Below are 64,769 nucleotides of genomic sequence, written 5' to 3'. Positions count from 1 at the left end.
GTTGCTTTCACTGATTGTAGTCAGGGCCCTATAATCCACGCATAAACGTAAAGAGCCGTCCTTCTTCTCTCTAAAAAGGACCGGGGCAGCCACTTTAGGCTTGGCTGGCTCAATGAAACCTCTCTCCAGGTTTTTTTTTATAAATCTTTCCATTTCCTCCTTCTCCTTTGGGCTCATGGAGTATAATCTGGGCTTCGGGAGTTTTGCCCAGGCTTGAATTCAATGGTACAGTCTGTGGGTCGGTGGGGGGGAAGCTCATTCGCCCTCTCCTCACTGAAGACTTCAGCAAGGTCCCTATATTCCTCTGGTATTTCTGTTAATCTTTTTTCCTCTCCTATGGATGCTTTTTCTATTCTTGATTCTGGTAGCCTCCCTTGGGGTTTTAAGTCCATAGGGTCCACCTTCGGGAATTTGATTTCTGTCGTCCTCCAATTTACCCAGGGGTTCCATTTTTTCAACCATTCCATCCCTAGAATCATTGGGCATTCCATACCTGGGGTCACCACAAACGTTAAGTCCTCTTCATGGTTGCCCAGGGAGAGGTGTATTGGCAGAGTGGCTAGGGTAGCTGGCACCCCCCCTGCTATGGATCCATCTAGCTGGCCCAATGAGATTGGTTGTTCCAGTCTCCTGGATGGGATGCCCAGATTCCCCACTAGTGTTGGGCTAATGAGGCAGCGGGTGCAGCCAAAGTCTATTAAGGCTTTCACCTTCACAGCTTCGGGCATGGGGGGGATTAATATAGTCACTGTTTTGAAGATGGGTGTGATGCATCCACTTACCAGGGGTTCGCCCTCCGAGCTGTCATCTGAGGCATCCACCGTCCCTGTGGTGTAGGCTGGAGTTCTTTCCCCTTGGTGAGCAGAGGTGGGGGTTTCTGCAATTTCCATCATTCTCCTGGCTGTTTCTTTTGGCTTAGCTGAATACTCTCTGGGTTTGTTGATTGGGGATCTGTCTGGGTTGTGCTGGGGGGCCTTTAAGCGGCATTCTACAGCTCGATGCCCTTCTCTTCCGCACTTGAAACACCCCATTTGCTTCTTGGCTGTATCTGATGATTTCACCGGTTGGTGTGTCAGCTCAGGCGGGGGGCGGCTCCATTGTTTTCTTCGTCGGTGCCTCTTCAATATGTCGATCTCTGCTTCCTCTGCCAAGACGTACCATTCCTCAAGTCGATGTGGGTCCCCTCAGGGCAGGCAAGCATCATATAGATCATAGTTTAGTCCGTCTTTGAAATGGCCAAGGAGGATGTCTTCTGGCCAATTCAGTTTGCTGGCAATGGCCCGGAATTCTTGTGTATACTCGGCCACTGGGCGTTTTCCTTGCCTCATCGTTGTTATTCTTTCACGGGCTTTGCGATCAGCCAGGGGGTCTTCAAATCGTCTTCTCAAAGAGGACATGAAACGGTTGAAGTTACTGAGTTCTGGGGCATTGTAGTCATGCAGGTTCACCACCCAATCTGCAGCTGGTCCATCCAGGGCAGATTGCACGATCCGGATGCGGGCTTTGTCGCTGGGGATGTCCTGCCCATATTCCTCCATGTAGCTGAGGACTTGGGTTAGGAAAAACCCCAATCGTGTTGGCTCCCCTTTGAATTTCACCTCCAACGGTGGACGTCTTGGAATGGATCGGTGCCTCCGGTGTGGGTGGTAGTGTCTTCCGTCCAGATTGCCATCTGTGGTCCGGTAGGGGGTGGGGGCTCCTGGATCAGTAGATGTCCCTGGGGTTGCAGGTTCCACGTCCCCCTCTGTGTCTCTCCCTTTGTGGCTCCAGGAACTGGGGCGGCCGTAGGGCTCAGTATTCTCCTCTCCTAGGGAGCTGAGAGTTCTCTTCATCAGGTCCATAGCTTTCTCTAGGATCCAGTCTGAGTACGGTGCCCAGCTTCCTCCCTCTTCACTTGCGTGCAGGGATTTCTCCATCTCCTGCTTCCATTCTGGTTGCTTGGTCCCCCGTCTCAGGGTCACCTTTCTTGATTCCTTTCTCCACTCACGTTTCTTTCCAACGTTCATCGACCAGCGAGGCTTGTGGTCCTGTGTCTCCACCACTTCTTCTCCCGAGGAATCTGACCTCTCAGATCCCCACATCTGGCAAGGTTCCAACTGGGTCAGCGGCTCTCTTTCCAGGGAGTTTTCCCCCTCTCTTTCTCCATTGTCTGACATTGTAAATTTTTTGCAAAATCCCCCAGCAAGGGTCTCCCTTCCAGGTGGATTAATTTTACAAGTCCTGTCTAATGTAAGGACCCACCCCACTTTGCATCTTAAGAAGACAGAACTCTTGGAATAATTCTTCCAACAGGAATCCTTTATTAAGAGAAAATGGTTGCAGGCATGCTAGACAGGACTTGGGGTTCAAGCTCTTCCATTCAAGGTTTTAAGGGGTTCCCCAGTAGTCCCACCCAATCAACCCCCCTTCCAGTGATAGTTTCAAGTATCACAATTCCACCCCCTTTCTTCTTTCTTCCGTCTGGATGGAGACTTCAGATAACTACATGAAAGGCAAATACCCTCCTTTGGTATGCTAACGCTTTGAGCTTACAATAAACACACATTCAGCATTCAGCTCTTTGAAGTGTACTGAAGGAAGTGAGGGCCATAAAGCCCCTTTGTTCTCCCCCTTCTCTCCCTCTTATGGCAGAATCCAGAGATGGCAGAATTGGGAGTTTCTATATTTGATAATTAAAGATGAAATATAATTGGATTCTGACACTCACTCTAGAATTAAAAGAAAAAGATGATTCGGAATTTTACGCGGTTTGGGAAAAATGGTATACTTGGATAGACAATAGAAATAAAAATTGGAAATATACATAAGGCTATTGTGGGTTAGATATTGAATGTATATAGTGTATCTATTGTATCGAATGTGGATCCGAAGTATATAAAAATGATGCAGTCTGCTGAATATGTACTAGAGCTGTATAAAGGAAAATAATAATAAAAATTATTATATATATAAAAAAAGAATTCTTTACTGGCCAAGTGTGATTGGACACACAAGGAATTTGTCTCCAGTGCAGAAGCTCTTAGTGTACATACAAGCCACAGGTGATAAACCAGTGATGGCGAACCTTTTAGAGACCGAGTGCCCAAACTGTAACCCCAAACCCACTTATGCATCATCGGGTGCTGGGTGGGTGTGGTCCATTGGGTGGGTGTGGCCCATTGGGTGGGCATGGCTGCGGTAATAGAAGACTGGGTGGGACTAAAAAGTTCAATCAATCAATTCCAACTTTGCAAGATCTTTTTTTTTCCCATGAGAAGTTGAAATTGACTAATTGATTGAACCTTTTTTTTTTTGCACACGGCAGCGGAGGCCTAAAGCGAAAAAGTTTTATAAAATCTAGCTGAAGGCGACGGCACACGTGCCCATAGAGAGGGCTCTGAGTGCCGCCTCTGGCATGCGTGCCATAGGTTCGCCACCACTGTGATAAACCATGAGCATCACAAAAATACACTCATTGTAAGTCATAAGATACAACACCCAGTGATAGCCAGAGGATACTAAATAAGCGAACAACATAAATCATACTAGGATACTAAATAAAACACTTAATATAAATTGTTGAGATACAATCGTTGAGATACTACGCATTATAGTCCTAAGAAGATAAGGAGATAGACAATAGGGAAGACGAGGAGAGTAACAGTAATACAGCTGTACTAGGGAGTTTGACAGTGTTGTGGGAATTAGTTGTTTAGCAGAGTGATGGCATGCGGGGGGGGGGGGAACTGTACTTGTGTCTAGTTGTTCTGGCGTGCATTGCCCTATAGCAGGGGTGGGAAATCTTAGCTCTTTTATGACTTGTGGACTTCAACTCCCAGAATTCCTGAGCCAGCACGGCTGGCTCAGGAATTCTGGGAGTTGAAGTCCACAAGTCTTAAAATGGCCAAGGATGGATACCCCTGGTATATTGCATAATGCAGGCACAATAATATTGGCAATCGATTTACAACAATTCATTTAGTGACCGTTCAAAGTTACAACAGCCCTGAAAAAAGTGGCTGAAGACCGTTTTTCACACTTGTGACCCTTGCAGCATCCCCAGGGTCACGTGATCAAAATTTGGAGGCTAGGCAACCGGCTCGCATTTATGACGGTTTGCAGTGTTCCCGGGGTGAGACGATCCCCTTTTGCAACTTCTGCAGTGATGCACTCAGCAACTGTGGCAAGAAATGTCATGAAATGGGGCAAAACTCATTTAACAAATGTCTCGCTTAGCAGTAGAAACGCTGCGCTCTGCTGTGGCTGCAAGTCGAGGACTAAGTGTACATGTACTATATATTTACGCACTAACACATGCATCCACGTTACACAAATGTACCTTTACGCATGTACAGGCTGTCCTCATTTAGCGACTAAAACTGGGTCCGGCAACGTGGAAGTTAAATGAAACGGTTGCTAAGGGAAAGAGGGACCGTGTTCATGATCTGGCTTCAGTTTTCATTTGCGTTAGAGCCCTGCAAATGTCGTAAATGCGAAGCTTGAAGTTCCTTTTCATCATACTTTTAGACCAGTGGTTCTCAACCTTTTTAATGCCGCGACCCCCAACCGGTCGTAAGTCGAGGACTACTCAACCGGTCGTAAGTCGAGGACTACTCAACTGGTGCAGCACCGTTTGCAGAATGGGACTTTTGGCGGGCTCAGCAGGCAGAGACAGCCTGGACAATTCCTATTGGCTTTTGAAAGCCAATAGAATTAGACTCTATTCAAGAGAGTCTATTCTATTGGCTTTCAAAAGCCAATAGAATAAAAGGGAGTAGCACAGCTAAGGAAAAGGGGGGAAAAATGGCAGACTGCGTTGTTTGGCGACCCCCGTGAAATGGTCGTTCGACCCCAAATGGGGTCCCGACCCACAGGTTGAGAACCACTGTTTTAGACCGTCGCTAAGCGAGAACTGCCTGTATGCAGGCATAGGGCCGTAGAGCTGCACCAGGGTGTGAAACACTTATAAAGCCGATCCAAGCGAAAGATCTTCTGCTTACCATGAATCCTTTCAACGTCCGATAAAAGGGATCTAGAAGGAGACAAGCCAAAGAGCAGACCTGGGCGGTACGATCCCAGCCGTCCGAGCAGTGCACCACCACACTGGCCCCTTCGTCTCTGACTGCCTGGACGGAGGACAGGGAGACAGGCGCTTAAGATTTTGTTTTAAAAAAAAAGAAGCAATGGTGCAAAACTGCTATCAGGTGCGAGGCTTTGCAGTATCAACAGGCAGGATAAAAAAGAACGAAGAGCAAAACTGTAGGAGCAGCAAAGGAGGGATAGAAGCAGAAATACCCCCTTTAGGATCCAGGGTCCTCTCTTTCTTGGAAAGAGCCCTTAAGACAAAGTTAGAATCATAGAGTCATAGGGCTGGAAGGGACCTTGGAGGTCTTCTACTCCTCTTCTAGTGGTCAAGGAGTGCTTATATCATCCCGGACAAATGAATGTCTAGTCCAGGGGTAGGCAACCCAAAACACTCAAAGAGCCACTTGGATTTGTTTCCCACCGAAAACAAAACACTGGGAGCCGCAAAACCCTTTTGACATCCAAAATGAAGATAACACTGCATATATCCTTTTTTATCTTTATTATAGGTATATGTGTGTGTGTGTATGTGTGTGTTTGTGTGTTAAAAAAATAAAAGTAAAAAAGGATATATGCAGTGTTATCTTCAGTTTAGATGTCAAAAGGGTCTCTCTCTCTCTCTCTCCCTCCCTCTCTCTCTTTCTGCCCTTGGTCTGCCAGTCCTCTTCCCCCACTCAGTGTGTGTGTGTGTGTGTGTGTGTGTGTGTGTATGTGTGTGTATGAGAGAGAGAGAGAGATGCACTTGCGCTTCCCCCCTTTCTCTCTCTCCCTCCTTCCCTCTTTCCTCTCTTTCTCTTTTCTCTCTCTCTCCACACACACACACACAGAGAGAGAGAGAGAGAGAGAGAGAGCAGGGAAGTGCAAGTGCCTCTCTGTCTGTCTCTGCAAATGGCAGAAAAGGCTGGGAGCCGCAGGAGAAGGCTCAAAGGTCGACTTGTGGTCTAATCTTTTCTTGAAAACTTCTAGTGAAGGAGCACCGACAACCCTTGGGAGGCGAGCTCTTCCACTAATTAATCTTTCTCACTGTCAGGAAATTTCTGCTCACTTCAAGGCTCTCTTTAAAAAGCTTCCACCCATTACTTCTTGTCCTGTGCTTTGAAGAATAAACCAATCCTCTCTTCTCTGCGACAGCCTCTTAAGGCAGAAGTCTCCAAACCTTCTCTGTTGGACGGGAGGGATAGGGAAGCATTTTATGCACACTCGTGTGTGCACACAAACAAGGCAGTGCTAGTGCCCGCGACACTCATTAGCACTGTCCACTTTAGTTGCGTGGGCGCTAGCACCACCCTGTTTTTGCCATATGGCGCTGTTTTTGCAGCAGCGCTAGCGCGAGTGGGAGTGAGCGCGCACACACACGTGCCTGCCCTGGCCAGCCTGTTCCGTGGCCTGCAGGTTGGGGACCCCTGTCTTAAGATACTGGAAGACAGCTTTCCTGTCACCCCTAATCCTTCTCGTCGATAAGCTAGACACGCCTAGCTCCCTCAACTGTTCGTCATACTGTTTAGCCTCCAGATTTTAACATCCCAAAAAACAGAGATTTTTTTCTTCACTTATCTTGCCTCCAGGATGTTACAGACCTCCTAACACCTCCTAACCCAAAAAGTATTTCAAATTGACGTTGATGACAAATACTTTGCCTCCTGTGTGCAGCTGAAGCCATCTCTGTACACAAAGCTGGAGAAATCTGAAACTGCTCACCGCTCTTTTTTCCACATTTTCTTCCAAGCTCTCACTTTACCTCCCCCCCCCCCCAAAAAGAAAGGCTGCACGCTGGTGAGCATGCAAAATGTCCCAGGAATTATGCAAAATGTTCTTTTACTTTAGCCAGGAAGACTCCTGCATCCATCACGGCTTTAATGTGTCGCAACCAGCCGGAGTTCTCCAGTCCTGTGAGGAAGTCGCTCATCGAAGGAGACTTTGCTTCACACACTGAAAAAGAGGAACCATGGTTTCGGTAAGAGAAAGCCCAGGTAACAACGAAGAGCCCTCCCAATAAAGTCACAACTTCTGCGTCCACACAAAGGTTCCCGGTCAGACCTGCCCTGGTTTGCTCTCTCAGGAAAGTGAGACTCGTGACTCCCATTGAGCGGAAGCCAAGGAACTTTTACTGAAAGAAATTGATTGCAGCAAAAGTTTGGTAGTTCCCACGCAAAATGCAAAGCTATTCTTTCCAATTCCCAATCCCTCCCTCCACGGCCGGTCCCCTGGCCAGCCAAGGCAACGCCGGTGAGATATTTGGAGAAACTCAGAGGAGCGAAACTGGTAACCTTCCATTCTCAGGGCAAACATCCTTGAAGATCCTGGTACAAGCCGGTCTGGTGATCTGGCCTTCTTCCGTTGTCCCGTCCCCCTCCCCATTTCCCATATTAGATACACAGGTGTGGATTGCCCCAAATGCCCCCCTCCTTCCTTCCCCTTTGATAGCAGGAGCCCAGCAAAGCGCCAGGCTGACAATGGAGATCCCAACATTCCCCTTGGCCAGGGGTAGGCCACCTTGGCTCTTTTATGACTCGTGGACTTCAACTCCCAGAATTCCTGAGCCAGCCATGCTGAGGAGAAAGGGAGAGGTTTCCAAGCTGAGCCATGCTGGCTGAGGAATTCTGGGAGTTGAAGTCCACGAGTCATAAAAGAGCCAAGGTTGCCTACCCCTAATCTATCTCTATCTGAATCCCTATGCCTAGGCCAGGGGTAGTCCACCTTGGCTCTTTTATGACTGGTGGACTTCAACTCCCAGACTTCCTGAGTCAGCCATGCTGAGGGGAAAGGGAGAAGTTTCCAAGACATACCCAATTCCAGCAGCCTTTCCTTATATGCTTTAGCCTCCAGTCCCCTAATCATCTTTGTTGCTCTTCTCTGTACTCTTTCTAGAGTCTCAACATCTTTTTTACATCATGGTGACCATTTATAATGCATTACTGCATCACTGTCACACCGAAGTGGTTCAGTCAATGCACACCATGCTGTATTTACATTCCCAATAAAAAAATAACATCTTCCTTCTGGGTGGTTTATCGCTGCAAAGCACAATGCCTGCTAAGAACTCAGGTAAACTGAACAAGCCAAGGACACAGTCAGGGCCTTAGTCTGCTTAAGGTCTCCCATTCAGAAGTTCCATCCAGGTCTGTGTAAGCAGGGAACTACAAAGCACATCCTACCTTCCAGGAGTTTCTGCAGGCTGCTCCTCATCACGTGGATGTTTTCAATGCCGATGAATTTAAAACGGATGCATTCGTAATTATCCACATTCTCGTAGCCCTTCCCAGCAGCTCGGTTGGCCATGGCGTTCAACTAGGAAAATCCAGTGACATTTTACTTATTACTGGGCAGATTTGCTGCTCCAATCGTATTTATTAGAGCTGGCTTCCCTAGTCTCTTCTGTCAGCCGAGGATAAAAAAGATGCATACATATGAAACTACCAAAAGAAATAATTACTACTCTTATGCCACAGACGGTAATCAAACTCAATTCAAACAGAGCACCGCATTGCAAGAGGGAAAACTTCATTGCGCATCTGTCTCCGGGGCCTGTTCAAAGAACAAGCTTAAATCTCTCCTAAAATCCAGGGAAGTTGGAACTGTAGGGATCTCTGGAGGGGATCCTGCTATAAATAAGGGGGAAGGAGTCACATTGGAAGTCTTCTAATCCAACCCCGTTTGAGCAGGAGACCCTATATTATTCCACACAAATGCTGTCCAATCTCTTCTTGAAAACCTCCAGTCATGGAGTACCCATAATTTCTGAAGGCAAAAGCCATTCCGTTGGTTAACTGTTCAGATTGTTAGGAAAGTTCTCCTTAGTTCTAGATTGGATCTCTCTTTAATGATCTTCCAACCATTACTTCTTGACACTAGACTAGACTAGACTAGACTAGACTTAGAGCTGGAAGGGACCTTGGAGATCTTCTAGTCCAGCCCCCTGCTCAAGCAGGAGAACTAATACCATTTCAGACAAGTGACTGTCTAATCTAAACAGTTCCCACAAACATTCATTGTACACTTTAACCTCTCAACATCTTTTTTTAAAAACATGGTGACCAAAACTGGATGCAGTATTCCAAGTGTGGCCTTACCAAGGCCTTGTAAAGTGGTATTAACACTTCATGTGATCTTGATTCTATCCCTCTGTTAATGTAACCTAGCACTGTGTTGGCTTTTTTGGCAGCTGCAGCACACTGCTGACTCATATTTAAATGATTGTCCACTAATTGTTCATATGTTCCCTGCCGTACACTTGCTGTACGAGTCCTTCACCATGTTTAAATGTTAAGCCTTGCTTAAGGTACTGCACAAATTTACTCTGTTTTCCCCACATCCTGAAAAGGCAGCTAATGAAGAAAAATAAAACAGACAAACCCAAAGCAAACTTTATGGCAACTTTTCCAAATCTAGCACCCTCTGGAATGGTTAGGTTAGTGATTTTCAGAATTCCCAGCCAGGATGCCAGTTATGGCAGAGCTATGACTTTCGGATCAGCCACCTAACCATGATCGCATTTTGGACTGAGCACCAACTATTCAGAAGAGCAGTGAAAGCACCAGATTGACAAAACAAATTAACTGAACTTAAAAATGTCTCTTCCACCCTTTTAAGGATGGTGTCCTATGGACCGAGCCAAACTCAGCATCAAAGTTGTAAATCAGGGCTGTCCAACCTTGGCATCTTTAATACCTGTGGACTTCAACTCCCAGAATTCCCTAGCATCCATGCGGGCCGGCAAATTCTGGGAGTCGAAGTCCACAAATCTTAAAGCTTGGACACCCCTGCTGTAAATTAAGCTGACCTCTGAGGTTTCAGGGAAGAAGTACCTTTGGCCTCGTGTCTACCACGTACATGAACCGACTCCCAGCATTGGCTTCCCGAATCGCCTGCAGCAGCTGTTCGTCTTCCAGGCAACGAGTGCTAAATCCAGACAAAGGCTGGCTGCACCTGCAGATGGCGGCCTGCAATACAAAGGAGGTATGGAATGTAACAGGTGAGACATTCAGAATCAGGCCCTGATGTCCCTGCTCTTCCTTTTCAACTTGGATGCAACTCTTGCAAGGTCCCCGAGAGGCGTTTACATGGGCCTGCGTGAATATCGGAAACACCTTTGGGATAAAGTAGTGCAATTTGGAAAGAGAGGTTATATAGTTTGAATACTGTGGATATAATTTACTACTGTGGATATAATTTACTTGGACTTCAGTAAGGCATTTGACAAAGTAGATCACAACCTACTACTTGATAAGATAGAAAAATGTGGGTTAGACCAGTGGTTCTTAACCTTTTTGAACAAATTGCCCCCTTGAGCCAATGAGGAAGTTGTCATCACCCCCCTCTCAATCACAACATAAGAAATAATTCTTCAATTTATGCAAACACTTTTTTTGTTTTCTTTAAAATTGTCATCTGGACATATCGATGCAAATAATTTATTTCCAGTCTTTTTCTCATATCTCAACTGTGTGAAAAATTTTGGTGCCACCTGTCACTTTATTCCCAAACTTCGTGATACATGTATTTCATTATTATCTTATTTATTCAAGACACTTAAATGTAATGACCACTGAAAACAAAATTCAATTGCAAGAAAGTGAAATGCCTGAAAAGAAAAACAGTAACATTTAATGATTGAATTACAAGTGAAATTTAAGATGCAAAAAGAAATATAAAAAGGGCATAAAAACAAACCGCAATGCGCATGAAGATAAGCGATGCATCTTCACATATGTACGGTGTTCTGTACTGAAGCTAGCTAGAGGAACATTTGAAAACACAATTCAATCCACTAATAGTGAGCAATCTGATGTTTTTGTATGACAGATATACAGCGATTCACTGTACGAAAAAGTCTCTAAAAGTGTCCCCAAAATATCTTGCTCCATTGCCCCCATATCGCCCTTTTTGTTCCTTCGCCCCCGCGTCGCCCCTTTTCATTCCATCGCCCCCCTGAAAAACGAAATCACCCCCTGGGGGGCAATATCGCCCAGGTTAAGAACCACTGGGTTAGACAGCATCCCCACCAGATGGATCCGTGGCTGGCTGACCGGCCATACTCAGCGTGTGGTCCTCAATGGAACCACATCTACATGGAGGGAAGTGTGTAGTGGGGTGCCCCAGGATTCTGTTCTGGGCCCAGTGCTCTTCAACATCTTCATCAACGATTTGGACGAGGGGATAGATGGGGAACTCCTCAAATCTGCAGACGACACGAAGCTGGCAGGAATAGCCAACACTCCAGAAGACAGGCTTAGGATACAGGAAGATCTGGACAGACTTGAACACTGGACGCTATCTAACAAAATGAAATTCAATAGTGAAAGAAGGAAGGTTCTACATTTAGGCAAGAAAAACCAAATATACAGGTATAGTATAGGGGGTACCTTGCTCAATAGTAGTAATTGTGAGAGGGATCTCGAAGTCCTAATAGACAATCACTTAAATATGAGCCAGCAGTGTGCTGCAGCTGCCAAAAAGGCCAACACAGTACTGGGCTGCATTAAGAGAGGGATAGAATCAAGATCACTTTACAATGCCTTCGAAAGGCCACCCTTGGAATCCGGCATCCAGTTTTGGTCACCATGATGTAAAAAAGATGTTGAGACTCTAAAAAGAGTGCAGAGAAGAGCAACAAAGATGATTGGGGGACTGGAGGCTAAAACATATAAAGAACGGTTGCTGGAATTGGGTATGTCTAGTTTAATGAAGAGAAGGACGAGGGGGGACATGATAGCAGTATTCCAATATCTCAGGGGCTGCCCCAAAGAAGAGGGAGTCAAGCTATTCTCCAAAGTGCCTAAAGGCAGGACAAGAAGAAATGGATGGAAACTAACCAAAGAGAGAAGCAACCTAGAACTATGGAGAAATTTCCTGACAGTTAGAACAATTAGCCAGTGGAACAACCTGCCTCCAGAAGCGGTGAATGCTCCAACACTGGACGTTTTTAAGAGACCAGACAGCCATTTGTCCAAAATGGTATAGGGTTTCCTGCCTGAGCAGGGGGTTGGGCTTGATAACCTCCAAGGTCACTTCCAACTTTATTATTATTATTATAATACTCCTTGGATTGAATCACGAGCAGTCTTTGACTTACAGCCATTTGTTTTAGTGAACATTCAAAGTTACAACGGCAGTGAAAAAAGTGACATGGCCATTTTTCACACAACCATTGCAGCATCCCCAAAACTTGGGCTCTGGGCAGCCAATGTGGATTTGCGACGACTGCATTGTTCCAAGGTGCTGTGATCACCATTTGCTGCCTTCTTGGTTCGCTCTCGACAAGGAAAGACAAGGGCGGAGGGAGACGGATCAGCTTAAGGACCGTGTGATTCGCTCAACAGCCGTTGGGACTCGCTCAACGGTGGCAAAAACGACTGTAAAATTGGGTAACAGCCTTGCTTAGTAACGGAAATTCTTGTCCCAACTTGTCAAGGACTACCTGTATCTCCCAACCCATCATGGGAGGCTTCAAATAAAATTCTACATACAGGTTCTGTCTTTTCCGAAGAGGCGTGATCATTTTGCTTTCTCCTTCTTTTGCTGCTTCATCACCTTGCATGTATTTCCCATCAATGTGGCCAAAATGCTGAGAAAGGAATGCAAGCGAACCAAAGAATGCTAAAGGGAAATTTCCCCCAGAATTTTAAATCCATTCGCAAAGTCAGTTTGCCCAGCCTTGAGGGGAGAGCACGACAGAAACAACGAAGCTGATAACTCAACAGCTCAGCAGTTTATTCCACAATAAAACCCAGCCCCTCAATCAGCCAAGTAATAAAAGAAATTATCTACTCCGAGCTATTTCCCTCAGGTTCAAAAAGATGAGATTAGCAGAGATGAGATGTAATTAGTTGAAGACTGCCTTGCGTAACTCATTTTGAGGATTGAAAAAAAAAACACAGGACGCCTTTTAGGCTGCTCTAAATGGAAAGTTGCCATCTAGATCTTCACAAAATTGAACTTGATGGCACATATTCCCCTAAGATCCAACGCAGGGAGTTGCTGCAATCAGCAGAAAATTTGAGCAGTCAATTAATTGCCCTCTCCAAAATCCAGTGGCCATACAGAACACTGGCCACAGCTGGATTCCAAATACTTGCATGCATTAAAGGAGACACAGCCTGACACGGTATCTTCCAAGGGCTGCTGGCGTTTTTTAACACATGCAGGTGCCTAAGCCAGACGGAGCCCTTAATCCCAATCCAGTCAATCATTCCTGTTTTGACATTTCATTTGATTTTAGCAAAACTTCATGCTTGATTCAGAAAAGGCCCTCTAGAACAGACATGTCAAACACAAGGCCCCGGGGGGCGGATGCGGCCCGCAAAGTGGTTTCATGTGACCCGTGAAGCCATCCTGGGAACAGTGAGGGAACGCCCCCCGCTGCCTTGGCCCTGGCTCAGGCCGTCCGGGAGCCAATGTACAATTTTGTGCTGGCCATCCATGCTGAAATGCATTCAGACTTAGCTCCACAAGGCCGTCTGGAAACAGTGAGGAACCAGCCCCTGCCACATCAGCCCCGCCCCCTTGGTGCATGCTGGGGAGGTGTCACCCTTTGTGAGGAATGAAGAAATGGACCATGCCTTGGTGCTTGCCCCAGTCCCACCCCCTCCTGGCAGAGACCCTCAGATCTGTCCCACTCCTGCCCAGGCACCCTTGACACGAACGATGTAGAGCTGGCCACACCCACCCAGTAGGCCACACCCACTCCATCCACAACCACCCAGTAGGCCGCCCCCCGAGGGCAACTGCAATGCTGATGCGGCCCTCAATGAAATTGAGTTTGACACCCCTGCCCTAGAACATGGCTGTTTTAGCGTGTTGCAGCTGCTTTAACAATAGAGAAAATGAAACGGCTGCTTTAATGAGACCTCCCCCCCCCCCTTTTTGGTGTCTTTAAACCATTTTTTGACTCCTGGCAATTGCACGGAGTAGTCCCCTGCAGTTTTGATGGCAACATTTTTTGGAAAGCATAGAAGCAATGCTTGAATAGGATCCGCAGGATTGTCTGGGAAGCTACACATCCTCTCCATGATTGGTTTCTTTGTTACCTTCTAGGAAGGGGCTTTGTGTGTGTGTATTTATACCATTTGTATATCTATGTGCATGTACTGTATGTGTATGGGCATCAGAATTTCATTTTTTAATGTGTGCCAGTGTGTTCACAGAAAAAAGGACAATAAAGCTTATCTTATCTTATATCTTATCTTACCTCGTCATCTTGTCATATCTTGTCTTATCTTATCATGTCTTGTCTTATCTTATCTTCTTATCCTATCCTATCCTATCCTATCTTACCTTACCCTACCCTACCCTACCCTACCCTTCCCTATCCTATCTCATCTCATCTCGTCTTACCCTGTTAAACAATGTGACTTTCACTGTTGTAAGCTGGGGACAAAAAGAGCAAGCCCATAGAAAACAAAAAACAGCATGACTAACGTTATTCTCTTTGTAGAAGTAGGAAAGCACAGGTATCCGACCTCGGCTTCGGAACTTCGCGCTTCCCAAGACCATCGCCCTAGCAGCGGCTTTAGGCACGACCAGTTCCCGGGAATAGGTACTGCAAATCTAGGACAAAGAGATGGATGAAACTATCTTCAGTTATTTCCTAATGGTCACTTCACTTGCAAAACCGTTTCTTACGGATTTGCAGTTGAGCAGAGCTGCGCTATAGGTCATCCTTGACTTAACGACCATTTGTTTAACAACCAAAGTGCTGAAAAAGTGACTTACAACTGTCGCAGTTACAGCCTTCCTAGCGTTGCCACAGTCACGTGACTGCAATTTGGGTGCTTGGCAACCGGAATGAATTTACGACAGCTGGTTGAAGCATCCCCAAATGGGTCGCGTGAACGCCGTCGGCAACTTTCGCAGGGGTTGTCGAAACTGGCAAGCAAAATCTTGGACTTGCTTAATGTTTGCACAATTCACTTTTAAGAAACGGTAAAATGGGGTGTGACTCAATGACCGCATCTCTTGGTAACAAGTTCTGTTCTCAGTTGTGGTCCGTAAGTCGAGGACTACCTGCAGAATCTGGGTCTGCTATCTACCTGCCTAGATAGCAGACCCAAAGCAGATGCCAGCTCACCTCGTAATCCTTGTTGACGTTGCTGATTTCCCAGGAGCTGCTCTCAACGCCCATCCGCAGGTAATCGGCTTTGACATCTATCGACTTCCAGCCCGTCTCTCGGCTGCCTTCAGGGGTTTTGGGATTGTAAGAGAAGGCGTAAAGTTCTTCGGGTTTCACTAAAGCACAAAAGCAATTTTGAAAGGCAAAAATCAGCCATTTGGGCCTCTGAGACCAAACCTTAACCACCGCCCCTGCATACAACGATATTACAAATAAGTTCTTCCTTTAATTTCTATTCTGTTTTATTGAATTTGCATCTAACATATCCTGCAGATTTAAAAATAAACCTAGAAAGTTAATAAGCCCCAAGACAATTCGCAAGAACCCTTTCAGCTCTGGCAGATAAAACTACAAGCAGCCATTTTGTTATTAGTTTTTTTTTTCCAATAAAAATGTCTATACACCGTTGTTTAAAGATACTGTTGCTTAGAACTAACAGAAGGGACCTTGAACGTTTCTAGTCCAACCCCATGCCCAAGTAAGAGACCCTATACTATTTCAGACAAGTGGCTGTCCAGTCTCTTCTTAAAAGCCTCCAGTGATGGGCCACCCACAACTTCTGAAGGAAAGTCTTTCCAATTTCTTAGTTCTAGGTTGCTTCTCTCCTTGATTAGTTTCCATTGTTTCTTGCCCTGCCCTCTGGTGCTTTGGAAAATAATTTGACCCCCTCTTCTTTGTGGCAGCCCCTCAAATACTGGAATACTGCTATCATGTCACTCCTAGTCCTTCTTTTCTCTAGACTAGACTAGACTAGCCTTAACCATAACTTTTAATAATAAAATAAAATATTAATAAAATAATAAAAGGGCTTTTTCTCTTCCACCTACTCCTGTGCCTAGTTTTCCTCCCTAGCGCTTCAATGTCCCAGCATCCAGCACAAAGAATGCTTGAATCCTGCTAACATCTGGCTAGAATAAAAAACCAGAGCAACTGGGCCTAACCCAGTGATGGCAAACCTTTTAGAGACCGAGTGCCCAAACTGCAACCCAAAACCCACTTATGCATCGTCGGGTGCCAGGTGGGTGTGGCCCATTGGCTGGGTGTGGCCCATTGGGTGGGCATGGCTGTGGTGGTAATGGCAGATTAGATGGGACTAAAAAGTTCAATCAATCAATTCCAACTTTGCAAGATCTTTTTTTTCCCGCGAGAAGTTGAAATTGACTGATTGAACCTTTTTTTTTTTTTTTGCACATGGCGAAAAGGTTTTATAAAATCCAGCTGAAGGCCTAGGACTGGGGCAACGGTGCGCGTGCCCCCAGAAAGGGCTCCGAGTGCCGCCTCTGGCACCCGTGTCTCCATCACTGGCCTAACCCCTTTCAGCACAGCCTGGGAAAAGCTCTGCTCCCCAGGGAAAGAGGCATTTAAAAGTCAGGGAGAACAGGCCGCTACCACGTAACAGCCCCGGAACAGGCAACAAACGGAACTGTGCGCCACACACACCTGGTTGCGAGAGTTTCAGCAAGGAGCTATAGACTTCGTGACAGTCTCGTTCTTGTACCATCAGAAAGCGAGCTACGCGGAAGTTCTTGCAACGAATTTGCAACTGGCATCCGGAGGCATTCAGCGGTAGCTTCTCCACGATAGCTATGTGGTGGTGGAGGATCTGGAGAAAACAAGAGAACAAGTTCCGACTAGCGAACCCAACCAAGCAAACCTCTGAGCAGCGGTGGGATTCAAATAGGGGAACCACCAGTTCTCTGTGTGGATGCCGCTTCCGGAAGTCCATTCTAGTGGTGCGAACCGGCTGAATCCCACTGCTGCCTCTGAGACGTTTCAGACTCGAAATGCAACACTTTACTGAGTACGCCATATTGGCACATATGAAAATAAAACCGGCTCTGACCAGACCCCACCCAGGTCACTATAGTAGTAGTAGTAGTAGTAGTAGTAGTAGTAGTAGTAGTAGTAGTAGTAAAAAGTTGGAAGGGACCTTGGAGGTCATCAACCCCCTGCTCAGGCAGGAAACCCTATACCATTTCGGGGACTGGAGGCTAAAACATACAAGGAACGGTTGCTGGAATTGGGCATGTCTAGTTTAATGAAGAGAAGGACGAGGGGGGACATGATAGCAGTGTTCCAATATCTCAGGGGCTGCCCCAAAGAAGAGGGAGTCAAGCTGTTCTCCAAAGCGCCTGAAGGCAGGACAAGAAGCAACGGATGGAAACTAACCAAGGAGAGAAGCAACCTAGATCTAAGGAGAAACTTCCTGACAGTCAGAACAATTAACCAGTGGAACACACTGCCTCCAGAAACAGTGAATGCTCCAACACTGGAAGTTTTTAAGAAGAGACTGGACTAAAAACATTGATTTCCTCCTCCTCTTTCTGTGTCAGGTCATGCTGCCCAATCAAGTTGCAAGACATTGTTGTGAGAAAGCATTTCTAGATCCGGCCAGACTCCTGGCAATTGACCTTGGTTCCCACAGTCTGCTTCCTTACATCTTCAAAGTTTGCACTCCACAGCTCTTCTCTCCCCGGACTGATTTGCAAGTTGAGAAGCAACGTCTGTCGCACATTAAGGCTGGTCTTCCAGCCTTGACAAAAAGTAAACAGTGTGTGGGTGTGGGTCAATCATGTACCTTCCCATGGCTAAAATAGCAAAAGCCAACATGGGCGGTCCTAAACCTATGACCACAATTAAGCCCCAAATTTTTGTGGCTAAGCAAGGCAGTTGTTAAGTGAATTTGGCCCCATTTTACAACTTCGCTTGCCACAGTCAAGTGATTCACCGCAGTTCTTTAGGGTTAACAACACGGCTGCTAAGTGAGTCTTGCTTCCCCACTGACTTAGCTTCTCAGGTCGCAAAAGGGGATCACGTGACACCCAGGGATGCTGCGATGGTCATAAATATGAGCCAGTTACCAAGCATCCGAATTTTGACCACGTGACCATGGGGATGCTGCAATGGTCGTAAGTGTGAAAAACGGTCATAAGTCACTTCTTCCGGTGCCTTTGTAACTTTGAACGGTCCCTAGGTGAATGGTTGTTAAGAGGCAACACTAACTTGCGTTTTGCGACTCTGAAACGATGCATTTGATGGGCGTGAAAGTGGCTGCCCCTTGGATTTCTCTCCTAGGCGAATTCCTACTGCTCAAGCTGCCGTATCCCACAAACACTGCACTGCACTGTACGTTAAAATGGCTCCGTTTTTAAGCCTGAGTGCAATCTAGGATAATGTGTTGAATGAGGCTTCTTCTTCTTCTTGTGCCATACCCATTATCAGACGTTGGCGATCCTGTTTTTATCAGCACCTGCACGAAAAAGTGCTGCTGAGTTTTGTCCAAACCAGTCCCTTAGATTTTGAAGCCACGATGTTCTTCTTCTGCCTGGACCTCGTTTGCCTTCCATCTTTCCCTGGAGGATTAAATGGAGCATGCCGTATTTTTCTGGGTGTCGCATCACATGTCCAAAATATTCTAATTTTTGTTTTTTAATTGTTTTGATGATTTCCCTTGGCTTTCCCAGGCGGCTTATCCCCTCCTCATTTCTGATCTTGTCAGCCCAGTTTATACCTAACAGCCGCCTGTCAATCCACATTTCAGATGCTTCTAGCCTCTTCAGGTGGCCTTCTGTCAGAGACCAACTCTCTACTCCATAGAGCAGGATAGGAAAAATATAGCATCTGACAAGCCTGGTTTTCAGTCTTAGGCTTATGTCATGCAGGCTTTTTTTTTTTTTTTTACTGTTATGGGCATTTTAGAGAAGTTGATTTTCTCGGCGGTAGAAGGCTAAGAATGGAGAACTTGCAGCCAGCCGAGAGTGCAGATTCTCTCAGGGAGTGGGGAGGAGGCCTTGTTTTGACTACTTTTACGTTTTGCTTTCCACTAAATGACCTCAGCAAAGCAGTGTTCATGCAGGGATGAAAATGAAGACCGAACAATGACCTCTTTGCCGATGGCATCTTTAGGCCAGCACCGTAGTTCAAAGGCCTCCATTCTTTGGCGCTCGGCCTTTCTGATGGTCCAACTTTCACAGCCATACATTGCAACTGGGAAAACCATGGCCTTGACTTCCTTAGTCCTCCCAAAGATAAGGGAAGGGCGTGGATTCAGACTTGCAAGAGTCAGTTAATCTAACCTTACAATAAAAATAGTATTAGCATTCATAATTTTGGTTTCTCAGTTTGGTTTGCCTCAAAGGGCTGACGCTGATAGTCTTAACTGATAGCCATTTCTAAAAATAAATGTGATACGCATGTTCAAACATTTAATAACAGCTCTACAGCAGTGGTTCTCAACTTTTTCTTCACTAGGGAGCCCCTTTAAATACCTTTTGTGGCCACAGACCATGGCCACGGACCTCCAAGACTTAGGATTTAAATCATAATATTTCTTCAAGCCAAAAATGCAAATAAGAAACAACAGGGCAACAAGGACAAATATTCTAAAGAAGAATAAGGGGGGGGGGGAAATACAAATAATAGAAGATTACCGTTACAAAATTGCTGTTAAAAAAAAGGGGGAGGAGTATATACTGTGTGTGTATGTGTGTTATGTATTGTTTTGCTTTGTTGGTTTAAAAATAAAAATTTAAAAAAAAAAATTTCTTCAAGCCTTTGCGGACCCCCTGTGACATCGTTTCCCCCCCCCCCAGGGTCCGAAGACCACAGGTTGAGAATCACTGCTCTACAGAATATATTTCCAAACACAATGTGCTGAAAACCGAGCTATAGATTTTCAGGGTCTTCGTAGCCTGTTGACTGTTGACTTTGGTGGCTCTGATCCATCAAGAATCTCATGTTCAAATGTTGCTTACGAGCCGTTCACCAAACACAGCCATCTATAACCTGGTTAATGCTTGCAGTCTTCAGCATCTAGCAGGCAGCTAGTTAGGGACTAACCGGACCAGGGGTCTTCAGACTTGGTCCTTTTATGACTTGTGGACTTCAACTTCCAGAATTCCTCAGCCAGGCATGCTGGCTGAGGGAATTCTGGGAGTTGAAGTCCACAAGTCATAAAAGGACCAGGTTTGAAGACCCCTGAACCAGACTGTTTAGATTAAGTCCATCACAGCTAGTTCTCGACTTACAGCTAAAATGAAGCCTGCCCATTACGGCCATAAGCTGTGGCAATCAGCACATCACCAGACCTGATTTTATAAGATTTTTGGCATTGATCGCTAAGGGAACATCGTGGTCATATAGCAAACACCACAATTGTTAAGGGAACCCACTGTTTGCTATGGGGCATTTTTGCAAAAACCAGAAGTAAACACCAGTTTTCAGCAAAAGCCTTGTAAATAACGATCACATGACCCCAGCTCTAAATGTGGGCCCAGTGCTGTGTTCATGAGACTGCCAGAAGGGACACCTGTAAGAACTTGAGAACTTGAGTCATAAGTTCTCTTTCTTTTGGGGTGGGTCTGTTGTAACTTAGCAATTTAACTGTTGCCTAATGGCCAGCCATAGGTAAAAGACTACTCTAATAAAAAAAGTGGAAATGAGCTTAGCTTTCGCAAGACAAGAACCGTTTGGTTCTCAGTGGTCTGGAAAATTGCTATTACCCATGTCTCTTTTCGAACTTCAGTTGAGGTGTCCACGTAGATCAGATGAGTAGCCGTCAAATACAGCGTCCCATTTGCTGCTTTCTTGTTGGTATATCGATCTAGCAACTTGACATTTTCTACCTGTGGGGCAGAGAGGAGGGGGGGAAAAAGAAAGAAACCAGACAGGAACAAAGCAATTAGAACATGTCTAAAAAAAGGCAGAACGCACCAGATCAGTCACCGAGCATGGAAAGCATTCGCACCACTGTTCAGCTCTCCCTCTTTGCACCAGCAAGGCAGTGAGTAATTACTGAAGAGATGGAAAAAGGCATCCTTCCACTAATTAAGCCCAGTGCCTCGTCGTGCTACGATGGGATGCCAGTCAGGTCAAAGTTGTATAATCTTCACACACTGGGTTGTCCATCATAAAGAAAAATCATTTCTCGGTGACTTAAGAAAGGAAGCTTTTATAATTGTGAATTAGGCTTCATGTATACCAGTGGTTCTCAACCTTTCTAATACCGCGACCCCATAATACAGTTCCCCATGTTGTGGTGACCCCCAACCACTTATACATCACTGAGTGCCAGGGGCATGGCCAAAGAAAAGGGGAAAAAAATGGCGGACAGCCTTGTTTGGCGACCCCCGTGAAATCGTCATTCGACCCCAAATGGGGTCCCGACCCACAGGTTGAGAACCACTGATGTATACGGTTCATCTATTCAGCCAACTTGAGAACAAGGAGCTCTGCCTGCCTGGATGAGAATCAGGGGCCAAGAAGAGGGTGAGGTTTGTAAGAATAATGACTTTCTGTCAAGGGGAAAATAATTATAAGGCCCCTTGTTTTGCCTCAGTTAAAATGATTTCAATCAGAAAAGCTGGAGGCATAAAATCCAGAACGAGTACTTATGAGACAACACGGAGGTTGTCCCTTTTGGCTCCGGAAATACATTTCTGCACCTAAGCATCCAATCAAATATATCCTATCTCCTTAATCCACAGTGCTCATCTTCATAATCCACTTTGTAGGTACCGGGCTTTTGCTGATGGTGCTTGAGAAGCCGCCAGCAACTCAGTTATGAGAAAATGGAAGTTCTCCAGACGGTGATGAAACCAAACTCTTAGCAACTCAGCCACCTGGGGCAAAAGGGGTTGGGATTGGGAACTGTAGTCCAGCCAGATCTGGAGGGACACAGGATTCCCAACCCTGCACCAGCGAGCATAGATTCAAGAATCCTAAAGTCTAAGGCAGGGGCGCCCAACCTTTCTGGCCTTGCAAACCAATGTGGGGGGAGAAAGAGAGGGGATGGTTCTGCCCACACAGCAGGCAAGCACATGCAGCTCCGTTTGTGCTGATGCAAGTGGAGCTGCATGTGTGAGAGCAGTCGCCCATCGCTTGGGTGGACCAGTTTGGGGCTGCAGCCTGGGGGCTGGAGACCCCCCCCCTGGTCTAAGGGACCTTGTCTATGGAGATTCTCAACCCTCCAGGTCTTGATTATTCCAAAAGGCAACTGGACTTTCTTGTGGGTTTTTTTTTCTTCTTGGAAAATATTTCACGTCTAGTCCTAGAAGCTTCAATCAATCAATCTCCAGTGAAGGGGGAAATTCTCCAGTGAAGGGAAAAAAACCAATGGGTTGTTCTATACCAGGGATCTCCAAACTTTAAGACTTGTGTCCCAAAGGGGCTTTTTCATGACCTCTGGGCTGAAGAAGCTTCTTGGAAGTGAAAGGTCTTCAAAGAAAAACAAGGAAGTCCACCTGCCTCGTGAAAAAGCACCTTTGGGACAGCCATGACCTGGATGGCGGAGGATCTCCATAGACATTTAAGACTTGTGGACGTCAACTCCCAAAATGGGAGCTGGCTGGGGCATTCTGGGAGCTGAAGTCCACAAGTCTTAAAGCTGTCCATTCCACTGATTGACAGCTCTTGCTCTGTCAAGAGGTTCTCCCTCGTGTCAAATCTGTATCTACATCCTTGAAGTTCCATCCAACTCCAACTCTCTGGGGTGAGTCAGAAACGCATCTGAACGTGACAGCCCTCCAGATAGTTGAAGAAGACCCTCGTATCTCCTCCCAACCTTCTCTTCTGCAAACTAAACACAAAGGGAGTCCTCAACCTACGACCACAACTGAGCCCAAGACAATCGTAAAGTGAATTTTGCCCCGTTTAACGACTTATCGCAATTGTTAAGTGAATCACTCCAGCTGTTTAAGTTAGTTACAGGATTGTTAACCTGGCTTCCCCCCTGATGGTAAAAAGGGGATCCCGTGACCCCAGAACACTGCAACTGTCATAAATATGAGTCACTTGCCAAGCAGCTGAATTTTGATCACAGGGACCGTGGGGATGCCCGAAGTATGAAAACAATCATACAGTCCCTAAATGAATTGTTGTAAGTCAAGGACTACCTGCACTTAGGTCTTCTAACCATTCCTTGTAGGAACAGGGAATTCAACAGGTGAGCATGACCAAATAAGAAATAACAGGAAGCTGTTGGGATAGGTAGTGGAGCCCAAACCTTGACCAGGTAAGCAGGAAGTGAAGGAACTAAAAAAAACTCACCCTAGATGCTAAGCACTTCACGGCGGATGGAACAGAGGACCCTGTACAGAAGCATGGACATGCCCTGGACCACTGGATGCACGTTCCAAACTTACTTCGGAAGGCAAATGGAGAAATAATAAAGCTATCATCCGATATTTCAGAAACTGCTCTATAGAGTTCTAACATGGTTCTAGGCCAGTGATGGCGAACCTTTTAGAGACCGAGTGCCCAAACTGCAACCCAAAACCCACTTATGCATCGTCCGGTGCTGGGTGGGTGTGGCCCATTGGCTGGGTGTGGCCAATGGGGGGCGTGGCTGCAGTGGTAACGGCAGACTGGGTGGGACTAAAAAGTTCAATCAATCGATTCCAACTTTGCGAGATCTTTTTTTTCCCTGCGAGAAGTTGAAATTGATTGATTGAATCTTTTTTTTTGCACATGGCGGCGGAGGCCTAAAGCGAAAAGGTTTTATAAAACCCAGCTGAAGGCCTAGGACTGGGGCAACGGTGCGCGTGCCCACAGAGAGGGCTCTGAGTGCCGCCTCTGGCACCCGTGCCATAGGTTCGCCACCACAGTGGGGGATTTCAAATAAGTGAACAACCGGTTCTCTGTGTGGATGTCACTTCCCGAAGTCCATTCTGGGCCTGGGCAACAAAACATTAGTTACCGGTTCTGTTGAAGTCGTGCGAACTGGCTGAATCCCACCACTAATTATAGGTAGTCCTTGACTTATGACTGAGTCATTTAGAGACTGTTCAAATTTCTGACAGACCTACCTGGGGGATACTTATGACAAAGACCAGGCAGCCCCCCTCTCCTCTGCAGCCACGCGACTGCATTTCGGGTGCTCAGCAACCGGCCTGCATTTATGGCCATGTGCACTGTCCCAAAGTCACAAGACCCTGTTTTAGGACGGTTTGCCAAATCCCTGAATTTGCTTCCTGTTTTCGGCAAAAAGCGGGCCATAGCAAACAACTGGTTTGTTTAATGACGGTCACTTAACCGTGGTGGTCACTTTACAACCATTGTATTTACTTAACGACCGTTGCAAAAAAGGGTCATAAAATAGGGTCCTTCACGTGGGTGTCCCTTTTTACAACAGACACAACTTATCACCGTTAATGGTCAGGCTCTGTTACGAGCGTAACCTGAGCACCACCTGTATAAAAACTCAATTAAAGCAGCTCCTATGAGCGATAAAGCAGGTGGAATAATCTCCTAGTTCAGGGGTAGGCGACCTTGGCTCTTTTATGACTCATGGACTTCAACTCCCAGAATTCCTGAGCCAGCAGGAAGTTGAAGTCCACTAGTCATAAAAGAGCCAAGGTCGCCTACCCCTGTCCTAGTTCATTGGAATCACTCTTCAATCACCCAATATTTCTCGTGCAATTAATTCTCACTCTTTCTCTCTCTGAGATGCAAAACCTTCTATCATATTAGGCCCTTCATACTGTTTGGACTGGATATCCCATATACCAGATTGACGCCGCATTCCACATTTAGCACCCCATGACAGAATAACAGTATAACGGATGTGCTTAATTACTATGGTGTTTGCTTAATGACTGTCACAAAAACTGTCGTACATTTGGGTCTGGTGAATAACCACGATGAGTTATGATGGTAATTCCAGGCTCAATTATGGTTGTAGACTGAGGATTTGCAACTAGCTTTGGTGTCTAAGCCAGACGGAGCCCTTAATCCCAATCCAGTCAATCATTCCTGTTTTGACATTTCATTTGATTTTAGCAAAGGTCCTTCTTCCGATTACTCTCAGTGCCACCAAACGCCCCTAAAGCAGGGGTTCCCAACCTCCGGTCCGTGGACTGGTACTGGGCTGCAGCATGCCAGCAACCGGTCCACACAAACAAGCAAAGCCCCATCCATGGGATGCAGGCAGCACACAAAACCACGCTCCCTCCGGTCCGTGGAAAAACGTCTCTCCAAGTAAGCGGTCCCTGGTGCCCCAAAAGTTGGGACCCTCTGCCCTAAAGCTTCAGCACGAGTGCAAAAACTTTCAACGTGGCCTCTTTCAAGAGGAGACCTGGCCAAACTACAGCACTGAGCAATTTAGCCTCAGCAGAGCCAGCTCTGGCAAGAAAATGGGATTTAAGCAATCACTGAGATTATAAATCCCACCAGTCCAGTATTTTTGCTGTTGAGTAATGAGTTACCTTTGAACCAAAATCTGACTACAATGCAACATCACAGCTCCTACAGATTCCTGGAGCCCTTTCTGCAATCTTTATCTCCCACTAGCCAGGGTCCCTGAAAACTGACCACCAAGCTGTGTCAGGATCTTACTTGCAAGAACTGCCCTGTAACTTTTTTCAGTTGAAGGGGAAAAAAAGACCTAGGCACTAGCTGAGAGACAGAGGCCAGCTGTTGTAACCCAACTCCTAACACAGGTTTTCTGCCTCTAAATTTAAAATATGCATTTGTCTTTTATTCCAGGTCATTTACAAGCCATCTTCCCACACTGCCCTTCCTCCCCCCTTTGGCATTTTTCAGAAGCGTCACAAGATTTATCTCCGTGTAATGGGAGAGGCAACACAAATGCAGACCTCTACATTTCCGGACACTGTTCTTACACACACACACAAAAAAGGGAAATAACTTACTGGCTTTCCTACAACTTCCTTTTTTCCAACAGGAAAGAAATTGGATGGGATTAGAAATACTGGGCTCTTTCCATTTTCTCACTTTAGGAAAATGAGGTGGGGGGAAGCAATAATTGAAGGAAATGGGTCTGGGGGTAGGTAAGCTTTCAATGCTGGAAAGATAGTTAGATTTCCACAATGGACAAATGGCTCCAAAATTGATGGGAGTTAGCAGAGATGGCTAAATTGACTGCTTTGATTAAAGAAAAGAATATAATTAATGTTGTTTCTAATAATAATAATAATAATAATAATAATAATAATAATAATAATAAAGTTGGAAGGGACCTTGGAGGTCATCTAGTCCAATCCCCTGCTCAGGCAGGAAACCCTATACCATTTCGGACAAATGGCTGTCCAGTCTCTTCTTAAAACTTCCAGTGTTGAAGCATGAGCTTCTGGAGGCAGGTTGTTCCACTGGTTAATTGTTCTCACTGTTCTCCTTAGTTTTAGATTGCTTCTCTCCTGAATTAGTTTCCCTCCATTGTTTCTTGTCCTGCCTTCAGGTGCTTTGGAGAATAGCTTGACTCCCTCTTCTTTGGGGCAGCCCCTGAGATACTGGAGCACTGCTATCATGTCCCCCCTCGTCCTTCTCTTCATTAAACTACACATATGCAATTCCAGCAATCGTTCCTTATATGTTTTAGCCTCCAGTCCCCTAATCATCTTTGTTGCTCTTCTCTGTACTCTTCCCAACCCTTTTAAGCAGTTTGGAAACTTCAGCAGAGACTTTTCTAGGAGTGATCCAACTTCCCAGCAGCACATTTAATGGGAACAATTTTATTACTAGAAACACTCACTGGGCTACTGGCTTGGCCAGCTGCTCAGAGCAATAATCTGGATGGGTAACAATAATCTTTCTTTCAGAGAATAAAACACGGAGAGACAAATATAGCAGGCAAGCCAAGAGGTTTGCAAAGGAATTTTAATACCGTGGTTCTAATTAGAGCCCAAAGGATGCACTCTGCACGTGCTTCCAAAGCTCTCTAAGGATCCTGCACATTCTAATGCTTATTTCCTGGCTGTTTGAACTGAGGGAAAAAAAAACACCACACCCTGAAGCTACAGATACAAAAAGCTCCACCTTGTGCAGAGAAGAGCAAAAGCTTGGTGGAGATGGGGACAAGTACAGGTACAACAGTGATTTGAATTTCCATTGATAAACAAGGCAGTTGCCAAGCCAATCGTGCCCAATTTTACAACCGTTTTTCCCACCATTGTTAAAAGAAGCACTGAAGCTGTTAAGTAAATCATAATAAAACAGAAAAACAGAGTCGGAAAGGACCTTGGAGGTCATCTAGTCCAGGGCGTTTCAACCTGTGGTACATTGGCACCTTGCAGGTGGTACACGACCATCCCAGAAAAGTGGTAGTGGGGGAGGGGAATGAGCTGAACCGGTGGCAGCACCGCACAAGCCTGAGCGAGAGACGGCTGGAGCTGCAGGGCTGTCAGGGCTCAGCAGAAGCGCCAGGATCAGCGCCAGGCTCCAGCTGGAGCTCGGTGCTGATCCTGATGCTTTTGCTGAGCCCTGAAGAAGCACCAATCAGCTGGAAAGCAGCACTGATCCTGGTGCTTCTGCTGAGCCCAGAAGAAGCGCCAATCAGCTGGAAAGCAGCACTGATCCTGGTGCTTCTGCTGAGCCCAGAAGAAGCGCCAATCAGCTGGAAAGCAGCACTGATCCTGGTGCTTCTGCTGAGCCCAGAAGAAGCGCCAATCAGCTGGAATGTTGCAGCATCTCCAGGGTCTTGTGATTTACATTCAGACGCTTGGCAACTGATTCATATTTATGACGGTCACAGTGTCCGAGAGTCATGGGAAGTGACCAAAACCTGCTGCAACCACCCAGCAGACGGGGGGGAATAAAAACCAAACACCCCCCCACCCCACCCCTGCTGCCAATCCTCAACAGAAATGCTCAGAACAATGAAAACCTCGGACAGGAGGAAGAGCACTGCCGGGTGGGCAGGCAGGTGTCTTGCTTGGCTGTGGCTGGGGGGGCACTTTTTTCAGTGCCATTGTAACTTCGAACAGTCACTAAGCGAACTGTTGTAAGTCGAGGTCTACCTGTACTTCAACACTTTTTTCCTTGCTTAGGCGACTGGTGGTACTCAGATGTTGCCATATCCTAAAAGTGGTACAATGGGTGAAAAGGTTGAAATGCCCTGTTCTAGTCCAACCCCTTGATCAAGCAGGAGACCCATGGACCATTCCAGCATTTGTAGTTCCAGAAGCAGTAATTTTTAAATAAACCACTGCAGTTGTTAAGTGAATCAAGCAGTTGTTAAGCAAATCCAGCTTCCCCCATTGACTCTGCTGGGAGGCAGCTTGCAAATGAAGTTCTCAGGATCCCAGGATTCTGCAACCATCATCAATATATCCCGGTTGCCTAGCGCCCGAATTTTGATCCCATGACCATGGAGAGGCTGTGACCTTTGTTAAGCGTGGTTGTCAGTCACTTTTTTCCAGTGCTGTTGTAATTTTGAACAATTGCTAAACGGATGGCTGTAAGTCAAGGACTACCTATTTCTTGTAACTGCAGATCAAAACATGTAACACAGCATAAAATACAGTAACAATAAAAACAGTAAGATTGTAAAATAAAGTCATGAGAAGAAGGGTAGATGCCAAAAGGTTGCTGGGAGATAAAGCCAAGCTACAACTAGGAAATTAAGTATTTCTGAGTTTAAATGGGAGACAAGTTGAAAGTACTTGTATAGAATGGTTGGAAACTGAACGAAGAGAGAAGCAACCTGGAATTAAGGAGAAACTTCCTGACAGTGAGGACAATCAACCAGTGGAACAGCTTCGTCTTCAGAAGTTGTGGGTGCTTCATCACTGGAGATCTTTAAGAAGAGACTAGACATTCACCTGTCTGAGATGGTGTAGGTTCTCCTGCTTGAGCAGGGGGCTGGACTAGAAGACCTCCAAGGTCCCTTCCAGCATTCTACTCTACTCTACTCTACTCTACTCTACTCTACTCTACTCTACTCTACTCTACACCCTACCCTACCCTACTACTCTACTCTAGCCCAATCTTGGGTTTTGGGACAAAAAGGAATGGAATCACAATTGTGGAGAAGCCATGCTTGTATCTGGCTTGGCACCTCCTTTCAGCAGTAAAGCCAGATGTAACCTAAGAAAATGTACTCTACACATGTTCAGAGGACCCTTGGTCCTGCGATGTGAAATGTATCCTTTATCCTAGGGTCCAAGATCCAGCTCCCCATTCTGCTTCGGGTGGCTCTTTTAGCACCACACACTTACCGCCCATTAGCAGAACCAATTTGTTCCATTAAAGGGCTGGCACCAGAGCACATGGGTCCACAAAACTACTGAGACAAGTGTATGTTTCAGAGGGTTGTGAAAACAGAGGCTTGGGAAAGGGATCCCCTTCCTTCTCCCACCAGCTTGGAAGCAACCGGCCCTGAAAACAGCGACATTAACAGAGCCCTTCTCCAACTGGGTGCCCTCTGGAGATGCTGGACTGGCGTACCCATCATCCCCATCCAACTCAACCCCCATCCAACTCAAGCTGGTGGTCCTGCCTTTCGAAGCAATGTGTGTTTTCTCTGCTGTGCTGGCATTGCCAGCTCCAGCCCTGGGATATGGGGGTCTCGGATGCCAGGCCAGCACTACAATCCGGCCCTTGTTTTTACTTTGGTTGGCTTGAATCATAATAAAAAATGACAAAATACCTTATTATAATTATTATTCTGTTCTTAACCTTTTCCATAAGTATATACAGTACTGTATCGCCTATAAATACATATGTTTTGTAAATGCATAATTGCATAAACATATATATTCATATATAAACATAACATTTTATACAAATATCATAAATGTATACTATATACAAATATATATGCAATATTTATTTATACCTGTGCAAAACTATATGTATGAAAAAAGAAATCATATGTATACACGTATATACACTCGTATATACATACATGCATACACACATACATATATATGTATACACATATACACACACATATATACACACACATATATACTGTACATACATGCATACACACATACATATACATACATATATATGGATGGCTGGATTTGTACCATCAATAAAAATAAATATATCAATACATAATATCTTTATGAATATCTCAAGGCGGCTCCTCCTTTTCCTCCCCAACAACCCTGTGGCTTCAGCACTGCAAGAAGGGCAACTCTATATAAACTGATCTAATAAGTAAGCCAGTCGGCAAACCCCGCTCCCGTTGCTGCATTCACACAACCCCTTCCTCGGGGTTGCGACACGTGTGGGGCGAGCTCGACGCGTGTCGCGGGTCAGCCTCACGTGGGAACCGCCCTCCCTCAGGCTCCGCAGCCCCGCTGAGCACGTGGGAAGGCCGCCCGCGGGGAGCGCTCGGGAAAGCGGGCAGGCGCTCTGCACATGCTCAGAGACCGCAGCGCAGGTCGGGGGGCCGCGGGGGGGGGCAAATCTCGCCCTCCCCCTCCCGCCTCACCTTGGGCGTCGTGATGTACTCCATCGCCGAAGCCGCCGGCCTCTTCCACGTCCGGATCCCGCGAAGCCTCGCGAGACGTCGTGGAGGCGGCGCTTCGGGCGCCATCTTGCGTGAGGGCAGCTGCCCTTCCCCCGGCGGAGCGCTGGAACGGGCCGGCACTTGGGCGTTCTTGCCCGCCTCCTACCGGAGGGACCCCCGAACTGCATTCCCTTCCACGATCCGCTTTGCCAGGGGTCTTCAAACTTGGCCCTTTTATGACTTGTGGACTTCAACTCCCAGCGTGCGCTGGCTGGGGAATTCTGGGAGTTAAAGTCCACAAGTCATAAAAGGGCCAAGTTTGAAGACCTCTGAAATAAAGTAACATCATCAATGCTGGAAGGGAGTGGGGTTTGTTCACTGATTATACACAATAGCTTGCCCTGCCAATTTATTTATTCTGTAATTTATTGTGTTCCCATTTCCATCTTTTGCTATTAAAGGGTGCCTTTTGCTGGCTGGTTCACACATTGTCAACTCAGGTTCATTTACCAATTTAAATATCAATATTTAAATGGTCCCGGTAGATGATAGCCCCAGATCCAAACACCCGAACCGAGCCAGGCCAGAAAGGAGCGGAAATCGCCTTTCGGTGGGACCCTGGTCGGGGCCCCTGAAAGCCGCGGGGGTCCTCATGGACGGGACGGGGATCGGGCCCACGCAGCCCACTCCCGCGGAGGCTCCGGCGGTCTATAAAGGAGGCGCCTCCGCGGAAGCCGCCGCGTTTGCGGACCGAGGCCGGGCGAGGCGCGGAGGGAGCTCGGCCAGGCTGCCCCGACGGCCACCCGCCCCCCTTGCCCGGCTGGAGAGGCTGCGCCATGGCCCGCCCCGCGCTGGGCGCTCTGCTTCTGCTGCTGCTGCTGCTGCTGGCCGGCAGCGCCGCCTCGACGGGCCCGGAGGGCGAGCCGTGCGCCCCAGAAGGCGCCCTGCGCTGCCCGCAGCTGCGCGACGGCGCGGACGCCCAGATGTGTTGCAGCGCCGGCCGCCTCTGTTCCTGCCGCCCGGCCGGAGAAGCGCAGCTGGAGGGGCGGCGGGGCCCGCGGGAGGCCCAAACCACCCGGCCCCAGATTCAGGACGAGCCGGGGAAGTGTAAGAGCACCAACTAGCCATCCCCTCTCGCGGGCGGGCCGGGCTAGGTGTGTGTGTGTGGGGGGGGGGTTGGTTTCCGTCGTTTTGGCTGCACCTTCCCCAGCTGAAGCCAAGTTTCATCCGGATTCGGGGCTTAACCTGGTTTGTTGAACAAAGCACGAGAGGTAGGATTCGCAGAAGGTGCCCCCTAGAAAGCTGCAACGTTGCAGGTGGCTAGCAAGTCCACCCCCTTCCCCCATCCCCAAATATATGGTTACAAGTTTGTTTTACCTGAAGGGCCGGGCTGGAAATCCCAAGAAGGTTATTTGGTTTGTCAGCGCTTTGCCTGCAAAGCTAGCCCTTTGTGGTTTATTGAATAAACCATTGTTTAATGCAACCCTCCTCCAAACGGGCATGTTCCAGATGTGTTAGAGACTTTTCAGCACAGCACCCTGATGAATCCAACTCGCATTTGGGGAGATCCTAGGTGAGCCCCACGCATTGGGTTGCCCTACTCCTCTGTAGCTGACCTGCCCAAGTCCATGTAACCAGGAGATGGGAGCAAAGATGGACTTAATGAGTCCTTGGTGTTCTCGGAGCTTGGTTGTTTTCTTGCTGACGGACTGGTCATGTTACCTAGTTTGGGTACCAAAGGTCTGCAGGAAAAGAAGCAGGCTCAGAGAGCACCCAGGACCCCACAGTCCTCCTCCCTCCTCCCTTCTCCTTCTCCTTTTCCACTCTTCAAACACCCCTCCTAGCACTGATGATGTTCCCCAGTTGGGTCATGAAACGTCTGCAGGAAAAGAACCAAGCTAAGAGAGTACCAAGGACCCCCCCAGTCCTCCTCTTCCCTCTTCCTCTCCTCCTCCACCACCTCTCCACCTACCCCCTTCTAGGACTGGTGATATTCCCTAGCTGGGTGATGAAACGTTTGCAAGAAAACCACCCAGCCCAGAGAGCAGCAAGGACCCCACAGTCCTCCTTCCTTCTCCTTCTCTTCCACTCCTCAAACACCCCTAGCACTGATGAGGTTCCCCAGTTGGGTCATGAAACGTCTGCAGGAAAAGAACCAAGCTAAGAGAGTACCAAGGACCCCACAGCCCCCCCTCCTCCTCCCACTGAGGATGCTACCTAGACAGGTCACGAAACGTCTGCAGGGAAACAACCAAGCTCAGAGAGAGCACCAAGGACCCCTCATTCCGACCCTGAGCGACAAATATTCTCCTCTAAAGATGGATTTGTTCTCATTGTCCTCTTTCTGTCCGCCTTTCCCAGCATTAATGCCTTCTCCAGAGAGCTGGCTCTTCACATAATGTATCCGAAGGAGGATAACACAAACCTGGTGATTTATGTCTAGAGCGAGTTGGTATATTCAATGATTGATGTGCTGGTTTTCTCAGCTGTCCAATGGTATGCTCAGGAATCTTCTCCAACGCCAAACTTCAAAGGTGTCAATTGTCAATTGTTTTAAAGAGGCTCTGAGTGCTGCCTCTGGCACCCATGCCATAGGTTCGCCACCACTGTCCTATACTTATACCTATGTCTATACAAGTTGACATCGACAAGACATAGAGCAGGGGTAGGCACCCTTGGCTCCTTTATGACTCGTGGACTTCAACTCCCAGAATTCCTGAGCCAGCCATGCTGAGGGGAAAGGGAGAGGTTTCCAAGCTGAGCCATACTGGCTTGGGAATTCTGGGAGTTGAAGTCCACAAGTCATAAAAGAGCCAAGGTTGCCTACCCCTGGCATAGACTCTCCTCTCTGCTGCCCTCTTGTGGAGCCATGTCCTTTTGCAGCTTCCTGGGGCTAGGAAGTTGCTCATCAAGGAAGTGGAGAAGAAGCAGATAACGAAGGAAAGATTTCCTTGATAACCGGTGCTTTTTCTTCTCTTTGCAGCCATGGACTGGAAGCATATCCTGATGGTTGTCCTCTTGTTTACTGTCCTTCTGCTGCTTTGGATGGCAGTGCTCTACTGCAAGGGCCGCTTCTGGCCAAAGGAGACGTTCTTTTTGAATCCTTTCATGCCAGACTTCGAGAACCAAGCCTTGTTTCCTTTGCACTCTCTTCCACCCCCTTCCCCCGGCTTTCTGAATCACTCCCCACCCGATGAGGATGAGCAGCCTGGCTTTGCTGCCTCCCCACCCCCCTATGAGGACACCAACCCCACCTCTCTGATTTCCCCTCCCCTCTATGACCACAAATCTCCTGACCTTGGGGTCCCTCCACCTCCCTACGACCCTACAGCCCCCACCATTCCACCTCCCCCGGCTCCCTACAATGACGACCCACCGCCTTATAGTGTTGAAGTTCCTCTGGGCAACTGGGACCAGCTCCCTCCACCGCCATCCCCAAGCCTGAGTAGCAGAAGCTCAGGCGGCGAGGCTGATGTGGGACCTCTGGTGCACCAAAACGTGCCTGGCTATTCTTCCACGTCGACCTTGGAAACAGATGCTTGAGCAGACAAGGGACATCCCACCCGGAGGACCGTCTTCTTCTAAAGGTGGTTTTGAAGCAGAATCTCTTTCTTATGGTGATGGTTAGTTTTTAGGATCCAGGAAAGGAATCCACCTTGACTCAGAGCTTCTCTCATCTGTGTCCTGCCAGATGGACTTCAAGTTCAAGAATCCGTAGCCAGCGTGGCTGTTTGCTGAGGCATCTGAGTACTGAAGTCCCAATGCTTCTGGCTGGCATCAGGTCAGCGAAGATTGCTGTAGGACAAGTTCCAGGGTGACTCTTTCCTTGGTGTGACGGTTGTCCTTGGAACTGGAGCCACGGTGGCGATAAGCCAGAAGGACACCTGCGGCATCACCTTGAAGGTTCTCTCCCGACTGCAGTGCTTTTTAAACTGTGACAATTGTGCGGTGCCTTTGGTGTATTAACTGTGACAAAAGGAAGCCGGCAATAGTGCGTGCTGGCTCAAAGCTTTGGCAGACAAGCTGTTTCTTTTAGCCTACTTGTTAGATTTATGTTTATCAACGTGTTTTTTATTCAATAAAAACAAGTGTTGGGTGCTGAGATTCAGCCTACTTGCCATGATTTATTCGATTCAATGTAGGAAATATGGCGAGTCCTCGATTTATGGCCACAATTTACATCACAAAATGAGATGCTTGTTCAGTGAGCTTTGCCCCATTTTACGACCTCGCTTCCCACAGTTGTGAAATGAATCACTGCAGTTGTGAAGTTAGCAACATGTTTGTCAAGTGGATCTGGCTTCCTCATTGACTTCGCTTGTCGGAAGGTCGCAAAAGGGGATCACGTGACCCCCCCAGGGATGCTGCGACCATCATAAATATGAGTCAGTTGCCAAGCATCTGGATTTTGATTCCATGACCCTGGGGATGCTGCAGTTACAAGTGTAAAAAAAAACAGTCCTAAGTCACTTTTTTCACTGCCGTTGTAACTTTGAACAATCATTAAATGAACTGTTGTAAATTGAGGATTACCTGAAATTGGGGTGATTTGGAGCTAGGAGGGAGATTCCCCTGCGCTGTTTGGCATTTGAAGAAAGCTCAGATGCTGGTTTCGGCTGGTGATTTCATCCTTGGTTGGCATGGAGAGGCTGCAGGGCTTTGCCAAAGGAGCACAAGATTACAGGTCAAAATGGACTTGCTGATGCCCACAAAACACACTGCAGTTTCCCTAACTACACAAATCGAGGAGCAGCGAAGCATGCTAGATTTTAAACCTTTGAGCCTGTCATTAGAGTCTGTCTGTCATGGTTCCGACTAACGAAACACTTCGAAGAACTTCCAGGCATTGTTTATCCTAAAAAGCCTTTAATTGTGAAACAAAGTGTTGGCACAGCATGGTGGATGCCAAGATCTGAATTCCCCTCCCCTGAGCACATACTATTCCAGCATATTTCCCTCCTCTAATTTGCAGTCATAAATCACATTCTCCAATCAGTTTGAAGGGCAAAGTTTCCCTTCCAGTTCTGTAGCCCATGGTTTCTTATCTTAACTAATCCCCAAACACATTCTTTCTCCTCCCCTCCCAGCATCATCTAATTTAACTCTAAAAATACCACACAGCTTATACACAGAGTGGCTGCCTCTTCATATTTTGTCAAAGCAAGAACATCCAACGTTAGCAGCGTTGACATCATCATCTCTTGTTCAATGAGGTTTAGTTATGCACAGGGCACAATGGCAGGATTTGTATAACAAGCTAAACCCTTGTCTCCAATTAACAAAAAGTGATTCCTGGGTTCACACAACATGGTAAAAGTCTACCATTTTAGCTTACTTGGGTTATATGAACCCGCTTACATGTAGTATTTGTTCTGTGTAACCATGCAGAGTGTATTTGTTCCAAAATATGTAGAACTGGATGATAACATTCCAATTTTAGACTGCATACACCAAATTGGAGCATTGAAAAACAAAAGAATTTTTTTTTAAAAAAAAATAGTTCTCAAAAGTTTTGTATTCTAGGTATTGAAACAGAGGTTGGCCTGAGTTGTGTTCACCATCAGGTTAACTTCCACAACTGTGCTTCAGATTATACACCTTCAGCCTGCCCTAAAACATGGCTTACTGGATGAATCCAATGTCTATGGAGATTCTCAATCATCTATGTCATAGTGGTTCCAAATGTGCTCTTCAACAGGCAACTGGGCTTTCTTGGTGTTTTTTTTTTTCCTTGAAAATATTTCACTGCTCATCCAGCTTAAGGGGGGAAAATATCAAGAAAGTCCAGGGTTTTTTTTTTGTTTTTTTTTAAAAAAGCACCTTTGGGATAGATGAACCCAACTTCAGTTTGTACAACATAAAGGTAAAGGTTTCCCCTGACCAGTTGTATCTGACTCTGGTGCTCATCTCTATTTCTTAGCTGAAGGACCTAGCATTGTCCAAAGATGCTTCTGTGGTGATGTGGCCAGCATGACTATACGCCAAGGTGCACAGAGCGCTGTTACCTTCTCACCAAAGTGGTACTTATTTATCTACTCGCATTTGCATGCTTTCAAGCTGCTAAGTTGGTAAGAGCTGGGGCAAGGACAGGCGCTCACCCCTTCCTGCAGTGCCTGGGTCTCAAACTGCCAACCTTCCACTCAACAAACCCAGCCCATTAAGCCACTAGCTATGTTGGGACTATTCATTAAACCACAGATGAGCCCACCACAGTTTAGCTTAGCATGCTGTGGGTCCTGTCTGGCTTAATGTGTGTTTGTTCCCTGACAAAGCAAGCCTAACTATCTAGGTTTGTAACTGCATTGCCCACCAACTAAGCAAATGGATTATCAGTGGTATTCCCCAAATAGACTGTGTGAAGACTCATTTCATGGATTTGATTAAAAGGTGATTCAATGAAAGCTCTCCACGGTCTTGACTTTCTCAACCCGATCAGCGGTGGGACTTGAAGAAACTAATAAAATTGGATGCGTTCAAATTGATCTGATTTAGGAAGTCTAATTAACTGACTCTGATTTCCCTCTGCAGACCAAAGCATCCAGTCCTATCAACTTGACCTTCCCAGCTGTTTTGCATTCCCATGAAAGGGGAGACTTTGGGGGCCCCTGATTGTGTTGTGTGTTCTGAGTTTGTAGGGCTGCAGAAAGTGCTGAGACGAGAAACAATCAAGGAACGACTCAACACCACATGTATACTCAACTGGATGACCTTGGGAACAGTCTTGCATCTACAAATAGGGCTACCTGCAGATGGAAGAACCTGGGGAAGCTTGTCACCTTGCCTTTAATTGGTACTTAATCTGCATTAAACACAAAATTATTCCCATCTGCCAAATATGCAGAAGGTGATGGAGAGGACAACCTCATTAAAGATGGTTGCCTAACAGAGGGCACTTACACTCTTAATGCTCTGTTTGCTTGGTAGCTGGAGAATCCTGGGACTTATAGTCTACACACCTTACAGTTGCTGAGGTTGAGAAACACCGATTGACCCCCAAATGTGATTGTAATGACATTGGGGTGCTTGATCCAGGGGTCTCTGCAGGAATCTCTAAAGCATGGCTAGATGAGGAATTCTGGGAGTTGAAGTCCACAAATCTTAAAGTGGCCCAGGTTTGGTGTCCCTGCTCTAAAGTCTAACTTTCAGTAGCCCAGCCTCACCTATCCTCTGAGGTGGGGGTGGGGTGGCTGCAAGCCGGTCAGTCATTCAGGTGTGCTCTAGAGATATTCAATGCACTGTAGTAGAAATATGCAAAGAAATCCGTTGCTTTTCTTAGAAAATCAAATGTGCTGCCATTTGAGGTGAAAACAGGCTTCCTGATCTGGTTCAGTTTTTGGGAGTTTAAGGACCATCAGCCTTTGGCAAAGGATTGGAGGAGTTGCAGTCTAAATTGATTGGAGAGCACTATCTTAGAGAGTCTGGCCAGCGGTTAGTTAGGGTAAACCATGGATAGCCGAAAGAGACCATGAATGTATGATTTATGCAATGCCTTACACAATGTGCCCTTAGTTACCAGGTCCAATAGCTGGAATCTCCTTCCTTCCTTCCTTCCTTCCTTCCTTCCTTCCTTCCTTCCTTCCTTCCTTCCTTCCTTCTCTCCCCATAAGACGATTCTGGCTATTATTAATCCACAACCAGCCAAACCACGCTTTGCAAGAACCCAGAAGCTGGATTGCAAGAATCCGCTTCGGATTCAGCCCAGGACCAATTCTGGGGCCCCGGGAGATGCGCCATCCCAGCTGAGCTGAGTTGGGGCGCTTGAGGAAGGCGAGGCGCAAAGGTCCGCCCCAGCTGCGCGCTTTCAGCCTCTAAACAGGCCGAGTGGGCGCGTCCTGCAGGCTACCTACGCGGAGACGGAGCAGATCCTCTGGCCGTCGGAGCGATACGCGCAGGATCCAAGTTTCTGCTCGGCGCCCGGGTCGTGCTGGGGATCAGCTGGGGCAAGGCAGGAGATTCTCTGGGCGCAGCCTTTGGCCAGACTTTTCCTGGGCAGTTTTGCTGCGGCATTCGCGACTCCTTCAATTGCTGCGCGTTCCGGCAGAAACTTCTGGATCGGGGCCGGTGCTAGAGGATGGAAGGGGTAAAGCTGAAGCATGCCGGCGGCCGAGTGGAAGCGGCGACGCCGAACCTCCGTGGGGAATTCGGTAAAGGTCTTTGCCTTGGGGCTGGGGGGAGGAGAAGCTGGGCTGTTGCGGGAGGAACTCTTAATCAGAATAGAGCTGGAAGGGACTTCGGAGGTCTTCTAGTCCAGCCCCCTGCTCGAGCAGGAGACCCTAGACCATTTCAGATAAATGATTGTCCAGTCTCTTCTTACAAACCTCCAGTGATGGGACACCCACAACTTCTGAAGGCAAAGCCGTTCCACTAGTGCAGTTTTTCCCAAACTTGACAATTTTAAGGCATGAGGACTTCAACTGCCCAGACCATTTCAGATAAATGATTGTCCAGTCTCTTCTTACAAACCTCCAGTGATGGGACACCCACAACTTCTGAAGGCAAAGCCGTTCCACTAGTTAATTGTCCTCCCTGTTAGGAAATTTCTCCTTGGTTCCAGGTTGCTTCTCTCCTCGATTAGTTTCTATCCATCGTTTCTTGTCTTGCTTTCTGGTTCTTTGGACTCTTTTCTGCTCTGCCCTCATTAGACGTTTGTAGCGTTACCCAAGTGCCACTTCTCCTTCTCCAGCAAGAGCAGAGAGAGGCTGGTCCAGGGGAGGAATGGCTTTTAGTTGGGTTCTCACAAACTGCAAAACCCTCGCTTATCGGCTTACAGACCCCAAACCTTTAAGACAGTGGTTCTCAACCTTTTTAATGCCGCGACCCCAACCGGTCATAAGTCGAGGACTTAAACCGGTCATAAGTCAAGGACTAAACCAGTCGTAAGTCGAGGATTAAAGCGGTCATAAGTCGAGGACTTTCCCTGCGTGGTGCCGCCCCCTGCGCCGGCCGAGGCGTAGCTGGCAAGCGGCAGAGACGGAGTGGGCCGACCACCGGCTGGGCCACCAGCTGGCCCAGCCCAAGGGAGGCAAGGCACCCACCGGAAAAGGGAAAAAAATGGCAGACAGCCTTGCTTGGCGACCTCCGTGAAATGGTCGATCGACCCCAAATGGGGTTGCGACCCATAGATTGAGAACTGCTGCTTTAAGACATAGTCAAACAGATTATCGTTTGTGGTTGACACAGCAGGTTAACCCCGAAACTAACTTCATGGGCTGGAGGTACAGGACATCCTGGGCTTTCTGGGCTCACTGGAGATTTTTTAAGAAGAGACTGGACAGTCATTTGTCTGAAATGGTACAGATTCTCCTGCTTGAGCAGGGGGCTGGACTAGAAGACCTCCAAGGTGCCTTCCAGCTTTGAATTCTATTCTATTCTATTCTATTCTATTCTATTCTATTCTATTCTATTCCATTCTATTCTATTCTGCATTTCTATTCTATATTTCTATATTTCTATATTTCTATTCTATTATATTCCATTCCATTCCATTCCATATAAAGATTCTATTCTATTCTATTCTATTCTATTCTATTCTATTCTATTCTATTCTATTCTATTCTATTCTATTCTATTCTATTCTATTCTATTCTATTCTATTCCATTCCATATAAAGATTCTGCTCTATTCTATTCTATTCCATTCTATTCTATTCCATTCCATTCCATTCCATTCCATTCCATTCCATTCCATTCTATTCTATTCTATTCTATTCTATTCTATTCTATTCTAATTCTATCCTATCCTATCCTATCCTATCCTATCCTATCCTATCCTATCCTATCCTTCATTATTCCATTCTATTCTATTTGTGGGTCAAGAGTTGGAATGCCTGGAGTTGAGAGGCAATTTGGCCACTTAAAACAAACTTACCAACCACCCAGCAGATTAGAATTGCATAAAAAAATGAGGGAACACCTTGCCTGTGAAATCTTATTTCAACTTTTCCCAGACAGGCTTACAGGGGGCACCTCCCAGAGTGAATTTTAGAGAAAAGAGGTCCAGTTATCTATTCAAATACTAAGCTAGGCACCTGTATGTATAGTTTGTATATGACGTTATTCCTCCTCAGTTTAGCATTGCTAAGTTTGAAAACTCCTGGCATGTGTGTTAAAAACAATCAAGGTCGGTCATAATGGGGCTTATTTTGGCTTAATGTGGTATGTGAGCACAGCCCGTGTGGTTTGCTGAGTGTAATTTATGGGGTTAGCGTGTTGTGTGAACTCAGCCTAACCTAGGGATAGGCAACCTTGGCTCTTTTATGACTCGTGGACTTCAACTCCCAGAATTCCTGAGCCAGGCATGCTGAGGGGAAAGGGAGAGGTTTCCATGCTTAGCCATGCTGGCTCAGGAATTCTGGGAATTGAAGTCCACGAGTCCTAAAAGAGCCAAGGTTGCCTACCCCTGCCGTAGGGCAATGAACTGCTTTGAAACGAGTCTTTTGCAACCTAAGAGAGGTAGAAGAGAAGGAGATTTTGGGAGTGCAGGAGAAGAAAATAAGGATTTCAGCACAGGGAGCATAAATTACTGAAGAACCTTGAATGGTGCAAGCAACTGACTTTCTCTTTTCCCTTTTTCAGTGATCTCCAACGCCTCCTGGTTTTTCATCGTTGTGATTATATTTTGCCTCCTTGGTCTGATTCTTTGCTTTTCCTGTAAGAACTTTCGGTATTGGCTGCTAGGCCTGCACGTACAGACCGATGGGTCGGAGAGAGACGCCGTGTCCAAGATGAGCAGTTCGGAGGCACGTCCTGAAGATGTTGACCCACCTCCCTCACCCGGTCTTCGATCTGCCCACAGGCAGACTTGTGTCGATAGGGACTTGGATTTTGAGATGAGTGAACTACCTCAGCTTCCCACCAATCCGCCACCAAGCCCAGAATCGTATTTTTGGGAGTAAACTTGGGATTTCTCAACCTTAGTGCCTTTAAGTCGTTTGGACTTCAACGCCCAGAATTCCTCAGCCAATCCCGGATTTGCTGGGGAATTCAGGGAGTTGAAGTCCATATGTCTTCAAGTTGCCAAGACTGAGTAACACTAGTCTAACTAATGGCATTTTAAAATGGATTTGGGGATCTTGGTAAAACGATGACAGATGACTCTCAAACTAAATAGGCATGGTCTTGTCTTACAGACCAAGGAAAATGAATCCTGAATAATCATAATTGTGCTTATCTTTAGTGTTTATTAGGTGGGCTGGTTGTTTTTTAAGGTTCTGTTTTTCTGTTTGGCCAGTCTTATCCTTCATTTGGGGGGAGGAGGAGGAGAAGAAAAACTAGGCTACAAGGACCACAAGCCATGTCTAGAATGACTGAATTCTTGGATTAAGATTAGCTGGTCACCAACCAGCTCATCTTGAGCTTGATGTGACCTGTATCCAACATCTGTAGAAGCTGCCACCTTGAAGAAGGATGTGACTGCTCAGAGATGGCCCCTCCTTTTTCCGTTTCATCAATCCCTTCCCTTGTCATTGAGTAGGAATCTTCTCCAATCTAGAAGACGTTACATTACAACTCCAGAATTCCTGAGACAGCAAGACCAACATATCTCAAGGGCACCTCTTGAGGTGGTTTCCTCCTACATTTGTGACGGAATGTATCCCTGTGTGTCTTAAATACTTACCATCTCATTATAATAGTCATCCGTGAAAAATGTAAGGGGACTTTTATCCTCTCTTCTCTGTGGTCTAGCTGGACTGGACCATTATTTGCTACACTTCGCTTCTCCTGGTATCTTGTGATTGATACCTGATGGAACCCTTCTTGGAAAGGATTCTTCCATGCTGAGAAGATTCATTTATGGAAAGGGCTAATTGTATACTTAACTATGGAGAACCAGGTGCAGGCAACTAGCTGGCTTCCAGAAGCTTTAGAGAACAGCTTCTCCAACTCTTTGGTAGTAATGTCTGAGGCTGCAGGGTAATGGGAATTGAAGTCCAAAATATCTGGAGACCATCAGATCGTCTAAATCTGGTGGCGATGTTTTCTGAAATGTTAAGATAAAGCAAAGCCTTTACACCTATCAAATGTACTTGGAATTGACTTACTGATAATGATTATACATAGGATAGTTCCTTCTAAGGTTTTAATCTGTACTTATAAATACAAGGCAAGGGAATCATTGAGTTAATGCTGTGCATGACACTCTCCTTGTGCAATGTATTATCAATAAATGTTATAGAAATTTGATTCTCACCTCTTGAAATGGGATGGTGAATATCTGCTTGGGTTCCTTTGGACTCTTTCTTCTCTGACTACAGGCTGCAGCTGCTTCTCAGAAGTCTTACCATTTAGACTTGTGTCCCTTGCGATAGTCCCCTTCTGTCACATTGACAAAAGTTTATATTAAAGTGTAAAACTCACACTAACTCCGTCCTGAAAGGAAATAAACTTCCCGAAAGTTCCTTTGTCCTAATCTGGAATGGTACCCATAGATGAGACTCTTCAAAAGAACTTTGAGGCACTATTTACCTTAAAGAATCTTTTATTCGACAAACAAAGTATGGGCACTACATAGTTGAAACCAGAAACTAAATTCCTCCTCCAATAAACAGTCATAAATCACATTCCCCAATTAGCTTGAAGCACAGGCTTTCTCTCCAGCTCTCCAGCCTGCCAAAACACTATCAGCTCTGGGCCCAATGTCCTTGGATTCCCATGGCTGAGTTATTATTGTTATGAGAGCTGGACTTTCATCCTTATTCCCCCTCCCAGCATTGACTAATTTTAAAAGCAATAGAGAAAATGGCTGCATTTGTTGTCAGAGCAAGAACATCCAATGTTAGCAGCGTTGACGCAAAAGTTTATATTAAGGTGAAAAACTCGCACTAACTCAGTCCTGGAAGGAAATGAACTTCCCCAAAGTCCCTTTGTCCTAATCTAGAATGGTACCAAAAACTTTGTCCTCTGCCTGCATGCCTGCCACCATGTTTAATATGAACTATTATGCAAACCTTGGGACGGAGCATGTGATGTAATGTTAGAAACTCGGCTAATACAACCATAATGGTTTAGTCTAGAGCAGTGTGTCTCAATCTTGGGAGCTTGAAGATGTATGGACTTCAACTCCCAGCAGGACTGGCTGGGGATTTCTGAAAGTTGAAGTCCATACATCTTTAAGCTGCCAAAGGGATAATCACAGAGACAAGGGGATTGACTTATTCTCTAGAGCAGAGGTTCTTAACCATTTTGAACGAATGGCCCCCTTGAGCCAATGAGGAAGCTGTTATCACCCCCCCCTCCCCCAACATAACCTCTCAATCACAACATAGGAAATAATTCTTCAATTTATGCAAACACTTGTTTTATTTTCTTTAAAATTATCATCAGGACATATTGATGCAATATTTCCAGTCTTTTTCCCATAGCTCCCATATTCTGGCCAATGGCGTGCCACTGTATGGGTAGAGGCTGCTGCGCAACGCGCATGAAGATAAGCGATGCATATTCACATATGTACGGCGTTCTGTACTGAAGCTAGCTGGAGGAACATTTGAAAACACAATTCAATCCACTAATAGCGAGCGATCTGATGTTTTTGTACGACAGATAGACAGCGATTCACTGTACGAAAAAGTCTCAAAAGTGTCCCCAAAACATCTCGCTCCATCGCCCCCATATCGCCCTCTTTTCGTTCCATCGCCCCCCTGAAAAATGAAATCGCCCCCTGGGGGGCAATATCGCCCAGGTTAAGAACCACTGCTCTAGAGCACCTGAGGACAGGACAAGAAGTAATGGGTAGAAGAGAGATCCATCCTTGAAGTAAGGAGAAATTTTCTGACAGAACAATCAGTGGAACACCTTGCCACATAGAGTTGTGGATGCTCCATCACTGGAGGTTTTCAAGAAGTGACTGGACAACTATTTGACTGGGATGATATAAGGTCTCCTTGAGTATGTCTAGTTTAATGAAAACAAGGACTAGGGGAGACATGATAACTGTTCCACATGAAGTCCAACACTGTCTATGCAAAATGTACTGTACTCTATGTAATTCCATTAAATGTTAATTTTCCAGCGCATTAAGACCATTTCCAAGATCAAGGGGCAGAGCAGAACCATTTAATCTCTCTAAATGTCCCTAAATTTAGCCGATTGTCTCATACTAATGCTTTATTTTATTGGTGTGGTCAGCTAGTAATGTTATTAATGATGTGACTTGGATACTTCTGTCTTGGGCTGAAATTTGGAGTTAAAATACCGATTTGAGGGAATTGCACAGACTCTAACTGGGGTGCCTTATGCATTTGGTGAAATAAATAAATGAAAAAGCAGTGAGCAAAGAATAGTGGGAAATATGAGGGAAAATAAATATGAGGGAAAAATTAATGAAATAAGCAGAGTTTTAAAAAAAACTGCCTGAAGCATCATTAATCATCAAGCAATTTGGGTCACTTTCTTTCCTCTTAAGAAAGCTAGCCTTTTCTAGAATAGGAGGTGGGTCTCAAGCAATTTACAAACTGGGGGTAGAATTATGTTAGTCAGAGTATGTTACGGGAATTGGGTATGTCTTGTTGTTAATTGCGAAGTCGTGTCCGACCCATCGCGACCCCATGGACAACGTTCCTCCAGGTCTTCCTGTCCTCTACCATCTTCTGGAGTCCATTTAAATTCACACCTACTGCTTCAGTGACTCCATCCAGCCATCTCATTCTCTGTCGTCCCCTTCTTCTATTGCCCTCAATCTTTCCCAGCATTAGGCTCTTCTCCAGTGAGTCCTTCCTTCTCATTAGGTGGCCAAAGTACTTGAGTTTCAACTTCAGGATCTGGCCTTCTAAAGAGCAGTCGGGGTTGATCTCTTCTAGTACTGACCGGTTTGAACGCCTTGCAGTCCAAGGGACTCGCAGGAGTCTTCTCCAGCACCATAGTTCAAAGGCCTCAATTCTTTGGCGCTCAGCCTTTCTTATGGTCCAACTTTCACAGCCATACATTGCAACTGGGAAAACCATGGCCTGGACTATACGCACTTTTGTTGGCAGGGTGATGTCTCTGCTTTTTAGAATGCTGTCTAGATTTGCCATAGCTTTCCTCCCCAGGAGCAAGCGTCTTTTAATTTCTTGGCTGCAGTCCCCATCTGAGGTGATCTTGGAGCCCAGAAAAATAAAATCTGTCACTACCTCCATTTCTTCCCCATCTATTTGCCAGGAATTGAGAGGGCTGGATGCCATGATTTTGGTTTTCTTAATGTTGAGTTTCAAGCCAACTTTTGCACTCTCCTTCTTCACCCGCATCAAGAGGCTCTTTAGTTCCTCTTCACTTTCTGCCATTAGAGTGGTATCATCTGCATATCTTAGGTTGTTGATATTTCTCCCGGCAATCTTAATTCCAACTTTTGTTTCATCTAGCCCTGCCTTTCTCATGATGTGCTCTGCATATAAGTTAAATAGGCAGGGCGACAGTATACAGCCTTGCCGGACTCCTTTTCCAATTTTGAACCAATCAGTGGTTCCGTGTCCAGTTCTCACTGTTGCTTCTTGACCCGCATATAGGTTTCTCAAGAGACAAATGAGATGGTCTGGTACTCCCATCTCTTTAAGAACTTGCCACAATTTGTTGTGATCCACACAATCAAAGGCTTTAGCATAGTCAATGAAGCAGAAGTAGATGTTTTTCTGGAACTCCCTAGCTTTCTCCATGATCCAGCGTATGTTTGGCAATTTGATCTCTAGTTCCTCTGCCTCTTCGAAATCCTGCCTGTACTTCTGGTAGTTCTCGATCCACATACTGCTGGAGTCTAGCTTGTAGGATTTTAAGCATAACTTTACTAGCATGTGAAATGAGTGCAATGGTGCGATAGTTTGAACATTCTTTGGCATTGCCTTTCTTTGGAATTGGAATGTAAACTGACCTTTTCCAATCCTGTGGCCACTGTTGAGTTTTCCAAATTTGCTGGCAAATTGAGTGTAGCACTTTTACTGCATTGTCTTTTAAGATTTTGAATAGCTCAGCTGGAATACTGTCACCTCCACTAGCTTTGTTGTTGCTCAGATTTTCTAAGGCCCATTTTACTTCACATTCTAGGATGTCTGGTTCGAGGTCAATGACCATCTCATTGTGGTTATCTGGGATGTTAAGCTCATTCTTGTATAGTTCTTCTGTGTAGTTTTGCCATCTCTTCTTAATCTCTTCTGCCTCTGTTAGGTCTCTGCCATTTTGGTCCTTTATCATGCCCATCTTTGCATGAAACGTTCCCTTCATATCTCCAATTTTCTTGAAGAGATCTCTGGTCCTCCCTATTCTGTTGTTTTCTTCTATTTCTTTGCACTGTTCATTTAAGAAGGCATTCTTATCTCTTCTAGCTACTCTCTGGAATTCTGCATTCAATTGGGTGTATCTTTCTCTTTCTCCTTTGCCTTTCGCTTCCCTTCTTTCCTCAGCTATTTGCAAAGCTTCCTCAGACAGCCATTTTGCTTTCTTGCATTTCTTTTTCTTTGGGATGGTTTTAGTTGCTACCTCTTGTACAATGTTGCGAACTTCCATCCATAGTTCTTCAGGCACTCTGTCTATCAGATCCAGTTCCTTAAATCTATTTGTCACCTCTACTGTATATTCATCAGGAATATGATTTAGTTCATACCTGAGTGGCCTAGTGCTTTTCCCTACTTTTTTCAATTTAAGCCTAAATTTTGCAACGAGAAGCTCATGATCTGAGCCACAGTCAGCTCCTGGTCTTGTTTTTACTGACTGTATACAGCTTCTCCATCTTTGGCTGCAGAGCACATAGTCAATCTGATTTCTATGTTGACCATCTGGTGATGTCCATGTGTAGAGCCGTCTCTTGGGTTGTTGGAAAAGAGTGTTTGTTATGACCATCGTATTCTCTTGACAAAATTCTATTAGCCTGTGCCCTGCTTCATTTTGTACTCCAAGGCCAAACTTGCCTGTTATTCCAGGTTATCTTTTGGCTTCCTACCTTAGCATTCCAATCCCCCATGATGATAAGGACATCATTTTTTGGTGTTAATTCTATAAGGTGCTGTAGGGCTTCATAGAACCGGTCAATTTCATCCTCTTCAGCACAGTGGTTGGGGCATAGATTTGGACTACTGTGATATTGAATGGTTTGCCTTGGATTCGAATTGAGATCATTCTGTCATTTTGGGGATTGTATCCCAGTATTGCTTTTCCTATTCTTTTATTGACTATGAAGGCTACTCCATTTCTTCTGAGGGATTCTTGCCCACAGTAGTATACCTGATGGTCATCTGAGTTAAATTCACCCATTCCTGTCCATTTTAGTTCGCTGATTCCTAAGATGTCGATGTTCAGTCTTGTCATCTCTTTTTTGACTACGTCTAGCTTGCCTTGATTCATGGATCTTACATTCCAGGTTCCTATGGAGAAAAAATCTTTACAGCATCGGACTTTCCTTTCACCACCAGATATATCCACAGCTGAGCGTCCTTTCGGCTTTGGCCCAGTCGCTTCATTCTTTCTGGCGCTACTAGTACTAGCCCTCTGCTCTTCCCCAGTAGCATATTGGACACCTTCCGACCTGAGGGGCTCATCTTCCAGCGTCATATCTTTTTTCCTTTTAGTACTGTCCATGGGGTTTTCATGGCAAAGATACTGGAGTGGTTTGCCATTTCCTTCTCCAGTGGATCACATTTTGTCTTGGGTGGCCCTGCACGGCATAGCTTATAGCTTCATTGAGTTACGCAAGCCCCTTCGCCACGACAAGGCAGTAATCCATAAAGGGGTGGGTATGTCTAGTTTAATGAAAATAAGGGCTAGGGGAGACACCATACAGTGTTCCAATATTTGAGGGGCTCTTACAAAGACAAGGGGGTCAAACTATTTTCCAAAGCAACAAAAGGCCAGACAAAAAACAATGGCTGGAAACTAACCAAGGAGAGAAGCAACTAGAACTAAGGAGAAATTTCCTAACAATGAGAACAATTAACCAGTGGAACATTTTGCCTTCAGAAGTTGTGGCTGCTCCATCACTGGAAGTTTTCAAAAAGAGACTGAACAACTATTTGTCTGAAATGGTATAGAGTTTCCTGCTTGAGCAAGGAGTTGACTAGAAGACTCTGGGGTTCCTTCCAATATTATTATTCTATCCCCAGATACAATGAGTTGGAATCTTCTTTACTCTTAGGGCAGATTTCTGCTAAATTGTAGTAGACAAGTAGAGCAACTATCTGCAGCAAATCATTTCTCCATAAAATCCTTTTAAGGGTTAGGAAGGAATATTTGACTGGTGACTTCTTCTCAATGGGGATCATATCTCACATCCGAAGATGAAGCACTAGAACAAATTATATTTCAGCTTCTCTTCAGGGATAAGTTCATTTCATTCTGCAGCTGGATTCCCAGTGCTAAGCCATGGCCTATAAACTCAACCAATTGTGGCTTATTCAACAGTTAACAGTTAAACAAATCAAAATGATTTTATAGAACAGACCCCAATGTTCAACCAGGTATGGCTAATCAAATTGTGGCCGTGTTGCTTCTGTGGAAGGGGGGCTTCCTTAATACAGTGAAAACAAAACAGGCATGGATATAAAAGCTGAAGTTGGAACTGTAAATAATTAGGAAAGCAATAAAGAGTTAAATAGCCTCCTTTTTTCCATGCTATATCTACCATTAAAGGTTTACCAGTAAATGGGGAAAGTAGGTTTAGATTTGTATATATTTTGGATTATATACTAGCTGGGGAATTCTGAGAGCTCAGTTACATGCTGGCTGGGGAACTCTGGGTATTAAAGTCCCCCCATCTTCAAGCGGCCAAGATTGTGAAACATCGTCCTGTTTATTTTTATATTTGCTATGAGAACGCCAGCTAAGCCGGAGAATGCTAGTTGTTTCAAGAATTGTATTAAGACTTGATGAGGTTTGATAAATCATTATCAGATGATAAATTATTATGAAATTTGCTTGGGCTTAATACGTTCCATAAACCTGGCCACCATTGTCTGTAATTTGTAAAGCCATACTTGATAGCTGTAAATCTTATCTGAATCAAGGCAACTTTATTTTAAAACAAGCTGAGGATCATTTGAATCCAATCAAGGGTGGATCATATCTTATCCTTTGCGTAAAGTGGATCCCACCTGGATTTCTACCTATTAAAGGCACATAGACAGGGGAAAGGCTATTAATTAATTAATTGAACAATCAATGGGATATCCTGCCCCCAGGAGTTGTGGCTGCACCATTACTGGAAATTTTCAAAAATAAACTGGACAACCATTTGACCAGGATTGCATAAGGTCTCCTGCCTTGAGCAGGGGGTTGGACTAGAAGACCTCTGAAGTCCCTTCCAGGCCTATGGTTCTATGTTCTAATGCTATAATGGTTGCATGTATGTCTCAAAAAAGTTCATTAAACAAAAGTGACCTTCTACAGCTGGTGCAACTCACTTTCTATGGTTGTCTTTCTCAACTTGGTTACCTTGAGATGATTATAATGACCATAATTGAGAAATGGCTGAAATGCAGGACTGTTGGTGTTCAATGCAAGGAGCAGAAGAAGATCACAATGCTCTGCTTATCCCCAATGTTCCATGGCTCAACAACAAAAGCATGGAGTTGCTGACACAATGTCTGTATTCACACAACACGTTCAGCCTACAGTTGGGTTTAAAAGCACAGCAGCTGCATTTACAGAATATGGAACGTCTACCAAATTAAAACATACATTTATTTAATTTGAATTTACTTGCTGCCCTACTCCAGCAGAGACTGGGTAGCCTGCAAACCTGGAAAATCCATTAAAAAAATGGAATCTCAAACCAAATGGACATTCCAGATTAAAACAATCTTATAAACATACAAATTAACAGAACAGAAACCCCCAAATACAAAGATATATTAATTGCCTTATTAATACAGGCAATGATATATCAATACCTAGATCAGTACATTTTACATTGTAAATTTATTAAGATGATAGCTGTATTTCCATAACATGAGGAATCATAAACCACTAACTCTATTTTAGCTTAGCTTAATGTATTGTCAGACACAAGCCAACATTTGCTTTCTTCCTATCGTTGTCCACTTTCATTTTTCACTCCACTAGTGACAAGCCTGTTCTTTAGACAAAGTGGAAAAGGGAAGTGGAAAAACATCTGTCCTTTCGACTTCCCCCCCACACCTGCAGGAATAATAATAATAATAATAACAACAACAACAACAATAATTACAGATATTGTCACAGGATGGAAGCGGCCTTACTAGGAACTGCTTCCATCCTGTGATGATATCTATAATACCATCAAACATCCACATCTGCCTATCCTAGGTACTTGGTAAGAACTCGATAGGTAGACAAAAATGCCAAATCCAGTCTGAACATCTGGCTGATTGTGCAATGATCAACAACAACAACATTAATGTTGGAGGGGACCTTGGAGGTCATCTAGTCCAACCCCCTGCTCAGGCAGGAAAACCTATACCATTTCAGACAAATGGCTGTCCAGTCTCTTCTTAAAAACATCCAGTGTTGGAGCATTCACAGCTTCTGGAGGCAGGTTGTTCCACTGGTTAACTGTTCTAACTGCCAAGAAGTTTCTCCTTAGTTCTAGTTTGCTTCTCTCCTTGATCAGTTTCCATCCATTGCTTCTTGTCCTGCCTTCAGGCGCTTTGGAAAATAGCTTGACTCCCTCTTCTTTGGGGCAGCCCCTGAGATATTGGAAGACTGCTATCATGTCCCCCCTCGTCCTTCTCTTCATTAAACTAGACATACCCAATTCCAGTAACAGTTCCTTGTATGCTTTAGCCTCCAGTCCCCTAATCATCTTTGTTGCTCTTCTCTGTACTTTTTCTAGAGTCTCAACATCTTTTTTACATCATGGTGACCAAAACTGGATGCAGTATTCCAAGTGTGGCCTTACCATTCTTAAATTGGTTGAAGGCTAATCAACTCCCTCAGGATCACTTGTTCTTAAGGTTTTTTTATTATTATTATGAAGTATAATAAAGCAAACAAAAAAAGAATAAACCATCAGTGAGAGGATAATTCAAAACTAGCAGGTATTGTCATGATGAAACAAAAGTAAATAAATTAAAACTTAAGGGGGCAAGCAAGAAACTCTAGATTAAAAAACACAGTAAAAAAGATCTGTGTGATATTAATGTAAAATTAACTGGAAGGTTAAAACCCAGAGCATCCCTAGAAACCCACCATGCCAGCTTCGTATTTTTAGAAGACATTTTGGAAAAGAATAGCAACTTTACAGCGAGGTTAACTAGCCACAATACTAGATTCCTTTAGAGTACAGCCGGTGTTTAATTATTGTGTTGATATCAAGTTAGACAGTCAACACCGCTGTTGGCAGTTACTTTTTCTTGTTTGTTAATTGAGCTTTCTTTCTTTCTTTCTTTCTTTTTCTTTCTTTCTTTCTTTCTTTCTTTCTTTCTTTCTTTCTTTCTTTCTTTCTTTCTTTCTTTCTTTCTTTCTTTCTTTCTTTCTTTCTTTCAGCATATTCCATGAAACACCCATGACTTTCTCGGGAGTAAGGTGTCTCAATCAGGGCCTCTCCCGGCCCCTAATTAGCGAAAAGGTGGAGGGGGTGAGCCACAGGTGAGACAGGTTAAGCACCCGCCCTCATGAATTTCCTCCGGGGATATAAAGCCAGCTCAGCCGGGCTGGTCTGCTGCCTTTTGGGGGGCTCATTTGGGTTTTTTTTCCCACGGGGTGGGTTTTGGGTGGGTGGGTGGTTGCGGGTGGGTTCACCATGAAGGGGCCTCTTTTGCGCGTGCTTTTTGCCCTGCTGGCATCCGGGGGAAAGAGAGGGGGAGGCGGCAAGCAAGGGCCAGGAGACCTTTGCCACCTCCCGCTGGAGAGACCCCAGGCCCAGATGATGACTTATTACTGCCCGGGCTTTCAAGACCACGCCGACGCCCGCTTTTGCTGCGGCACTTGCCAGGAGCCGTTCTGTTGCGCCTCCCAGGAGAACAGCTTGGATCCGACCCAGTGCCCCGACTTCGATCCAGTTACCACAGTGACCAGTCCGACCACATCGCCGCAAGGAGAGAATAGTAAGGAGCGTCTTCTCTGGGCTAGGAAACCCCTTGAAAATGTGATACCCCCCCTTTTTTTGCCCCCAGCTTCAACTGTTCCTCTTCCGACAGCTCCTTGGCCTCTGAAGGGGGGCTGGCTTATCTCATGAACAGGAGACCACCAGGAAATGCCAGGAATGAGAAAAGCAGCAGGACTCACTGTTTTCTTAATTGGGGGGGGGGCGCTTGGGTGTTCGTGTTTCAACACCTGGGACTCCTGTCCTTTGGCCCTGTTGGTTTTATGCGACGGGGTCTCCCTCGGTCCGGAAAAGCTGTTCACCTCTCCATCCATGTTTTGAGGGTCAACTGTCCAACACCGCCCGTTTCCACACTTTAATCCAGGGGTAGTCAACCTTGGCTCTTTTATGACTCGTGGACTTCAACTCCCAGAATTCCTGAGCCAGCTAAGGTAAGCTGGCTCAGGAATTCTGGGAACTGAAGTCCACGAGTCATAAAAGAGCCAAGGTTGACTCCCCCTGCTTGAATCCGTTCATTATTTTGCAACCGGGGCTATTTAAAGGTGGGGTGTCGGGGCAGAGGGTGGGCTTCCAACGGGGGTCCTTTCATCTGTTTCTCTCTCCCCCCCCAGGCCAGCTGAACATCGTTTGGTGTCTGATTGGCATCTTTGTGGGCACCATCATCTTGTGGTGCCTTTGCCGCAATATCGCCGTTCTGAAGTGTCCGAGAGTCTGTGCCTGCATCTTTGAAGATGAAGAGGAGGAAGAGGAGGAGGAGGAAGAGGAAGAGATTGAGATGGAGGATGTTCGCGGTCCCGTCCCGCCGCCCCAGCCTCTCCCTCCGTCTCCCAGTTTCCTGCGTCCTCCACACTACCTTGAAACCCCGCCACCGTACAGTGAGATCGATCCTATCGCCTCTTCGCCGCCTTCCGTGACCAACGCCCCACTCGGGATGGGCCCACCAGAGGAGGAATCCACTGCCCGGCTCCGTGGGGCCGAGGAGGGAATCCCAGCCCGGCTCCGTGGGGCCGAGGGCGGCTCCCCGACCAGGATCCGTGGGGCCGAGGAAGGAGCCCGGCCCAGGATCCGTGGGGCCGAGGGGGGAATCCCGGCCCGCTCCCGTGGGGCCGAAAGGGAAGACCCGGCCATGTTCCATGATGCCGAGCGGGGAGCCCTGGCTCCCCCTTACTCGGGTGACCCACCCCCCTATAGCGCCATCGATCTTTATGCCTCCCCGACTTTGCCGCCTCGTGTGGCCCACGTGCCCCGTCGGAAGCGCCGTGGGAAGGCCTCCGGGGCTGCGCTGAGAGCTGCGGTTGTGTGGGAATGCCCACCGGAGTACGCCGAGGCTGTGGGGGGAGCCCCACCCGAGACCACCGGGGCTATGTGGGAATGCCCACCCGAGCCCGCCGAGGCTGTGGAGGGAGCCCCACCCGAGCCCGCCGGGGCTGTGGGGGGAGCCCCACCCGAGCCCGCCGGGGCTGTGGGGGGAGCCCCACCCGAGCCCGCCGGGGCTGTGGGCGGATGCCCACCCGAGTACACCCAGGCTGGGGGGGGAGCCCCACCCGAAGCCTCTGGAGCAGAAGGAGGGGTCCCAGCCGAGCCCTCCGGAGCAATCTAGCTGCTTTCCACTTCTAAGGGAGCCTTCGTGCTTCCCAAGCAAACCACCACACTAGACCCCCCCCCCTTGTTTTTAAAATCAAGAAAACGAATGAGCCCCTCATGATTCTGATTTTAATTGTATTGATTAGCCTTGATTGATGCTTTTAACCGTGTAATCTTTTACTTGCTTAAAAAGGTCCATCACCTTTTTTTTGCAACCAAGCAATCGGCAAACCATGGAAGATCCCTTCCAAAGTGGTCACAACGTTGATGCCAACGTTGGGAAGATTAATTCTTTTTGCTTGAGCCAAGATCATCTTACTTAACCTCCTGCCCCTCCCGCACTGCGGAGTGTGCCCAGCTGGGCTTGCACGCCAGACCAACATTGGCTCAAATGTGCTACTAATACCTGCCTTTGAAACACCTGATATGCTATTGTGAACTAACTTTGCCTATGAAAGAAACTTCCATGTATAAGGGGTAACTCGGGTTGTATCCAGAAAGTTGCTAAGAGTTGGAGTTAAGAGCTGTTTACTTTCATATTGCCTAGCCATTGTATCTTTGTTAACGTGTACAACTAGTTATAAACTCCAGGTTAACGGGGGGGGGGGGAAGCAAAGTCCGCTGAGAAGGGCAGGGAAGCCGAGTCTCTGAAGCAAATGTATTAAACACTCTTGATGAAGATCTGACAAGCTAGCATTGTAACCACCTTGAAATGTTTCCTTAGATAATGTCTTGGCTTCTTTCCTCCCTCCGAAGGAATTAGCTACCTTGGATCAGCTTATCTAGGAATTGTCTACCATGTAATTGTTTTCTGTACTTTTGCCGATCTAAAATTCTAAGTGGGACATAGCTGAAGGGGCTGATCTGCCCCTACTACGGTTTTTTAAGACTTGGTTGTATAACGCAATATTTTAGCTTTATCATTGTATTGGGAAAAACAGCCCCGCTGCCTCCTCAACAAGGAGAAAGCAACTGTTTTTAGCAGATGTGAAATCAACTTTTTTCCTTCAAATTGTACCAAATTACCAATAAAACTTGTGTTGTGTGGTCTTTAAATGATGGTTTGACTTTTCTTTGTGGACTGGGCTAAAGGTTTCCCCCCCCCCCTCCCTTGATTAGCAGGAAAGGGTGCCCTTCTAGGCATAAGACAGTTGAAACATCATGGTTACTTTGGCCAAAGTAATGCAGCTTGTTTGCTGTGTCCTTAGACCAGGGTTGGCCAACCGTGGCAGGTTTAAGACTTGTGGACTTCAACTCCCAGAATTCCTCTGGCTGGAATTCTGAAAGTTGAAGTCCACAAGTCTTAAAGTTGCCCAAACTGGATACTCTTGTCTTAGATGTTGCTTGCTTTTTGGGTGTGTACCTAGCCAAGGTTGATATACTTGGTAAACCAGAGTTCAACTAGCTTAATGTAGGTTTTTCTAATCTTGTTTAATGTAGAGGTATATATGGGGTGGTTCCAAGAAGAAACCCACAGAGCTGAGCTAAAATGGAAATTTGCTTCTGAATAAGCCAAGGGTAACCTTGCTAGTATCTATATGGGGATACACACGAATGCTAAAGGGAAATCTCTCCCCTTTTTCTGCACAGATACCAAGAGGGTAAAAAGTCTTTGGTGATATTTTCAAAGTCTGGACCTCATGATTATGTTTTATGAAGCTGGGCTGCCACTGAAACAGCAGGGTGCACACAAGCATTGCCTTTTATTTGGTCGGATCTTAGCATGGTGTATGAATAAATGCCCTGTAGTTTACTCAATATGGTGGCCATCTCAACTCCAAGCATTCTAAGCAAAAGCCACAATACACAATACACTAGCTGCGTTCAGGAGAACAGTAATCCACAAACCAAGGTTTTTAAATGACAGTGGCCATTTCCTGAAAAATAGTGAAACCATGCTTGAGTATGGTTTGATGTAGGAGAACTGGATTATCACACCGAACGTAGAATCCTAGGGCTGGAAGGGACCTTAGTCGTCTTCTAGTCCAACCCCTTGGTCAAGGCAAGAGACCTTATTCCATTCTGGTCAAATGGTTGTCTATTCTTGAAAAGCTCCAGCGATGGAGCACCCTCAATACCAAGAGGCAAGCTATTCCATTGAGTAATTGTACTCGGTGTCAGAAAATTCCGTTTGGATATCTCTTTAACAAGCTTCCACCTATTGCTTCTTGTTCTGCCCTTGTGATTGTTTTTGCAGAGGCTTTATGCAATGCAACGAGCCAAAATCACAGGTGGCCTTTAAGTCAGCCTCAACACGAAGCCTAGTTTGCTTAAGCATCTGGTACAAACTGTGACAATGTTATGACATCACATCGTGCGAATTAACATTATTTGCATTATTAGAGCCATAACATAGTGAGTGTGACATTTTGGGATGCAGGTGGGATGTTCCAGAGGGCAAGTGCCACAATGGAGAAGACCTTCCTAGGTCTTCCCCAGGTGATGAGGCTTAATGCAGTAGAGGCCCCCAACCTTTTGGGCACCAGGACGGGTTCCATGGAGAGAGGTTTTTCTGCGGATCAGAGTGCACGTGGTTTTGTGTGTTGCCTGCATCCCTCAGATGGAGCTTCGCTTCTTTGCGTGGACCAATTTCTGGCATGCCACGGCCCATGGACCGGGGGTTGGGGGTCCCCGGTCTAGAGTATGTCAGCTCAACCCAATCATTCCAATCAGGCAAAGACTAAGGAAGATGGTCATGGAGATCAGCCTCAGGAACTTTAAGATGTACAGATTTCACCTTCCAGCATTCACCAGCCAGAATGCTGGCTAGAGAATCCTGCGAGTTGAAAACCACACTTCTTAAAGAGTTGAAGACCACACTTCTTAAAAGTTTTTGAGATTGAAAACCACTGATTTCGGTAGCTAAAAGCACCGCTTTCCCTCTTGTAGCAGGTTTTATCCTGAAAGTTGCAAGTTTTCTCCAGAGGGCAATATCGGTTCCACCTTTGCCCTGCGGACAATAACACCATGAGTACCCAGGGTGGAGGTTGCACCCCTGTGTAGTCTTGAGCCCTGAGAGTCGGCTACTTTGTAGATCTGAATTGTTGTGCCCGAGCTCCGGACTTCACAAGCTAGAGGACAATTGACCTCAGAGGTTGTGTTCACCCAACAGGCAAAGGCAAACCACCCTTCTTACATTTCAGTGTTGCATATCCAGCCATTCAGAGTGGCAATTCCCAGTTTAATGGGTGTTGTGAGGAAAACCCAGTAACTGTGACATATTCAATAAACCATGGTAAATCATGTTTAAATGGCTTACCGAGAGCTGTGCTCACATTAAAATGATGACATTTTAAATGTAATTTAAGTATCAGAGTAACACTTCCAGGATTTACTCAGCCCAATTTTAGGGGCTCACTTTTAGCAGGTTAACTCTAATACTCTGAACTAACAAGACATATTTCATGCTTGCAGTGTATAAACTAATAATGGTCTAATGAGGAGACCAACAGAACATGCTTGACTTCCACCATAAGGCAAACCACCAATTGACTGATATATTTTGTTCATCAAGGAGCTGAAGAAGCTTCTTGAATGAGAAGGAAAATGTCTTCAAAGAAAATCAAGAAAGTCCAGTTGCCTGGTGAAAAAACATCTTTGGGACAACCAGGACCTGGATGTCTGAGACTCTCCATAGACATGTCCATCAACTTGTTTTCAGCCCCTAGGTTTTCTCCATGAGGATCTACCACTAATGTCTTTCAGCATAGCAATATAATAAATATGTTAATAAAATACAACGAACTCTTTTTACCCTGGTTTTGTATGGTGCATGTACCAAGCCCCCATACCATACACTATCAAGTTGGGCTTCACATAAAGCAAAAAAAAAAAAAAGGATCAGCTTGGGTGAGGGAATCAAATAAATCCAACCAGTAGGGTTTCATTTTTTACGGCTTTTACGGTCCATGAGATGCTTCCAACCGTGTTAGTTTGTAACGCTTGTTTTCAACCTGACTACGATGAGTTGCCTCGACTTACTGACCCTGAGTAGGACAACGGAAAGCAGTGCCCTCCAGGTGTTTGGGACGCCCATTCACTTCTGCGGTTGTAGCCGATGGGCGTTGTGACCATGAATACATCTGGAGAACATCAGCTTCCTTGCTGGTAGATTAACCATTCCTGGCCTTCGTGGCTAATGAGACACAAAACTGGTTGCGGCGTCCCGCGGGACGGGCTGGGCTAAGCCTTGGGGTTGGGGGCGGGGACCAAGCTAAGCCAGCTGAGCTCAGCTGCAACCCCGGATCCAGCAAACAGGAGCGGTTCCGGGCAGGCGATAAAAGCCGGTGGGCGCCGCGGATGCTAAGTCTGCAGGTTCTTAGACAACCGGAGGAGAACGCGAGTTCCACGGGAGACTTGCTCGGCCGGCCCCGTCCATGGATCTGGTGATTTTATGCTTCCTAAGCTGGCTTTGGACCCCCGGCGCCGCGCCGCCCAGGGGGTTGGGTCGCACCGAGGATTTGAAGACGGAGACGCAGGTCAGACCTCTCCCCAGCCCGGCCCGGGACGGAGCAGAAGGGAGAGCCCGACCCGACACCCCCTTGTCCGCCCGCCATCTGAAGGTGAACATCAGCCGAGCCGCGTGGAGGAAAGGCAGCTCGCTCTCCCGGGCTGACGACCAACGTAAGAGTCTCTACTCCAGGGGTTCTCAACCTTGGCAACTTTAAGACTTGTGGACTTCAGCTCCCAGAATTCCTCAGCCAGCAAAGTTGGGAGCTGAAGTCCACAAGTCTTAAAGTTGCCAAGGTTGAGAACCCCTGCTCTACTCCATGGAGAGTCTCAACTATCCTGGTTGTCCCTGAGGTTTTCTACTGCCAATAGGACTTTCTTGGTGTTTTCTTTCCCTTCTCATCCAAGGGGCTTCTTCATTTCTAACTCTCTTAGAACTGAAGAAGTGTCTCGGGTGAGAAGAAGTGAAAAGTTTTCGAAGAAAACCCCAAGAAAGTCCACTTGCTTTTTGTGGGAGAAAAAAAAAACCCTCTTTGGGATGACCAATGTAAATCTGGAATTGAGGGTGGTTGAAAGGCAAACAGATCTGCTCATTCTCTTCCCCCCCCCCCCCATTTTGGAGTAGCTGCTTCTTCTGAAGTTGCTTAGTAGGACTGCTGGTCCCTGGCTGCTGCTTGCAATATATCAGATGGTCCGACTTCTCTGTTGCAGGCCTGCCCCTCTTTGGGTCTTCTGCTGCCCCAGGCTGGCTGGAGCTGATGGGCTCAACAAAGCAGAAAGTGGGGTGACGTGCAAAAAACGAGGCTCCTTTAATGACAAGCCCTGCTCTTTTTTTTTCCAGCTGGCTGGGATTTCACCCTGATCCTCATTGCCTTCTCTGTGGCTGCCCTGGCTTTCATAATCTATTGCTGCTTCCACCGGAAGTGCCACGCCTGGCTTCTCTCCTGCCTTCACCAGAGTTGGCAAGGCTGGGCAGGCCATCGTAGACGTCTTCCCAGGACCACCTTCCTCCACACTCCGCAGCGCCATGGGGCCTTTGCACCCAGAACTCCACAAAGCTTTCCCGTTGCTGGGAGCAGCTGCAAGGTCCGCTTTGTCCCCTCTGCGCTGCGCAGAGAGGCATTGGTGCACTTCCGAAGGCCCAGCGTCCCCAGGGATGGGCCAGCTTCCTTGTCTGCAGCGGCTCCTGGAAGTGGAGCCGGTTGTGGGCCCAGCTGGGAGACTGTTTTGGAAATGGAAGATGAGCTCTGAGCAGTGGAGAAAATCTTGCTCCGCCTAAGGGGACTCAAAGCTCAGGAAGAGAGATTGGAGTTTGGTCGCCATCTTCAGTTCATTGGCTTTTGCTAGCTGGAGGTAAATGGAATAGGGTCCAGTTTACCTAATCTGCGAAGGTATCTCGTGAAGCTTTTAAAATCGCCAGTGCGCTTAGTGGACTACTTTTAAATGCAGGAGTGGTTTCTCCAAATTGCCCTCCATTTTAAGAAATGGGACACTGGTGTGATCCAAGGCCGATAACTAATTGCATCCATTGCTCCTCAGACCATCGTTACTGTGAAATCAGACAGGTAACCGGAGGCTTTGATGTGTTTTGGGCTACTCTTTACTCCAAACTGTTGCTACATAGGGAATGGTTGGGGCCACCAGGTACTGGAGTCCTAAACACTTGACGGGTTACTAAAGCTGCTCATCCCTGTCCTTGGAGACCTTTGAATGTAATGTTCAGCCTCCTAGAAATGATGGTCTTTGTTTCTATTTCACAAAGTATGTCAATTAAGGACCTACATTAACTCCCTTATCAAGCCCATATTCTTCTATGACTGTTCCTAGCTGATGCACGTGAATGACTGCAATTGTACCAACAGAAGCTAGGAGCCTCTTTTTACAATTCCTGTGGAGGTTTTTATTACACACAGCTCAGCATGCAGTTCTTTTAAAGGTGTAGATTTGTATGGCCATTTCTATGTAATAAACCTGAAGGGATAAAACAATCACGTATGCCTCTTGAATGAAATTCTTCTTATGGTGGACGAGGCTGGGTTTTTTTTTTAAAAGCATGGACATTTCTCAAATGCAAGGTTGTACATATATGCACCAACTCGGCCATAAAAATGTCTAGTTTTCTGAAACCGGCCTTTTGAAGCAGTGTACTTGATTCCTTTAAATACCACTGAAGCTGGAAGGATTAATTCTCATGAACACAAAGGAGAAAAAGCAAGGTTGTGCTGGTGTAGGGCCCCCAATAACCCAGTTCACATAATCTGCAAAGCTATGGTTTGTTTATCCATGGATATGAAATAACCACCGCTAAGGTAAGCCCATAATTTGCAAGCCACATTGGCTGGGAGCCCTTTTGCTAAGCCAACAGCAATTAATTACAATATGGTTTAGTGTAATGTGTGAGTAAATTAAATTGCACACAAATACAATTAAGAGCATAATTTCTGGTTTAGCATGGTGTTCGAACTTGTCAACGGTAGATTAATTCCTCTAAAAAAATGCAGAGAATATATCTGCACTTGAATAGAGTGGGTAAAGCTACATATAGACAGAGCTTCTGCCTAATTACCTAGAAGAGTGAAAATGTAAATAGAGCCGGTACAGCTTTTATAGGAAAGCACCTGCTGCTGTCAATCACTGATGCCATTATTAAAAATGAGCTATCTCAGTTTAGTGATTAAGAATTAACTGGCTTCCAAAATATAGTCTGTGGAGAGTAGATCCTTCTTACTGTAATTTCTAGGTGTTTTAGCAATTCTTGGCATTGCTAAAGCTAGGAGCCAAGAAATACTATTTACTCCACCAGGATCTCAGCATGGAGTTTTATTTATGCTCGCTCATAAATGCATCTTCTTCCATCAGCCAGACTGGGCCATCTTTGGACCATCTTTTTACTTTTTAGCTATTTCCATCAATATTAACCAGCCCTAGCGTTGTATTGCCTTTTCAACTTGATTCTAGACTGGTCCTTCTGAGCACATGAAGCCCTGAACCTCGCCTATTCTGCCCCTTTTTAAAGCAGCTACATCATTTCCTAGGACGATGGGGGCAAGGAAGGGAGTCAGGGTGATCCCGGATAAAGAGGCATCTGCTCTAAAGAACTACAGAAAGATGACCACGTTCTGCTGTGTTCTGGAAGACTTTCTTGGAACTGATTTTTAAGTGCTCTGTATTCATTTTCAGCACCACGGAGAGCGACTGATATTCATAGACATAAAGGTTTTTCCAGCATGGACCGTAAATTGCTTCTTGGATCTTGGATGGGTGGAGACTTAAAGATCTTGGGGAATTTGTTTTGTTGGTGCATCCTGCAACTAAAAAGGAGTAAGGGCTCCATGCAGCCTATAACAATACTGTTGGAGTTAGAACACATCAAAATCCGGGTGTGTGTGTGTGTTGTGTGTGTTAAAGATCCCTTACTTTCGGCTCGGCTATCCAAAGATCTTTCTGCCTTTTAAGAACTGCACAAGTACCATTTGGCACAATATGAACATGGCTATCGGTTTGTTTTATACACAAAAGGGAAAAATTGGATCCTTTGTGGACAACCTTCTAGAAACTTCTGGTTACTTTCAGGAACCAGCCTGTGGTCCAGATCATAGACTGGAAGCTGGAAACGTTACTATCTCCATCGGTGAACTTTCTTACTTAGGTTGAAATGAGACTTTTTAAATAAACGTTTAAAGGGCTAAAACTCTTTAACATATTTGTCAATGTCATGGAACGCAACCGCCATGCTGGGTTAGCAGAGCATGGATTCTCTTGGTTCTTCCCCTTCACTCACACCACTGAGCCCATAGTTCAAACCAATAGGAATCAGGAATCGTACAATTCAAAGCAGGAGTCCTACTTTGGAGTAAGCTGAGCGCCACACCTACTTCCAAGGGCTCGGTTCTCTGCACTTTTGAGGCAGGTGTGGATAGGTGGAGCAGGTTCCTATTAACCTGGCCAGGTGAGGCCAGTTCCCCCCCTCCCCATCTTGGAGGGTGATAAAGCAGTTTCTTCAGGCTGGCGGGTTGGAAAGAACAGGGGTCAGGGTTTAGGGCGCTTCTGCACCATGGAGGGGCTTCTCCCGCGCGGCCTCCTCTTCCTCCTCTTCGTAGGCTGCACGGCGGGGGAGACTAGAAGCGACACGTGTCGCCTTGGCCCCTACGGAACGCCGCTGCTGGACGAGCCCATGCCACGCCCGAAACGCTCGGACGCCGCCGGGGAGTCTTCCTTACGCCGAGCCGAAAGCTCCCTTGCGGACCGGAGGAAGGCAGGCGCTGGCGACCCTCCTGCGAAAGACAGCGGCGGTCCCTGGGCGTCTCTGCTTGACGGCATCTTAACTGGAGAGAGAAGCGAATCCCCCACGGAAGAGTCGGAGGGTAAGAAAGGCCGTGCCCTAAAATAATTGGGGAGGGGGGGAAGTGAGTAATAGGACTGAGCCACCGGCCCTTTCCATTTCCTTGCTGCGCTATCCTCTGCGCCTTCCCGCTGCGCTAAGGGAAGAGCGCAAGTGGCGGCACCCAGTTCCCCCCCACCGGGTGAAGTGAGGCGAGGGGAGGGGGGGTCTCCTAGAAGTTTTGGGGCACAGCGGGAGAAAGAAAATCCGGAGCCTGCGTGGCATTAATGATTACTTTCCTCTTAAGGCAGTGATGGCGAACCTGTTAAGAGACCGAGTGCCCAAACTGCAACCCAAAACCCACTTGTGCATCGTCGGGTGCCGGGTGGGTGTGGCCCATTGGGTGGGTGTGGCCCATTGGGTGGGCGTGGCTGCAGTGGTAACGGCAGATTGGGTGGGACTAAAAAGTTCAATCAATCAATTCCAACTTTGCAAGATCTTTTTTTTTCCCCTGCGAGAAGTTGAAATTGATTGATTGAACCTTTTTTTTTTTTTTGTACACGGCGGCCGGAGGCCTAAAGCAAAAGGTTTTATAAAACCCAGCTGAAGGCCTAGGACTGGGGCAACAGCACGTGTGCCCATAGAGCAGTGTTTCTCAACCTTGACAATTTTAAGGCATGTGGACTTCAACTCCCAGAATTCCACAGCCAGCGTTGCTGGCTGTGGAATTCTGGGAGTTGGAGTCCACATGCCTTAAAACAGTCAAGGTTGAGAAACACTGCCATAGAGAGAGCTCTGAGTGCTGCCTCTGGCACCGGTGCCATAGGTTCGCCACCACTGTCTTAAGGCTTCCCTGTCGCGCAACGTGCCTCTTCCATAGCTGCGCCAAGCTGTTGGCCATTGCTTAACTGATCCTTACAGTGGACCCGGCTCTGCAAATGTATGTTGCAGCATCGATGCTCCGTTGTATACTTTTCTAATATTAGGTGACTATACTCTTGTGGTGCAAGGCGATCAGTGTCACAAATGGATCCGGGGACAGAAGACTCCGGTTAAGACCTTCCGATGCCCCATCAAACTCGATCACCCGGTTGATATATTTTGCTGTGGCACCTGTGCCATTCCCTACTGCTGTTCATCCCTCAAAGATCGCCTGGACCAGACAAGCTGTTCCAGGGTGGTGGAGGAGACAGAGGACCAAGGAGGAGGAGAGACTGCTTTGACCTCACCTAAGGACCAATGTAAGGAGATGAGGCCCATCTCTCGGAGGCCGTTTGGATTTTGAGTTTGGAAGAATGGAGGATAAATCAAAAGGCCTGAAACTGGGCACAGTTGAATTTCAGCTCCCAGCATTCCTCAGTCAGGTTGTGCTGGCCAAAGAGCTCTGGGAATTGAAGTCCACACCTCTTAAAGTAGCCTAGGTTCAGAGACACTGGCCTTAAATATGGTAAAGAAATCCATAGCAGGAAGTGGTACCTAAATGCACCACAATGTAAAAAAGATGCTGAGACTCTAGAAACAGTGCAGGGAAGAGCAACAAAGAGGATCAGGGGACTGGAGGCTAAAACAGGAATTGGGCATGTCTAGTTTAATGAAGAGAAGGACGAGGGGGGACACGATAGCAAGTCTTCCAATATCTCAGGGGTTGCCACAAAGAAGAGGGAGTCAAGCTATTATCCAAAGCGACTGAAGGCAGGACAAGAAGCAACGGATGGAAACTAATCAAGGAGAGAAGCAATCTAGAACTAAGGAGAGATTTTCTGACAGTGAGAACAATTAATCAGTGGAACAGCCTGCCTCCAGAAGTTGTGAATGCTCCAACACTGGAAGTTTTTAAGAAAAGACTGGACAGCCATTTGTCTGAAATGGTATAGGCCAGGGTTTCCTGCCTGAGCAGGGGGTTGGACTAGATGACCTCCAAGGTCCCTTCCAACTTTATTATTATTACAGTATTATTATTATTATTCCCAAAACCTGTTCAGAGCTTGACCAGGTTAAAACTTTGTAGGGAGACAGCTATGAAATTCAGGGTAACATATTGGGAAGAAAAGTGGAGGAAGTAGTCATAA

The 64,769-nt window shown here is 46.3% G+C and overlaps 1 protein-coding gene across 2 annotated transcripts; it reads right to left on the bottom strand.

The window, feature by feature from the left end:
- Positions 1–4,174: 4,174 nt before the first annotated feature.
- LOC120314128 (myotubularin-related protein 8-like) lies at positions 4,175–30,479 on the bottom strand. 2 transcript variants are annotated; one of them, XM_039356904.1, is made up of 10 exons: positions 30,351–30,479; positions 20,674–20,796; positions 16,613–16,775; positions 15,131–15,288; positions 14,482–14,610; positions 9,870–10,004; positions 8,220–8,352; positions 6,884–6,993; positions 4,980–5,105; positions 4,175–4,454 (listed from the first exon to the last, which is right to left on the bottom strand). In XM_039356904.1, exons 1-10 carry the CDS (start codon positions 30,453–30,455, stop codon positions 4,431–4,433), a joined length of 1,206 nt encoding a protein of 401 aa, XP_039212838.1. In that variant the 5' UTR covers positions 30,456–30,479; the 3' UTR covers positions 4,175–4,430. The 2 variants fall into 2 exon arrangements, with proteins under 2 accessions (XP_039212838.1, XP_039212837.1); XM_039356903.1 differs by lacking the exon at positions 4,175–4,454 and having other exon boundaries at positions 4,866–5,105.
- Between the last annotated feature and the right edge of the window lie 34,290 nt (positions 30,480–64,769).

The sequence above is a fragment of the Crotalus tigris genome, unplaced genomic scaffold (assembly GCF_016545835.1).
Source record: "Crotalus tigris isolate CLP2741 ecotype Arizona unplaced genomic scaffold, ASM1654583v1 scf7180000018837.239925, whole genome shotgun sequence".
NCBI lineage: Eukaryota > Metazoa > Chordata > Lepidosauria > Squamata > Viperidae > Crotalus > Crotalus tigris.
The sequence above is the reverse complement of the archived record's forward strand: the minus strand, read 5'-3'. Positions and strand labels throughout refer to the sequence as shown.

Bases quoted from the DNA above. Each gene is read 5' to 3' on its own strand.
- LOC120314128 (XM_039356903.1), bottom strand. From the start codon at position 30,455: ATGGCGCCCGAAGCGCCGCCTCCACGACGTCTCGCGAGGCTTCGCGGG. The intron at 14,611-15,130 runs GTGAGCTGGCAT...TCTTTGTCCTAG, and splicing joins ACGTCAACAAGGATTACGAG to ATTTGCAGTACCTATTCCCG. The intron at 5,106-6,883 runs GTAAAAGAACAT...TCCTCCGTCCAG, and splicing joins CAGGAGTCTTCCTGGCTAAA to GCAGTCAGAGACGAAGGGGC.